This window comes from Sus scrofa, chromosome 7 (assembly GCF_000003025.6).
Source record: "Sus scrofa isolate TJ Tabasco breed Duroc chromosome 7, Sscrofa11.1, whole genome shotgun sequence".
In the NCBI taxonomy this organism is placed as follows: domain Eukaryota; kingdom Metazoa; phylum Chordata; class Mammalia; order Artiodactyla; family Suidae; genus Sus; species Sus scrofa.
The window spans coordinates 38850996-38922101 of record NC_010449.5 but is presented as its reverse complement, the minus strand read 5'-3'; positions in this window follow the sequence as shown (position 1 = coordinate 38922101).

The window sequence follows — 71106 nt, the reverse complement described above, 5'->3', positions numbered from 1 at the left end:
CGTTCCCGTTGTGGCTCAGTGGTAACAAACCTGACTAGGATCCATGAGAACGTGTGTGGGTTCGATCCCTGGCCTCGCTCAGTGGGTTAAGGATCTGGCGTTGCCATGAGCTGTGGTGTAGGTCGTAGACGTGGCTGGGATCTGGTGTCACTGTGGCCATTGCATAGGCCGGCAGCTGCAGCTCGGACTTGATCCCTAGCCTGGGAACTTCCATATGCCACCAGGGTGGCTCTAAAAAGACAACAACAACAACAACAACAAAGAGTTCCCATTAGGCTGTTGCCCTGACTGGTTTTCCAGAGAGCAGAGTTCATTGAACTTCAGGGTAGATCTATATCCTTGTCCTTCCTCTGCAGAGATAATAAAGTTCACAGGATTATTTTCTGTGCGGAAGAACAGGGCTGCTAAGAAAACATTGTGGAGTAAAGGCTGTTTGCAAAGGCCAGACGGAAAGGGCAAATCTTTGCCACCAGGAGGAAGTAAAGGGTGTGTCTCCCAGCCTCTGGGGAACGGTGCCACCAGCACCTGGCTTTGCCCGAGCCTGCCACGTGCCTGTGCTGACTGCCCCCTGCATCCCCGGGCTCCGATTCATGCAGATGGTCAGATTGCAGAGCTGCTGGGCCATCTCCCTGGTCGCCAGGCTCCAGGGTCCCTGGCTAGTTGGTTACCTTTGGGGAAAAGAGCTTCTGGTTGACCCAGAGAAAGTCCAAATCAGGACTTTAAAGAGAGTCTGGGTCACTGCCCTCATTGTAAATGGGGACCCTGAGGTCCCCGCTAACACTGAGCCGGCTTGTTTGGGGTCACACGGCCAGCTCTGGCCAGGGCTGGTAGGGAAACTGAGGCACTCAGATGGGAAATGCCTTGCCCGGGCTCCAGCCTGCTGATGGCAAAGCCTGGGGTTGGATTCAGGTCACCGACCCCGAGGACAGAGCTGGCTCTGTCATCAGAACCAAGGTCTGTCCATGCCTCCCCTCCCCCCACCCCTCTGCAGAGGCACCTCAGCAGATCCCTGAGGTCCATCTCTGTTTGCAGAATCTCAGTCATCCCTGACACTGTCGCCACACCCCTTGGATCTTATCAGCTCAGCCCTGATGAGGGCTCCTCACCTGGACCATCTCCAAACGGCATCCGTGTGCACAGGTGCACCAGGTGGGTGAGGGCTGGGCATTCCAGGCGGAGGGGAGACAATGGCCGGGTTAAGAGGGTCATCTTCTTTTCGCACCTCCTGATTCCTTGAGTTTGTAAATCATTATCCCGGGCCACACAAAGCAGGCATTGAGCAAGCCTCTCACGGTCCCGTGACATGGCAGGCAGAGGCGACGGGAGCCTGCACGTGGCTGGGTGGCAGCTCCCGGCCCCTTCCTGGGCACCAGGATTGAGTTACCCATACAGTCCCTGCGCCTCCATCCACCCTCTTTGTGCCCATTGTCATTTATAAGAGGCATGATGCAACCTGCTAATTACATTGCCGGATTTTGAACTCATCTTGCCTTCTCTGACTCAGGCGGCAGAGGGAGGCGGGAGCAGCCGGCTCTGCTTTGTGGCTTATCAGGACTGGGTTATTCCGATCACACCCGCTCACGCCTCCCCGGCCTTTGTTAACCACAGCTTGCATCACCTCCTGCTTTCCATTTCTCCGGAATTTTTTTAACGGCCCTTTTTTATGAGCCGCTCCATCTTGTTAGCTAATGAATGATTGTGGGGCAGCGATGGGGATCAGTTTGTGTCTCTATTAAATGTTACATGATTGCAATTATGACTTAACAAGGGACAGCTAATAATAATAAATAAAAAAAAAAGATTCCATTTTGCGGCCTGGGGCAGACGCGAGACTCATTGACTGGTTCCCAAGCTGAATAATTTGGAGCCCTGGGGAAGGCAGGCTGGACAAGGCGTCAGGGAGGGGAGGGTGGGCGCTCCCTGGGAGCAGGGGTGTGGCTGGTGGGAGGGCAGCGCTCTAATGCCAAACCTTTTCCGAGACCTCCCTACCCATCTGGAGAGCTTGGGCTCCCAGATGCTGGTGTCTGGACTACGGAAATTCCTTCTTATCAGCTCTTTTAAACACTGTTGCTCTGCAGCCCCTTCTCCACTTCCCCAGCAGGGTGAGTTTCAAAAGACGCCACCGCCCTGCTCAAACTGCCTTTAGTGGCCACCAGGGCCTCCCTTGATCCCTGGGCCCTCATTTCAACGTTGTGCCTTTGGGAAGTTTCTGTTGTGGCTCAGCAGAAACAAACCTGATTAGTGTCCATGAGGACGTGGGTTTGATCCCTGACCCCACTCAGTGGGTCAACGATCTGACATTGCCGTGATCTGTGGTGTAGCTCGCAGATGCCGCTCAGATCCCACGTTGCTGTGGCTCTGGCGTAGGCAGGCAGCTGCAGCTCCCATTTGACTCCTAGCCTGGGAACCTCCATATGTCCTAAAAAAAAAAAAAAAAAATCAACTCTCTGCTTCCAGTAAACCATTCCTGGGGCTTTCATTTCCTTACTAAACCTGTTGGGCATGGTCTGAGTCATTGGTAGACAAGTGACCCTAAGAATTGGGCAGGAGGAGGGTCTGGGAATAGGAAGGGAAACAGGCAGAGGGTCTGCTGCTGGCTATGGCTTATCTGGTGATGTTCAGAACCACGGGGCATGGGAATGGACAGACGCCGGCCTTGTCATCATTGTTTCAAGAAGCCAAAACGCAGGCTTTGGGTTTGGGATTTATGATGAGTGTACAAAAGTGAAGGTCATCTACGTCTCACTCAGAAATATTTGATAAGGGAGTTCCTGTCGTGGCACATTGGTTAACGAATCCAACTAGGAACCATGAGGCTGTGGGTTCGATCCCTGGCCTTGCTCAGTGGGTTAAGGATCCGGTGTTGCCATGAGCTGTGGTGTAGGTCACAGACGCGGCTCGGATCTCACGTTGTTGTGGCTCTGGTGTAGACCGGCAGCTACAGCTCCGTTTCGACCCCTAGCCTGGGAACCTCCATATGCCGTGAGAGTGGCCCTAGAAAACACAAAAAGACAAAAATAAATAAATAAATAAAAAGAAATATTTGATAAGCTTCCCCCACAAGAGGAATTTTACATTGATAACAAGGGTTGGGACCAGAGTTTAAATTGTCCATCTGATCAAAAAGCCAAAGATCTATGCTACCTTCTGCGTTCTACCTGGAGCATTTTTTTCCCAATGAAAAATGAAAGCTACAGAAGGGTTACTCTCTGGACAACTGGCCTTCTGTGTGGTGGATGAGGGATGGATTATTTCATAGATGTTCAATCTTCAGATTCTTTCAACTTAGATGCCTATGCATCTAGGGCTGCTCTGCTGTGCCCCAGCGATGGTCACTGAGCTTTTGCAGGTGCCGGAGGAACACAGGGGGTGCTCAATAAGTACTCAGTGATCTGAAGGGATGGGAAGAGGCATGGGTCATATCCACATTTCTCATCAAAAAGATCCAAACTTGGAGTTCCCTTGTGGCTCAAGGGGCTAAGGATCTGGCATTGTCACTGCTGTGGCTCAGGTCACTGCTGTAGTACAGGTTTGATCCCTGGTCCAGAAATTTCCACATGCCATGGGTAAGGCCAAAAAAAAAAAAGAACCCCCCTCCCAACTCAACTCCACCTCATGCCCTGAAGATGGGAACCTGGAGGGTAACCCATTCACATGGCCACAGCTGCCGAGCCCCAGGCTGGCGTGTCCTACATATAACCAGGGACAGGGTACAGCCTATCAGGGAGGGGTGTCTGGTGGGCAGAGGAACGAGACCTTTGATTTCTAGTGTAGGCAAGTATCTTCCTCTCCCTGGGCCTCCGTCTCCCCACCATGTGAGTTAACACCCCAATATTCAGTCAGTTCTAGTTAAGCTACTTGCCCTTCTGCCTGCAGCCACCCCACCCCACCCCACTGAGCCCGTGAGCTCCCTTGGGGAGATTCCCCCCTTTCATCCTCCAAGGGTGGCACTCAGCAAATGCCAGAGTGACAAGCGGCTGAAACAAAATTCTCTTGAGGCACCCCCTCTGTGCCAGACTCCTACCAGATGGGGCCTGGTATTACCAGGACTGCTCCAACCCCATTTCAGAGCAGAGGCAGCCTCGGTCAAGGGGAGCTTCCAGCCCGGGTCCATCAGGGTGGGGATAGGGCTGAGCGGTCCACAGTGAGCTGTGAACCAGAAGCCGAGGACAGCCTGGGCGCCCCTCTTCTCTGCTTCTCATGGCCTGGGTGGCAGCAATCAGGCCGGCGACCATGGGGCGGGAACCGGAGAGGGCAACCGCAGGCTGGGCGACAGAAGGAGCACAGTCTGAGGACACCGCTGGAGCTCATCTTCAAACACTGCGGCCGCACTGTGGGCTCTGGCAAACCACAGCCGCCCACATCTCAGCGGTGGGGGCCAGCGTGGGGTGGGAGGCTCCACTGGCAGTGGCAGGGCGGCTGGGGGCATGCAGGGGTGGCAGAAAGGCTGGAGGATGAGAGGTGGGGTGGGGGCGGTGGGAGAAAGAAGAGTTACTAACTCATCCACAGAAAGCTTTTGCCAGTGGCAGCCCCGGCTACGTAGTAATTTTCAAGACCCTTGTTCAAAACGACTAAGAATTTCAAGATGGCAGGAGCATAGCCTCAACCAGGCTTGGGCCCTTTGGGTCGCGCATCCAGCCAGTCTTGGCTAGCAGGTTGTTTACTGGCTTCCAGCTCAGGGTTCTTCTCAGCACTGCACTTGGATAACAGATGCCGTGTAAAAGGGCTGGCCCCTCATTGCCGGGGTGGAGCCCTTGTAACCCACAGAGCAGGACGTGGCAGGGCTGGCAGAGGGGCTGGGCATCAGGAAGACTCGTGCCCTGGACCTTTTGGGAGATTGTATAGACAAGACCAAGCCAGCACACTGCCGGGACTGCAGGCAGGCGTTCATGGCGAGGCCTGCCTGGTGACTCATGCAGCCTGGCTGTTCAGAGAGGCTGTGCTGCTGCTTCGACTGTGAGCATGTTGGGGAGAAGGCCCAGGCCCTGCCAAAGGCATCCTGAGTTCCTGGATGGGTCACCTGCAGACCTCAGGCCTGCAGGAAAGCCCTGGGTCCTAGGGGTACCCAGAATGGGGCAGGGAGCTCAGCCTCCAGAGGCACCTACACCATCACCAGAGAGGGGCTTGGAGCCCTCCTTGAGCTCGCATCCCCCAGGGGGGCTCTTGACAACAGGGATGACAATGTCTGATGGCTCGTGGCCCCCTCTCTGCCCTGCATAGGGTGCCCCTGAGAGGCTGTGTCTTCCACCACGATCTCCTGGATAAGGCTCGGCACACAGAGGGGACTCAGGAAATATCGAAAGAACATCCAATTCTGCCTCATTTGTGTTGGCGCTGACGCTTAGGGATGAGGGAAAAGAAGGATGCTCTTGGTAGCAAAGTGCTGGGATGCACCCCATCCACATGTGAGTGTTGTCATGCACATCTGTGTTTATGTGTGTCCATGGGAGACACACCTGTGGGGAAGTACACGAAACGGGCAGACTCATGTATAGCGGGCGAAGCTATAGATATATGTGCATGTTGTCATGGATGTGTGTTTATACAAATATTTAGGATGTGGGAGTTCCCGTCATGGCTCAGTGGTTAACAAACCCGACTAGTATCCATGAGGATGCAGGTTGGATCCCTGGCCTTGCATAGTGATTAAGGATCTGGTGTTGCTGTGAACGTCGGTGTAGCTTCCAGATGTGGCTCTGATCTGGCGTTGCTGTGGCTCTGGTATAGGCCGGCAGCTACAGCTCCTATTCGACCCCTAGCCTGGGAACTTCCATATGCTGTGGGTGCGGCCCTAAAATGATAAAAGACAAAAAAAAAAAATTAGGATGTGACATGTGTAGGTGGGATAGGTGTGTATGTGCATCTTTGTGTGGGAGGCACGCATGGCCCTTGGTGTGCACCTGCCGGCATAGGACACATGCAGGTGGGAGTGTGCACAGGTGCCCAGCCATCCTCTGCTTCCAGGACTCCATCTCCCAGCTGTTCATCCATTCAGGAGCCAGATCCATGCAGGCAGCGCTCACAGCATAAAGGAAATGGAGAAGCGTGGTGGCTGGGAGGGCGGGCTGTCTGCAGAGTCGGCCTCTGCCCCTCACCCACGCACCGGGCATCCTTGGGCAAGTTACATCAACCCTCCCTGCTGTAGTCTTGTTGTCTAGAAAAGGGGCTCATAACAGCATGTTATTCCTAAATGGCAAGGCTCAAAAAATGGTACTCAGGGAGAGCTCCATGAAGGTTGGTTGTCAGCATCTAGGCTTGGGGCTGCTGCTGTGGGTACCAGGGCCGGTACAGAGAACAGGGCTGGCCTGGGTCCATCCATCTCCATGAACATGATGGGCAAGTTGCAAACACTGGCTGCCCTGGCTGGAGAGGCGAGAATAGGGGAGGGTGAGGCTGAGGGCTCAGAGGTCTGAGTGCCGGCAGCTCCCCCAGACTCCTTGGAGGGCCCTGAGGCATCCCCACATCCGGAACACACACGTGGCAGGGCATGGCGAGGTAGGAGCTGCTCTTCCAAAACAGTCCTCCTGGGACAGAAGGGTTGAGCCCCAGAGGCCACCCACCCACCGCAGGGACTGGTGGCCGCGTGGGGCGAGGTAAATCACCCGAGATTGCCCTCTGGAATGCGCTCGCTGTGAACAGCAACACGCAAGTTACTGCTACATAAACACAGTTAAACTATTTACGACGGCCTCCGCCTGGCGGCCCCAGGAAAATCCTGCCGGGTGCAGGGGTAGATGGGGGGGCACCTCAGCTCTGCTGGCCTCCATATTCGGGAGAGGGATTTAGTCTGTCAAGACCCAGATCCCTGGCACTTCCCACTGCCACCCAGCCCCCCAGGACCAACACTGGGCCAGGAGAGGAGTCTTCTCACAGGCCACAAAAAATGTGTTTTGAAATTATGGAAAGTGTGGAGTTCTCTGGGCGGCTCAGTGGGTTAAGAATCCAACTAATATCCATGAGGACACAGATCTGATGTTTCGGCTCGGATCCAGCGTTGCTGTTGCTGTGGTGTAGGCCGGCAGCTGTAGCTCCAATTTGACCCCTAACCTGGGAACTTCCATATGCCAGGGGTGTGGCCCTAAAAAGGAAAAAAAAAAAAAAATTATGGAAGGTAGAAGGAAACAAAATCCCCTCTTTGTTTAATTTTAGCACTTGTCCTTTGACCCAGTTTTGTTTGTTTGTTTTTGTCTTTTTGTCTTTTTAGGGCCGCTCTCCCACCACATGGAGGTTCCAGGCTAGGGGTTCAATTGGAGCTGCAGCTACTGGCCTACGCCACAGCCACAACAACACCAGATCTGAGCCACGTCTGAGACCTACACCACAGCTCACAGCAACACCAGATCCTTAACCCACTGAGTGAGGCCAGGGATTAAACCCGCCACCTCATGGATCCTAGTCAGATTCATTAACTGCTGACCCATGAAGGGCACTCCTTTTTTTTTTTTTTTTTTTTTTTTTTTAAGGTACTGGGGTCACCCAAGAGGTCACTGAGGCTGGTAAATGCAAGAAGGATTTCCTAAGAGGGTATGAAGGCCCTGCCAGCCTTGGGCCTTCTCCCCTGCCCCTCTGGCCTCCCTCTCCTCCCCTGCTCCCAGGCTGCCTCTCCAGCCACTTCCTGTGTTTACTGAGTCTCAATCTCAGGGTGCCCCCATCACCCCTTCTTGCCCATCTCCTCGCTGAGCATCTGGAGGACAGGCCTTCCTGGCAGCTCAGTCAACAAAGGCTTTTCCCTCCTGTTGTCTACACAGCCTGACTCAGGCCATCCAGCTGAAGCTGCTTGTCCTCCAGCTCCTCTGCTAACAGTCACCGTCGTTCATGGAAGGCCTTTGCCGTGGCCGACTGGCCTTATCAGCTTACATACATGCTCTTCTATTTTCCACCCTCCTGAAAGTGGCACTTTTGGGCCCTGTTATGGATGAGGGAACAGACTGAGGGAGGTTGGGTAACCTCCTGGGTCACAGCCGTGAGTGGGACGGGGCTCTGACATCTGTGTTCTGTCCATGGCACCACCTTGCCTGCTCTCCCACACACCCCGGGGAACAAGGAGCAACCTGTCCTTAATCAGGAGGGATCTGAAGGGGTGGGGGAGATTTTTGTTTTAGTAAAAAACACCAGGAGTTCCTTTCGTGGCTCAGTGGTTAATGAACCCGACTAGGATCCACGGAGATGCCAGTTTGATCCCTGGCCTCGCCCAGTAGGTTAAGAATCTGGCCTTGCCATGAGCTGTGGTGTAGGTTGCAGATGTGGCTCAGATCCCGTGTTGCTGTGGCTGTGGTGTAGGCTGGCAGCTGCAGCTCCGATTCCACCCTTAACCTGGGAACCTCCATATGCTATGGGTGAGGCCTTAAAACAAAACAAAACAAACAAACAAAAAGAACAACAACAACAAAAAACAGAACTTAAACATAGTCATGTGGTTATCATTCAAAAAGTTAACTTCAGAAGAAGAATGTTATTCTGATCACGCTGCTTGTTCAGTGCATTTTTGAAAGTTTTACTTTTGTTTTCCATGTTATTTCTTTCTATCAACAGGGGAACAACAAAAAAAAAGTCAAAAAACAAGTCCTGTCATCTCCCGTCCCGTCCATCTCCCGTCCCCATGTCACCAGTCCCTTCCTTCCCATGGCTTCAGCTGCGGTGAAGAAAGCTGTGGCTTTCTGTAGTTTTAGCCACAGTCCTTTTAAAGTCAAACTCATCATATCAGAATCAAACTTTTCTTTTAACCCAATTTAATTCATCACATTATCCTTTACACTTGACTTCAAATAATATTTTAAAAATAAATTCATTATTTTAGGAGTTCCTGTCACAGCTCAGCGGTTAATGAACCCAACTAGTATCCATGAGGACACAGGTTCAATCCCTGGCCTTGCTCAGTGGGTTAAGGATCTGGCATGCTGTGACTGTGGTGTAGGCCGGCGGCTACAGCTCTTATTCGACCCCTAGCCTGGGAACCTCCATATGCCCCCCTGGGGAGGGGGCCAAAAAAGAAAAAGAAAAATTTTTTAAATTCATTATTTTAAAAGAGCTTTTTTGATTTCGAGAAAAATTGCAAAGATAATACAGAGTTCCCATGCATTCTATACCCAGAGTCCTCTATAATAGACATCTCAATGAGTTTTTTGTTTTTGTTTGTTTGTTTTGCTTTTAGGGCTGCACCTGTGGCATATGGAAGTTCCCAGGCTAGAGTCTACACCACAGCGACAGCAACGCCAGATCCGAGCTGCATCTGCGACCTACAGCACAGCTTATGGCATTGCCTGATCTTTAACCCACTGAGTGAGGTCAGGGATCGAACCTGCATCTTCATGGATACTAGATGGGTTTCTTATGGCTAAGCCACAACAGGAACTCCCCAGTATGGTATGTTTGCCATGATGAATGAACATTTTAACCTTGTTATTAACTAAGGTCCATGGTTCCTAATTTCCTAAGGAAATTCAAATTTCCTTTTACTGTTCCAGGACCCCGTGCAGGACACTTCATTACATTTAGTCTTCTAAGAGATGGGAGTCTCTTAGGCTCCTCTTGGCTGTGACAGTTCTCTTATTTCCCCGGGGTTTTGTTTGTTTGTTTGTTTTTCGGTCTTTTGTCTTTTTGGAGGTTCCCAGGCTAGGGGTCCAATTGGAGCTATAGCCACCAACCCATACACCACAGCCCATGGCAACACCAGATCCTTAACCCGCTGAGCAAGGCCGGGGATCGAGCCCACAACCTCATGGTTCCTAGTCGGATTCGCTAACCATTGAGCCATGACGGGAACTCCCTCATTTCCCTGTTTTTAATGAGCTTGACAGCTTGGAGGCATACCAGTCAGGTATTCTGTGGAATATCCATCCTCAATTAGGATTTCTCTAATGTTTTTCTCATGATTAGGAGTTTATGAAGAACCCAGATAAAGTGCCATTTTCGTCACATCATAACCAGGGTGCATACTGTCAACCTGCCTTATTGCTGTTGACATTGACCATGATCACATGGCTGAGGTGGTGTGTGCTGGCTTTTTCCATCATAAAGTTACCCCTTGGCCTCACCCCGCCCTCTCCGAATGTCTGTCTAGGAGGAAGTCACTATGCAGAGCTCAGGTCCGAGGGGGAAGGGAGCTACGTTCACCCTCCTTGAGCGTAAAGCAGCTGCAGCTTTTATTTGGAATTTTTCTGCTCCAGAAACGTTGTCTTTTCTCTCCCAGAAAAGAAATTTTATTTGTCTTTTACTTATTTAATTATTGATTTAATTATTTATTTATACCGAAATGGACTTACAGAAATTTCTTTTTTTCTTTTCTTTTTTTTTGGTCTCTTTGGGGCCGCACCTGCAGCATATGGAGGTTCCCAGGCTAGGGGTCAAATCGGAGCTGTAACTGCCGGCCTACACCACAGCCACAGCAACATGGGATCTGAGCTGTGTCTGTGACCTACACCACAGCTCACAGCAACACTGGATTCTTAACCCACTGAGCGAGGCCAGGGATTGAACCCGCATCTTCATGGATATTAGTGGAGTTCATTGACCACTGGGCCAAGATGGGAATTCCTCATGGCACTTTCTTTTATACTGTGGGTTATAGTCCAAAACTGCTTTATCTCATTTCTTTCTTTCTTTTTTTTTTTTTTTTTTTTTTTTGTCTTTTTGCTATTTCTTGGGCCGCTCCCACGGCATATGGAGGTTCCCAGTCTAGGGGTCGAATCAGAGCTGTAGCTGCCAGCCTACTCCAGAGCCACAGCAACACAGGATCCAAGCTGAGTCTGCAACCTACACCGCAGCTCAAAGCAACACCGTAGTATCCTTAACCCACTGAGCAAGGCCAGGGGTCGAACCCGAAACCCCATGGTTCCTAGTCGGATTTGTTAACCACTGCGCCACGACCGGAGCTCCATACTTTATCTCCTTTCTTAGGCTGTTCCATCCTCGGCCACTGGAGGTCTTTCAGGTGGCTCTTGTGGTGTGTGTTTGTGGTTTGTGCGTGTGTGGGGTGTGTTTATTTATTTATTTTTTAGCACCTCCTTACTTCCCGGCACTGCAAAATACTCTGGGCTCATCCTGTGTATTTCCTGCTCCAAGCCTAGACTCAGCCTTTTCTCCAGGGAGCCCTCGTTTCTTTGAGTGGAGAATGGTATTAGAAACCAAGATCTGAGCACTAGGTGTGCTTGTCACTTGTCACTACAAGGGTGTAGTTGCCTCTAGATACTCCCAGCTGCCAGAGAAAGGAAATATATGTTTACTAACTCCTGTGTATACACATTTCTGTAACCATCTGTATCTATGTCAGTGAGACACAAATTTCCTCTGATGTCCCCAACTCTAATCCATTACCACGTGGATCATTCTAGCTTCCTTCCATTACTGTCAAATTTCACTCCCATGATGAGAAACCTGGCTTCCATCTGGAACCCATCCACTTAAATGTCCAATTCCATAATGTCATATAAGTGAAATCACCTAGTATGAAGCTTCTCCAGACTGCCTTCTTTTACTTAGTAACATGAACTTTGAGATTCATTCATGTTTTTCTGTGGCTTGATAGCTTTTTCTTTTTATCGTAAGTAGTATTAAATCGCATGGATGGAGTTCCTGTCGTGGCCCAGCGGAAGCAAAACTGACTAGTATTCTTGAGGAGGCAGGTTTGATCCCTGGCCTTGCTCAGTGGGTTAAGGATCTGGCGTTGCCGTGAGCTGTACGTTGCAGACATGGCTTGGATCCTGCATTGCTGTGGCTATGGTGTAGGCCAGCAGCTCTGGCTCCATGTGCCATGGGTGCGGCCCTAAAAAGAAAAAAAATTGTCTGGATGTACCAGTTTGTTTATCTACTCACCTATTAAAGGACCTCTTGGTTCGTTGGCAATTATATTTTTGGCAATTCTAAATAAATAAACTGCTTCCATAAATAGTCATGTGCTGGTTTTTGTGTGGACATAAGTTTTTAAATCAGTTGCGTAAATACTTAGGAGTGCAATTGTTGGATCATACGGAAAGACTATATTTAGTTTTATAAGAAACTGCCAAACTCTTTCCCAAAGTGGCTGTACCATTTTGCGTTCCCACCAGTGATGAGTGAGTTCCCGTTGCTCTACATCAGCCACCAGCAACTGATATTGTCAATTTTTAAAAAGTTAGCCATTCTGAAATGTATACAGTGGGAGTTTCCATCGTGGCTCAGCAGTTAACGAACCCGACTAGGATCCATGAGGTTGTGGGTTTAATTCCTGGCCTCGCTCAGTGGATTAAGGATCTGGCGTTGCCGTGAGCTGTGGACACGACTCAGATCCTGCGTTGCTGTGGCTGTGGTGTAGGCCCGTGGCTGTAGCTCTGATTCACCCCTAGCCTGGAAACCTCCATGTGCCACAACTGCAGCCCTAAAAAGCGGAAAAAAAAAAAAAAAGAAAGAAAGAAAGAAAGAAGAAGAAGAAAGAATATAAAATGTATGGGGTTCCCATTGTGGCTCAGTGGTTAACGAATCTGACTAGGAACCATGAGGTTACAGGTTCGATCCCTGGCCTTGCTCAGTGGGTTGAGGATCCTGTGTTGCTGTGAGCTGTGGTGTAGGTCACAGACGTGGCTTGGATCCGGCATTGCTGTGGCTGTGGTGTAGGCCAGAAACTGTAGCTCCAATTCGACCCCTGGCCTGGGAACCTCCAAATGCCGTGGGAGTGGCCATGAAATGGCAAAAAGACAAAAAAAAAAAAAAAAAAAAAAAAAAAAAAAAAAAAAAAAAGAAGAAGAGAAAAGAAAATGTATGTAGTGTTTTCTCACTACTGCTTTAATTTTCATTTCCCTCATAACAAATGACATTGAGCATCTTTTCCTAAGTTTATTTGCTTCCGAGCCGTCTGTTCAGATCTTTCACTCATTTTTAAATTGGATTGTCAAATAAATTTTGCCTCCTTTAAAAAGTCAAGACTACTTCTGAGAGGGGAAGATCAAATGCCACTGAGGACATTCAACTTTTAAATAAAACACCTAGGAATCTGGAATCCCAGCGCTCGAAGGCACCTTAGAATCCTTCCTTCTACAGGTGATGAAAATGGGTTTTGAGAGGAAAAGCGGTAAAGTGGCAGAGAGATTTTTTTCCCCTCCACGTATCCACCTGCTCCTCTACAGTAGGTGGGACCACAATACTAGCTCTGGCCTAGAAGTTGTGAATGGAGATGCTGACTGTTACTTCAGGGGCCAGAGCTTTTGAGAGCCAGTGCAAAGCCCTCCTGCTCTTTTCTGCCCCTGCAGGCACAGCCATGGAAGCCACCTGTTGAAATTTGATGGCTCTGCTATCTAGGGTCCCTAATTGACTCTGCAGAGCAGGGCCTCTGCTAATCTGCCTTGGCCACAGTGTATGAGCAAGAAACAAACCTTCATAGTGTGAATCCATTGAGCTTTCAAGGCTCATTTGTTACTGCAGCACAGCATGGCTTATCCTGACTCACACAGCCAGCCATTTGGTTGGTGCCTTTGGTACCTCATCAGAGTCCCCCAAAACCTGGGGGTATGCTGGCCCAGGCAACACTTGCTTAAGGAGAAAGATCATTTAAACAAAACATCTACTGATACCCACCTGTGTAGGCACAGGGCTTCCATGACCTTGGGGCCTTGTGGACGGGGCAGGGAGGTGGGGCAGGGGCAGTGTCGGTGTCCGGCTCTCTGCTGAACTGTCCGCTCTTGTCACTCACTGGTCCTTATCTTCCCAGGGGACATGTGGAGATTGACATATAACTGAAGCTGACTTTCCCACATTAAAACAATCTTTACGGGATTCTAAGGCAGATCTCCCCGCCCAAATCCAGCCCTCAAAAAGCCCTATAATCCCCACATACCACCCAAAAGTTTTACCTGAGAGGAAGCACATCTCGGAAGCTCTTTTCTAACTTCTTCTGCATCTTTTCTTCAAACTCAAGTCTTGCTTTCTGCTAACTCTGTTCTGTCCAGAGGAGGAAGACACTGGCACCCCCATTGCCTGGAACACAGGCACCTGCCAGGATTTAATAGGCCTTGGCTCCAGCTTGGCCCAGCCTGGCCTCCGACAAGAGGCCACAGGCTCTGGTGAAACATATCCAGTCTCCCAGCCTCTTCACCATGACATCTGGGGGCCTGTTGCAGCCCTCAGGGCAGAGTGTGTGGCTTTTTTTTTTTTTTTTTTCATGAGAAGTGAAGTGATGCTCAAAAGGGCACAAAATCAAGACCTTGACCTCATTAGTGTAATGTTCTGGTCAGCAGGCTTGGGGAACTGTGATGATGTTAATTACGTGCTGATTTAGTTTAATTCCTGTTCTTGTGCAATGCACGTATTTGCCTTTGCCTCCTTTCCCCAGGGGCTGTAGACTCCTCCGGGCTCAGCAGGGGGTGGAGCAGGAGGGGGCAGGACCAGACCAGGGTCACCCAGATCTGGATTCACTTCCTGGCTGCTGTGACCCTGGGTAACCTTCCTGAGTCGGGGATTGAGTAAGGATTATGGGCTTGGCACTGTGCCTAGCACGTAGGAAGCTTGGTAAATTGTAGCTATTATTATCAGACAGTTAATTATTATTTTATGCTATCAACGGAAGGATGATTTTCCATTGTTCCCTCTTGATTCTTGAGAGGCAGTACAGCATAGACCAGGGGTGTTCAATAGAACTTTCTGGGATGATGGAAAGACTCTGGGAGCTACTAGCCATGTGTGACTACTGACCACTTGAAAGGAGGCTGGTGTAATGGAAGAATTGAATTTTTAATTATATTTCTTTTTTTTTTTTTTGGTCTTTTTTTTTGTCTCTTCTGGGGCTGCACCTGTGGCATATGGAGGTTCCCAGGCTAGGGGTCGAATCGGAGCCATAGCCACCAGCCCACACCAGAGCCACAGCAACGCGGGATCCGAGCCACGTCTGTGACCTACACCACAGCTCACAGCAACGCCGGATCCTTAACCCACTGAGCAAGGCCAGGGATCGAACCCACAACCTCATGGTTCCTAGTTGGATTCGTTAACCACTGAGCCAGGACAGGAACTCCACGTTTTTTTTTTTTTTCTTTTTAAGACCGCACCTGCGGCAGATGTAAGTTCCCAGGCTAGGGGTGGAATTGGAACTGCAGCTGTGGGCCTAGGCCACAGCCAGTGCAATGCTGAGCAGTGTCATAGCTCGCGGAAATGCCGGGTCCTTAATCCACATCGGAGGCCAGGGATCACACCCGCATCCTCAGGGACACTATGTCAGGTTCCTAACCCATTGAGCCACAAAGGGAACTCCCGTATTTCATTTTAATTATTTCGAAGTTAAATAATCCCAAGGGTTTAGCAGTTACCTTGTTGGGAAGAGCAGGTGTATAGGGTAAGCATGCAGGCTCTGGTGTAGACCACAGGGTGCCCACCCTGCTTCTTAGCTATAAGCCCCTGGGCCAGTTATGCCACCACTCTGGGCCTCGGCTTCTTTACCTGTAAAATGTATTACGGGACCAACTTCCTAGTGTGGTCGTGAGGATTAGACAGGTCATTCTCCATAAAGGGCCCCGTGGGGCCGTCGTCATTGCCCTGCATAGCACAGGTGTCTGGCCTGTAAGCCATGGGCATCGTGTCTCCCGTCTGGAGGGAACTCCCCACAGCCCCAGCCCAGGGCAGAGCCAACCAGTGTCCACAGACCAGGGAGGAGAGGAGACGCCGAATGCCCCAAGGAGGATAAGGACGAGGGGAAAGGGAGGCCCTGGTTGACAGCCCAGGCTGCCCCTCTTCCCTTGGTAGTGTGGGTCTGTCACCTTCTCCAGAAGGGTTGGGTGACAGGAGGGTGGTCCCAGGGCGTGTGGGGCACGGCAGCCTGAAAGAGGAGGTTTGGGTGGGCTCGGGGTGAGAGAGCTCCTTCGTTCCCATCTCCCGGCCACAGGGAGCCCTAGGAGCCGAAGCGTATCCACTCTTCCCTCTCTCCAAGCGTGGAGCTGCTCTACCTGCCAAACTCAGCCAAGAGGCCAGAGGAAGCCAGAAATCAGGAGGGCTCTCCCGGAAAGCAGTGGACTTCTAAGAAATGGAAGCTCTGGGTCCAACGCCAGGGCCCTTGGAGCCGAGGCCTTGGAATTCCCCCTCCCTACCCGTCCCCCCCACCCCATGAGGAACAGAATTCCTCCCTTTCAGGGAAGGGGTGCGAGCCTGGGCCCTGCCTCTCAGCGCTGTCCTCCTCTGGGGTGTGAGGGACACGTGGGGCTTTCCGGATTTCAGGACTTCTTGGTGCCCCCACTGGCACAGCCTCAAATTCCCCCAAAGAATGAATCAGCATCAGAAGCCAAGCACCCCCCCGCCCCCCGCCGCCCCGCTACAAGGTTCTCACCGGCCCGGCCTGCTGGCCTGGTTCGCTTCTCACCTGTCCTGGACTCAGTCGGCAATGGAAGAGTCCACAGGTAAGGCCCAAGTCCCCTCTGTGAGGAGATGCAAGAGAACACCGCCTTCTCGCAGCCCGAGTCCCCTCCTCCCCCAGTGTCTGGGACTCCTGCTTCTGCAGCCAGGAGCAATCCTCCCTCCCACAGAGGAATGCCCAGTCCCCTGGAACATGTTCTCCAGAGACAGGGCATAGGGCAGGAACCATCTTTGTTCCTCTTTTCCTGATTGCAGGGTAAGTGACAGCAGCAGCCACCAAGGTTAGACTCCAGGAAGGACTTCCTGGTGGTGAGACAAAGGAGACGGTTGTAGGAGCCACTTAGAGTCAATCTTCTGATCAGGCTGATGCAGGAGGGCTCTGATAGAGTGGGATAATGAGACATCTGGGATTTAAAATAGATAGGATATATGACCAGTATGATCTCTCAGCTGGATTTAAAGTCAGACATAGGTTTAAATCCCAGTAGGGCCACTGACTGTTTGGGAGACCTTGGGTGCATTATTTAACGATGCTTCCATTTATTTGGGGTTTTTTTTGTTTGTTTGTTTGTTTGTTTTCTTTCCTTTTCTTTTTAGGGGTGTACCTGCGGCATATGGAAGTTTCCAGGCTAGGAGTTGAATGGGAGCTGCAGCTGACGACCTATGCCACAGCCACAGCAACCCCAGATCCGAGCCACATCTGCAACCTACATGGCAGTTTCCAGCAACACCAGATCCTTAACCCAATGAGCGAGGCCAGGGATGGAACCCACATCCTCCTGATACTAGATGGGTTCTTAACCCACGGAACCACAGCAGGAACTCCTTTGTGCTTTTGTTTTTGTTTTCAAGGATGCTTCTATTTAGTTCCATCAGCTGTAAAATGAAAATGAAGAGATTTACCTCCCCACACACCCCCAGGTTGTACTGAGGAGAGAGACGCCCCGTTCCAGTGCATGGCACATATGGGGGAACAGAGAGGTGGCCAGGTCTGAGCAGGTGGGGGTTTAGGGAGCAGTGGGGGTGGGGGGAGACACATGGGAAGGTGGGCTGGGGCAGAGAGCTCAGTTCCCAGTGGGAAATGCACCTGTCATCACAGCTGGAGGTGGCCTTGGACTTCAGGCCAAGGACTGGGCCCTCACTCCCTGTGTCCAGGCTGAGGGGCTCCTGTTCCCCAGCCCCGCTTCTACACCCCACTTCAGGCCCTGGAGGGGGCACAGCGAGAGAACTGGGACCCCGCTTCCTGGAGCGCTCTGCTCTTCCTACCTGCCCTCACCCCACCTTGATGTGGGGACCCTCTTTCACCAACCCCCAGAAGCCCTTCCCGGGGACTCAGAGAGAGCTGGTCTCCCCCGGACAGTTTTCCTCGTGCCCCTGCAGCCCCTCAGGAGACCCTAAAGCAGGGCCCGGCCTGGGGACCAGCCTGCCCGTCTGCCTCAGACCAGGGCCGGCAAGTGCTAGGGTGGAGGCCGTGGCTGATTTGGGGGGTGGGCAATTTGGCCAGGGGGCCTATCCCTCCAGGCTCAAGTGTAAAGCGAAAGCCCTTCTGGGGCAGTTCCCATCGTGGCTCAGTGGTTAACGAACCTGCCTAGGAACCATGCGGTTGCTGGTTCAATCCCTGGCCTTGCTCAGTGGGCTAAGGATCCGGCTTTCCCCTGAGCTGTGGTAAAGATCACAGACACGGCTCGGATCCCCCATTGTTGTGGCTGTGGTGTAGGCCGGCAGCTGTAGCTCTGATTGGACCCCTAGCCTGGGAACCTCCTTATGCTGTGGGTGCAGGGCTAAAAAAGACAAGAAGACAAAAAAAAAAAAGAAAAAAAAAGGCCCTTCTGGACCCGGCACTGGGGCAGGAGAGAAGCTGGCCTTGCCCAGCTGGCACTGCAGCATCAGAGGGCCCAAGGCTGAGCGGCCTCTGGGGGCCTCCCTATCTCAGGCCTCAGTGGGGTAAGAAGGACTCAGGGGCCCTGGGAATGGAAACAGTCCCGCAGCTGCCTCAGCTGGACCACTGCTGCTGAAGAGAAAAACAGACGGTGTGGGCTCAGGAAGCCCAGAGCTGGGTGACCCAGGGTGAGTCTTGACTTCAGCTTTAGGGTTCTTGGATGCCAGGGTGCCAAGCTCTTGTTCTAAATGAAGACCTGTCCCCCACTCTGTGAGACTAGAGGTTCCCTGGAAGCAGGTCTGTGTCCCCCCTCAGAGTGGCCTGGGAGCTGGGACTGACCAGCCTTGACTTTCTCCCACCATGTGAATGAGGCCCCAGGACCTCAGAAGGGACAGTCTCTCATATGTAGTGTCCAGGTGTCTGAGAGAGATTCATTATCAATGACAGTACTAGGGAGTTCCCATGGTGGCACAACGGAAACCAATCTGACTAGGAACCATGAGGTTGTGGGTTCAATCCCTGGCCTCGCTCAGTGGGTTAAGGATTAGGCGTTGTGAGAGCTGTGGTGTAGGTCGCAGACATGGCTTGGATCTGGCATTGCTGTGGCTGTGGCCGGCAGCAACAGCTCCGATTGGACCCCTAGCCTGGGAACCTCCATATGCTGCGGGTGCAGCCCTAAAAAAAAAGACAATGACAGTAACACCAGGGGGTCCAGGGGGTGCTTTTTAACTTCCCTGAAAAGCTGTGGATTTCCAGAAGGTTCTCTTGGTCTTCCCTCCTGTCTCTTTCTTCCCCATCACGTGTGCCAGTCCTTCCCAGGAGAGGAGAACTAGGGCCTGGGTGGCCCCAGGGCAGGGCCTGGGATGTGGCTGAGGTGTAGTGAGCTGCCTCCGCCTCCCAGGCCCTCCTGCCCTCTCTCTCCCTTGCCTCTCACCCCCAAGCTGGGCCCGCTGGCCTCTCTACAGCCCTGCCTTGCCCAGAGCAACCCCAGCTGGGCACCCCCCTCCCTCCCTCCTGTCCTCCTTTGCCCACAGAGGAGGTCGCCTGGCCACCCACTGCCAGGTACAGAGGATAAAAATAACCAGTGGAAAAACACGTGGCTCCAGGTCAAACATTAACCTGCGGGACCTGGCGTGCTGGCCGCGATGTCCCTTGCCAGGCTACCTGGCCGCTAACATGCAGCTGGGACAGTGTCCTCTCCCCTGACCATCACTGTAATTCTTGGGCATTTATCCGCAGGCTCTGGCAGGAAGCACCCACCTGCCTGAGGGCACCGAGCCCACCCAGACGGGCGACTTGGGGGATGGCCTACCCTCTGCTCAGCCTGAGGGCCTCCCTGAAGCCTCTGGGGCCCAGATCAGCACAGCTCCCCAATGAAAGCAGCACTTCTGAGCCTCTGGGGAGCTGGGGAGCGGGGGGGTCCTCAGGCTTGTCCTTGGTCTGCTGCAAAGCCAAGCTCACTTAGACTCTAGAAGGAAGGGGGTGGGGACAGCAGAGTCCAGACGGCGTTGGCACGCATCCCTCAGCAAGCTCGGAGGCCACCTGGAGGAGGTGTTGGGAGAGGCAGGCAGGTGAGACGCTCTAGCCCTGTCCCAAGGCATCCTGCTTATCCAGCTCTCGTGTTTTCTGGGGCTGGGGTGGCCGGAGGGATGGGGGCTCCCCCCACCCCACCATGGGCCCAGAGGCTCTGCCCACACACCAGGGCCCACCCCAGTCTCCCGCCAGGCAGGTCCTACTCAGCAGCATCCCCAAAGCTGCCTGAGGCTCTGAGGGGGACCACCTGCCCCTGGCCCTTGCTCCTCACACCTCTGGGGTCCGACACTGCCCAGGGGTTCTAGGAAATGCCTGTAGGGTAGGCTTGAGCCTGAGCCAAATGCCCCATTTTCTGTCAAGGAAGCTTAGCTCACGAGGAAAGGAGAGTAAAGTCCATCTGGGCACAGCACGAGTGCCCATCATTCCAGTGCGCGGGAGCCTGAGCAGCCCGCCTTGGAGCCCGAAGGGATTTAGGGGAACCTGGGTCCGGGGAAGTGCTCCCTCCCACTCCCAGCCACTGTGACGTGTACAGCAGCATCACAGCAGCACGGTGGGAAGTGTGTAAATATTAACTATTTTTTTGTCTTTTTTTTTTTTTTTTTTTTTTTAGGACCATACCTGCAGCATATGGAAGTTCCCAGGCTAGGGGTCGAATCAGAGCTGCTGCTGCTGGCCTACGCCACAGCCACAGCAACACAAGATGTGAGCCAGGTCTATGACCTACACCATAGCTCACAGCAATGCTGGATCCTTAACCCACTGATCGAGGCCAGGGATTGAACCAGAGTCCTCCTAGATACTAGTTGGGTTCCTTACGGCTGAGCCACGATGTGAACTCCTAAACATCAATTTTAAGGTTAACTTTCAGGCAGAGGGCTTGAGCTGAGATCAGCCAGGGCCTCGCCCACCTCTCTCAGGGCAGCTGAGAGCTGGTCCTCTGGGGATTGGCTTCTATCGGCCCTGCCACCAGGTCAAGAGTCCACTGCTGAAAAGAGAGTTGAGAGGCCTGGAGTCTGGCCTCTGAGGGACAGGGAGGCTCCCCTGGGCACAGGAATTCCTAATCCAGGACTGTCCCCCCAGGCTCCCGGAAAAGTTTCCTACCAAGGTGGCTGTCCCTGGGCCAGGACAGGGCTCTGGAGACCCGAAGGCCTGGCCCTGCCGCTGACCCCACCAGGCCACACAGGAGGGCCCATGGGCTTTGGGAGCCTTTGTTTTATAGCCAAGTTCTGCACTTACATAGTCATGTGGTCATGTATGAGTTACCAAGCCTCACAGAGTCTTAGTTATCTCATCTATAAAATGGGGACGATTATGTCCAGCTTTCAAGGTTTTCCAAGAATTAAGTTAGCTGATCTCTCTATCGTGTCTGGCACATAGAAATTATACTCTAGGAGTTGCCGTTGTGGCTCAGTGGTAACGAACCTGACTAGTATCCATGAGGACACGGGTTCGATCCTGGGCTTCATTCAGTGGGTTAAGGATCTGGCTCTACTGTGAGCCGAGGTGTAGGAAGCAGATGCAGCTGGGATCCTGTAATGCTGTGGCTGTGGCGTAGGCCAGCAGGTGTAGCTCTGATTCAACCTCTAGACTGGGAACGTCTATGTGCCATGGTGGGGCCCCGAAAAAAAAAAAATTATACTCTAGATGGTTGCTCTGGTGACTTTTTCTCTCCACTCTGGGCCTCAGTTTTCCTCCTCTGTCAATGGGGATAATCAGGCCCAGCTCACAGGACCCAACGAGCTAATCTCTACATTGCAGTTGCGTGGACTTTTGTCCGAAAGGGTCAGCACGATTGCTATCTGTTTCCCTCTCCACATTGCAGTTTCTTCGTCTGGATTTGGTCACCTCTGAAGGCCTCGGCTGGAGGGCCGGGGTGCCCACCACCTGCTCCGTGAACTCAGTCACCGCCCCGCCCCTCCCCCTCCTTGCCAGAGCCAGAGCGGCATCATATCACCTTCATTATCAGGCTGACATTTGCTTTGGCTCACAGAGCAATTACCTGTTGCGTTGCACAAAGGCCCAGGAGAGAGGCAGTTAATCGGAGAGCCAGAAGCCCTGGCTTTGGAGGGAGAAGCAGGCGGTGATGTCGGCCTGACCTCAGGCCTGCGACGTGAAGCTGGGGATGTGGGAAGGTGGGGGGGAGCTGGGGATCAGGATCCATTTCCCCTGGCTGAGGAGGAGCGAGAGCTGGCCAGGGGGGTGGGGGGGGGAGGGATGTTTGCATCTGGATGCCATCTGGATGAGGGCAAACATCGAGGGGCCACTCGAGGAAATGCCTGAGCGGCAAATCAAATCCTGCAAAAAACTGCCTGCTGAGCTCTTGAAATGAATGTCTGAGGGCGAGGCATGCATCTGGGGAGAGTCCGGGGGGTGGGGGTGCACGGAGAACAGGTTGGGGAAGGAGGCCAAAGCAGAGAGGAAGGGGCCAAGCCTGGGAGCCTCTGGGGGGAGGGAGGGGCCTCCCTGGGCTGGTGGCCCCCTACAGACCCTGAGGCTGCACCTCTGGCCTGGAGGTGATGAAGGGAGGGTCCCCAAATGTAAGGAAGGTCCACATTGCCTCAAGATTCTGGGTCTGGCTCCCTGGACCACCCCCCCACCCCAATTGCTTATCAGGCCCCAGACCCTGAAGGCTGCTGTCCCGCAGATCAATGACCTTGTCCACGCTGTATGCATCGATGTAGCACGCACTGTGTGCCTAGCCGTGGGTATGGGCCGCCTGGATGCTCAGAGATGTGGTCAGTGTAGTTCCGGGTTCTGAAGGATTCAGGTTCGAATTCTTAGACAGGCTCACTAAATGTAACCTGCTTGGCCAAGCCTCCGTTTCCTCCTTGACAAAAGGCATAGATCTTGCCGCTTCCCCAGGAGAGCAGCCAGTGCTAATCCTGAGTGGGGCTCCAGAGTGAGGCAGGAGATCTGGGGGACCCTCAGCCCTCCACGGGCTGGGGACTGCATACCCCTTGCCCCCTTCACTGCTGTGACGAGGCAGGTGTCCGGGGAGGTCAGGAAACAGACTTTCCCCCGAACCAGCTGACGGCCTCAGGACCTGGAACCACGGGCCTTTCCCCCGTGCCAGCCTATACCACAGCCTATACCACAGCCACAGCCATCAACCAGGCCACTTGTTGCGTGCACCCAAGTGTGGGTATGTTTGTGCAAGTCTTTGCATCTGTGGATGTGCACCTGTGCGTATGTTTGCACAAATAGGTTCCGTGCATGGCGTTTAATCATATGTGTTTTGTGTGTTGTGTGCAAACATCTGTGTGTTTTAATACATGCAAACTATCTACGTGAGCCTGCATTATGCAAATGTGGGTTATAAGTTTATGTGCATTTTGCATGTGTTAACATCTTTCTATGTTTTTCTCTGTACAATATGTGTATATGCTGTATATATGTGAATGTGGAATCTACATGGGTTGGTGTTTGTAAATAAGGTATGTAATTGTTTCTGTGTTAACACAGGTTTGTGATATAATGCCTCTGTGGATAATTGGCGTGCCTGTGTATCGTGTGCGGGTGTGCGCTTATGTGTGTGAATGTGTACATGAAATGCCATTCTGGGAGTTCCCGTCATGGCGCAGCAGAAACGAATCTGACTAGGAACCATGAGGTTGCAGGTTTGATCTCTGGCCTCGCTCAGTGGGTTAAGGATCCGGCGTCGCCGTGAGCTGTGGTGTAGGTCACAGACACAGCTCGGATCTGGCATGGCTGTGGCTGTGGTATAGGCTGGCAGCTACAGCTCCGATTCAATCCCTCGCCTGGGAACCTCCATATGCTGCAGGTGCAGCTCTAAAAAAGACAAAAGACAATAAATAAATAAATAAATAAATAAATAAAGTTATCAGGATAAAAGAAAAATGTCACTTTAAAAAAAAGAAAGAAATGCAATTCTGTCTGTGTAATAATATGCCCAGGTGGAAATATGCGTGCAGAATTAGCATAAATGAATCAAGGGGTTGCCTGTCTGTGTGGGTATAAAGTGTGGTGTGTATGTGCCTGGGCCTGTAGGAGGCAGCCTCGCATGTTAGGAAGCGCCCTGGACTTGCCGCCAGAGGAGGGAGTTCAGACTCCACTCCCCTGGCGGTGAGGCCTTGACGTATGTACTTGGCCTTTCTGAGCCGCTGCAGGCCCGGCTCTAACCGCACCAGCTGTGCACCCAGCCCTGCCTCTGCCTGAAGGGCCTGAGGAGAAAGAACACGTGGCTGCGTGGGCAGCCCAGAGCAGGACCGTCCTGGCAAACACAGGAAGGTGTGCTGGGCCCAGCCCCACTCCTGGGATGACAGAGGGGTGCGTCCCAGGGCCTGCCCTCACCCGGCTTACAGCCCAGCTGGGGAGAGGCCAGGAGGGGCCTGGAAGAGACTGGCAGGTGTGCTCGGAGATTGGCAGGTGCACTCGCAGGGCCGGGAGGGGCCAGGTGGCTCAGACCTGCGGTGGTAAGAGGCTAGCGGCCAATCCTGGCCGATCGCTGACTTGCTCTAGGATTGGGGGGGAATCACGTCACCCCTCTGTCCCTCTGTCCTCATCTGCAAAATGAGATACGCTAGTCCAGGCCTCAGAGCACTCGTGTAAAGGCTAAATGAGCTACTACATGGAACGTACTTTTTCTTTCTTTTTCTTTGGTCATGTGTATACAAAAGTTCCCTGGCCAGGGATTGAACCCAAGCCGCAGCGGTGACAACGCCAGATCCTTAATCCGCTGAGCCGCCAGCAAACTCCAGAAAGTACTTAGAAGAATGCCTGGCACATAGAAAGCGCTCACAGGGTGTTAATTATTATTGTAGCTACGACGTGGGAAGCCACTGAAATCGTTCTAAGGACAGAGAAAATCAAGCTAACGACAACAAAAAGGACCCTCATCAATTCCAGGAAGAATAAAATGTTGTGCAAAGGGGAAAAAAAAAACAATTATAGTTTACTAAGTGGCTCAACCCTGGATGTCAATGCTTTTACAAGGTCACGTTCCATTCCCATCTAACCAGAATGACACGGGGATTATGGTGGGGGAGGGTGGCAAGGCCACACAGGGTTGTAGCCAGAGGCACCAGATGAATCTGTCCTGCAAGTTAACGTGGATGAGGAACCATGTAACTAACACCTATGTGTACAAACAGCTTTGATGAAGATCTGTAAAAATCCACGTAAATACATCAAGTAGAAACCTGTGCCTGTGGTCAAGAATTGGACGGGTGACATCGGCTATCTGTCTCAGCAGAGGGTGAGGCGACGCCAGTGCAGGGTCTCCAGACACAGGGGTTCCTGGGAGGGGGCCTCTCCCTCCCCACCCCAACCAGGGATGACTTTAAGAAAAACGGGGTGTCCTGGCAGATCATTATTACTTTGACTGCCTGCCGTCCCCTCCCCTCCCTCTGTACTGGCTCTTTAGTCATCCATCTAAATGCATGGGGAGGGAGTTCTTGTTGTGGCTCAGCGGAAACACATCTGACTAACATCCATGAGGACACAGGTTCAATCCCTGGCCTCGCTCAGAGGGTTAAGGATCCAGCCTTGCCATCAGCTGTGATGTAGGTCCCAGATGCAGCTCGGATCTGGCGTTGCTGTGGCTGTGGCCGGCAGCTACACTCTGTTTCGACCCCTCGCCTGGGTACTTCCATATGCCGCGGGTGCAGACCTAAAAAATTAAATAAATAAATGCATGGGTGGGAGTTCCCATTGTGGCTCAGTAGCTTAAGAACCTGACTAGTATCCATGGGGATATAGGTTAGATCCCTGGCTTTGCTCAGTGGGTTAAGGATCTGGTGTTGCGTGAGCTGCTGATGTAGGTCGCAGACATAGCTCATATCCCACATTGCTGTGGCTCTGGTGTAGGCAGGTAGCTGCAGCTCCGATTTGACCCCCTAGCCTGGGAACTTCCATATGCTGCAGGTGTGGCCCTAAAAAGAGGCGGGGGTGAGGGATAAAGGCATGGGTAAGAAGACATATAATAATAGCCACAAAAATTTCTATTTTGTTTGAGAGGTACCACTGGTCTAAGCCTTTTACATGCTTTAACTCCTTTAATCGTCCCACCCATTCTGACAACAATCTCTTTTGATTTCCATTGTGAAAATGAGGAAACGAGGCACAGAGACGTTAAGTCCTACATCCAAGGCCACAGAGCAGAGCCAGGATGGGAACTCAGGCGGTCTGACCCTGGCTTGAAGCTCTTAACCGCTGATTATTCGAGACGTGCCAAAGAAGCAGGGTAGGAAAGAGACAGATACACCTGGCTCATTGCCTTGGGAACGGCCAGCAGCCAGGCCACCGTGGGTGACCTTGATGGACTTGACAGGGAGAGGCTGTGTTCCCACGGAGACTGGGGTGGGGGCAGGGACCATCAGGCGCCGTGTCCCTGCCAGGGCCCCCAACAGGGAGTCCTGTTTGGGCCGCCTGTGTGGGGCCAGGTGGGTGTTAGGGCGAGGAGGAGCCAGAGCCAAGAGGCTTTCGGATGCCAAGCTCTGACTTCAGCTCCAAATCAACCCAGAAATGTAGGCCTGATCCCCCAACCCTCCTGCTATGTGTCTTCCCGTCTGTCTGTGTGCACATCAGTCGCTCAGTCACACAGTGGCCCACCCGGGCCCATCGGGTGGTTGGAAGTGGGTTTAAACTCCAGAAAGGTGGGGCTTGAATCCCCTCGCTTTCTTGTTGTGGGACCTTGGACAAGTCGCTCAATTGCTTTGTGTCTCAGTTGCCCCCCTGGTGACAGAGATGATAACAGCGCTGGTCTGTCCCCCAGGGGTGAGGAGTAAGTGAGTTAATAGCTGTGAAAGGTTCAGCAAGGCGCCCAGCCCACGGCGAATCGTAGGCACTCCATTCATCCAGCCCCTCTGTGTCCCTTGACCTTGGGGAATATGAATAATGACACCTGAGCTTCACCTATTTAATCCCTGGGAACGGTCACACGATGAATAAGACCTTGTCTCTCGTCTCACGGGATTTTCGGCCTGAAGGGAGCTCGGACAGATGAATAACCTCCAATCAAAGACATGAGTGAGTCCATTGTGCCTGCTGGTGGGCGCCTCCCAGGCTCCCATCCCGGAAACTAAGCCCCTGGGTGATGGGCTCAGCGAAGGCCGAAGGGGGCCTTCCTCCCCTGGCTTCAGTCCGATTGCTGTCCCTGAAGAAGGCCCTGGAAGGAGGCAGCCTAGGGCGTGAATGGCAGCACCTCCAAGCCCAGGTGAGCAGCCCTCACTTGGCCCAACCACACGGCTGAGCTTTTGCTTGTCTGCTCTCCCTCAGGCTCAGGCCGGACGCTGTCCAACCCGAAGGCAGTGAGAGTCCTTACACACCACAGGGCCCGGGAGATGGCCTGGCCTTTGAGGCAATTTTTCTCCTGGACAAGAATGATGTGGTTTGTGAGTGTGGTTGGTTTCCGCTGCCAGGAGTGGTGGGCTGGCAGTGTCAATGGAGGCAGGTCTGATTCTCACTGCAATGACTCCCTAGGCAGTCTAAGGTCCTCCTCTGGCTGAGATCAACCTGGGCACTGGGGATGAGGGCCAGGACAGCCAGTGCTCCTGCACCGCCACCCCCAGAGGGGGGCCAACAGAGGTAGTTGGGCATGGCTTTGCCTACCAGGCTTCTTCTTTTTTTTTTTTTTTTTTTTTTTTTTGCTTTTTAGGCCTGTACCTGCGGCATATGGAAGTTCCCAGGCTAGGGGTTGAATAGGAGCTGCAGCTGTCAGCCTACACCACAGCCACAGCAAAGTCACATCTGAAACCTACACCACAGCTCACAGCAACGCCAGACCCTTAACCCATTGAATGAGGCCAGGGATCGAACCCTCATGGATACTAGTCAGATTCATTACCACTGAGCCACAATAGGAACTCCCTTTTTTTTTTTTTTGTCTTTTGTCTTTTGTCTTTTGTTGTTGTTGTTGTTATTGTTGCTATTTCTTGGGCCGCTCCCGCGGCATATGGAGGTTCCCAGGCTAGGGGTTGAATCAGAGCTGTAGCCACCGGCCTATGCCAGAGCCACAGCAATCCCAGATCTGAGCCATGTCTGCAACCTACACCACAGCTCACGGCAACGCCGGATCGTTAACCCACTGAGCAAGGGCAGGGATCGAACCCGCAACCTCATGGTTCCTAGTCGGATTCGTTAACCACTGCGCCACGACGGGAACTCCCCCTCTTTTTTTTTAAATTTCATTTTTTTGAGCCAAACCCACACAGGTGGAAGTTCCCCGTCAGGGCACGGCAGTGACTCGAGCCACAGCAGTGAAAACACTGGATCCTTAACCTGCTGAGCCACCAGGGAACTCCCCACCAGGCTTCCTTCTGCCCCACTTTCATTCCTTTGTCCATCCTGTAAATGTTAGCTGAGCATCTGCTTGGTCCCAGACTCCCTCCTTGACCTTCCAGAGAGGCAGGAGTCAGCCCCCTTTCAAAGGCGAGGAAAAGAAGGCTTTGAAAAAGCTGGGAAGACGCAAAGTGGGGGCTGGATGCTGAGGTCCACAGCCCACACGTCAATGACTAGTCACTAGTCTGAGACTCAGAAGACAGTGAAGAAGCAAAGAACATTTGTTGTGCCCTTCCCATGTGCCAGGCCTGACTCTGAGAGCTCGGCGTGTCTCAACCTCTCCCACCCCCATATCACAGAGGGTAAGAGCTTGCCCCAGGTCATGGAGCTCAGTGCGGAAGCGCTGGCCTTTGAACTAGGATGTCTGGCTCCAGAGCTGCTCATGCTTACAGCCATCCCTGGACAGATGCCAACACCTGGACCCAGGGACATGCAATGGCGCTCTCCATGCACGGCTGGGGAATATAGGGGATCTCCCAGACCCATGACAAAGGGAAAAGCCACGAAGCAGCCCAGTGTGGTCAGGAAGCCACTGTCTATATGTGGAAACACTCATAACAGGCCAGTGGGAGTTTCTGTCTTGGCTCAGCAGTAACGAACCCAACTAGTGTCCATGAGGATGTGGGTTTGACCCCCGGCCTCATTCAGGGAGCTGGGGATCCGGCGTTCCCCTGAGCTGTGGTGTAGTTCGCAGATGCAGCTCGGATCCTGCATTGCTGTGGCTGTGGTGCAGGACAGCAGCTGTAGGTCCGATTTGACCCCTAGCCTGAGAACTTCCTTCTGCCACAGGTGCAGCCGTAAAAAACAAAAACAAAAACAAAAAACAGGCCTGTAGACTCTGCCAGCAGAGGGCTCTGAGGCTTCGGGGTGGCAGGTGTACGAGGTGGGGAGGCCTGAGAACAGGTGTGACCTCTGAACTCTAGCAGGGCCACAGGACACAGGGACTGCAGCCCTGGGTGGTGCTGGTTTATTGGCAGGTCTGGGGTTCATGACATCGGCTAGCAAAGATCCCTGGGGAGACGATGAGGAGAGGACTCCCAGGTACCTAAGGCAGCTTTGAGTCCACATGGCAAGGTCAGGGAAAGAGGGGATATGCCAGGGGAGGCAAGGTCCGGTCAGGCCTCCGGGAGGCTAGGCTCAGAGGGCTACCGCACCCACTGAGGGTGCTTGTTAAACTACAGCCTCTGGAGACCCTGATTTATAGGAAGTCCAGTGATGGGGTCCTGGAATCTATATGGTTTGTTTGTTTGTTTGTTTGTTTTGGCTTTTTAGGGCCACACCTGTGGCATATGGAGGTTCCCAGGCTAGGGATCGAATCAGAGCTGTAGCCGCCGGCCTACGCCACAGCCACAGCAACTTGGGATCCAAGCCGCATTTGCGACCTATACCACAGCTCCTGGCAACACCGGATCCTTAACCCACGGAGCAAGGCCAGGGATCGAACCTACAACCTCATGGTTCCTTGTCAGATTCGCTTCCACTGTGCCATGATGGGAACTCCTATAGTTTTGCTTAATTTTAAAAAGGTATTCATATAATTTTGAAAAGGTGACAAGAACAGGGCGAGGAAGGAAGGACCACCCAGCAGACAGCACAGTAATAAGCAAGTCTCCCCCGATTGTCCTTACTGGGAATCGTCCCCCGGGGCCAGTGGTGACCAGTTATTTGCCTTCTTTCTGGAGATGTTCCAGGCAAGCGCAGCACCCATATCAACACTTAGAGCATGGCTTCATTCTTCTTCACAGCTTTGGAATAAAGAAGGCCCATTTTTCAAAAGCTTCTCAGCAAATTTTGACAAACAGCAGATTTGGGGAAAGACTCGCTTCAAGAACTTCTTTGGAGCCAACAGCTCTGGATTCAAATTTTGCTTCTGACATTGACACGTTTAAGTGACCTTGGGCAGGATACGTGACCTCTTCTAGCAGCAAGGCTTCACTTTCCTGTGCCTAGAAGGGGGTACTCCTGTAGTGTTTTAATGAAGATTGGAAATAATTTATGGCTGGTACCTGCTGCATCCTAGCAGATAACAATAATAAAGTTACACGTATGAGCAGTAACATGAGACCAATCGCGAAGAGGGTTTTGGCAAAGTGTTCAAAAGACGGGCAGCCTGCAGGATGAGTCCTTTCAGCAGCCGGAAAAAGAATCTGGGGACAAACAAGGTGGACAAGGAACTGCATCCTCGCCGTGTGTGAGCAACTCGGGGACAGGCAGGGTGATGCGCCAGATGACTTTTCAGCTCTGGCCCAACAACTCTGAATGCTGAGAGCGAACTTTCTGGAAAGAATGACAAGTCTGGCAGGCACTCCACTTTGAAGGATAATCCACTGTTGGTGTGGACCGCAGATGTCACTACATCAGGGTTGACGGGATCAGTGTTTGCTGGGAACCGCAGCCACGCAGAGGCTGGTCAGCCGTTACAGGACCTTCATTCAGAGCCAGTGTTGACCGTCCATTGGCCTCGTGGCTCTTGAGACTGGGACCTAAACAAATCTTTGTGGGATTACCTATTGGATCCTAAACCTAAGTGGGGGGGGGAAATATATATATATATATATATATATATATATATATATATATATATATATATATATATATAAAATACCATGGAATTCAGAAAAAAAAAGTTAAGGGAAAGATTGAGTCAGGAGTGGGTCCAAGTCACAGCTCTATGATTTCCAAGAGGTGTAAATTCAAGTGCTCGCTTTTTCCCAACCCTGAGTTTCTTTGTTTGTCAAACAGGATTAAGCCATAGAACATCTATAAAGCTACCAGCACAGGGCTTGCTATACAACAATAATCAGAGCCTAAACTTATTATTGTTCTTTTTCAAAATAGCCAGTTGTTGGAATTCAATCTTTGCAAATGAAGTTGACATTCACTCCTGTGGAGTAGTTGTCCCTGAAGTTAGGAAAGCTTTGAGCAGGGAGATTTTTCTATAGGAGGTGGTTTCTGAATTCACGTTGAAAGGTAAAATGGGGAGTTTTTGGCTCAGTGGTTAACAAATCCGACTAGGAACCACGAGTTTGTGGGTTTGATCCCTGGCCTTGCTCAGTGGGTTAAGGATCCGGCATTGCCGTGAGCTGTGGTATATGTCACAGATGCAGCTTGGATCCCGCGTTGCTGTGGCTCTGGTGTAGGCTGGAGACTGTAGCTCCGATTCGACCCCTAGCCTGGGAACCTCCATATGCTGCAGGAGCGGCCCAAGAAATGGCAAAAAAAAAAAAAAAAAAAGAAAGAAGAAAGAAAAAAGAAAAGGAAAATGGACTCCTATTAGTTCAATAATTTTTATTGAGCACCTACCATGTGCCAGGCAAGGTCTCAGGCCCTGGGGACGACACAGCATACAAGGCAGACCCTTGTATACTCCAAACAAATTATAGATTGAATATACTGATGTTTACAGACAAAGAATGTCACCTGCCATTTCAATAAACAAAGGATGTTGTGGGAAAGTCCTTGGCCACTGCAGCACCTTGGTGGCACACCCTGGGGGTAATGTGAGATGGATATAAATGGGATACTGGCTCAATCCCTGCCCTCATCGAGTAGACCTTCTAGTGAATTGTCCTAGAACTAAAGCACCCAGTCTGGGAGGGGGACTTTTCCAGACCAAACAAGCCCCTTTCTCCACTGCGAGGGTCAGGACAGGCTGCTTTCCCACTCAAGAGATAACGGCCTGGCTAGCATCTTAGGGACATTTGACTGACCCTGTAGGTACCCACTCTGGGTTTGACCAGCAAGACTCACCCGGAGTGAGGGGCTGGCACTGCCCAGCAAGAAGTTTTACACAATGGCAGAGCACCCACTGCATTCTGGTTTCTGCCCAGGTCTAGAATGGCTCCATCCAGATGGTTATCCCAGGAGCCCTTGGCCTTTGCCCAACTGTGAGGTGGATGGGGAAGGATGGACCCTGCTCCCCACAGGCCTGGTGTGTGTTCTCTCTGTCTTTTGAGTCTCTCGACTATGTTTCCCCCCTCGAAGAGGGGCTCCCTGAGGGCGAGGCTGTCTCTCCCCCTCAGACTGGGGCTCCCTGAGGGCAGGGCTGTGTCTCCCCTCAGCCTGGGGCTCCCTCAGTGCAGGACTGTGTCTCCCCTCAGACTGGGGACTTTTCCCCTCTCCTCCTTTTCCAGGCCTCAGCCTCTGGGGAGAAAGGATGCCTTTCCTATTTCTGAAGCGATAGCTTGCAAATTAAGGACTGAGCCGACGGGCATCTGCTCTCCTGCTGTCAGGCCAGGGCTCTGGCCCTTACACAGAACTTGCTCAAACTCCCAATTTGCCCTTTATCTTCTAACAAGCTCCAGAGTCCTCTCGGCCCTGTCTGTCTATTCCCAAAGCTGTCAGGAGGCCTGGCTGCCAGGCCAGCTCCCTTCCCATCTCGGGAAAAAGGGCAGTAGTTCTGAGGGCTGGTAGTCTCTATCTCACCCTCCCGGGGAGCTATTAGGCAAGAGAGGCGTTGACTTTTCTGAAGCCCGCACTGTGAGCTACAGGATTAGTTCTAGTCCATTTACTCACCAAGTCCGCTGGCCAAACGCGGTGACCAGAAAAGCACATCTCCCTCACATAATAAATGCTTAATAACGACCGTCGGGATTGACCAGAAAATGCCCCGGCTGGCCGCCGGCCTGAAGTCACGAGCGATCAAAGGTCAGCTCCAGGACTGCCACCTACCTACACCGCCTGCCTCCAGGCTCTGGGAGAACGTCCTACCTGCCTCCCTCTGCCTCCTGCCCACCCTGTGACAGCAGAGCCAGTGGGAGTGGATCCCTCTATAGCCCTACAAGGCCCTCCACTGTTTTTTGTTTTTTTTTTTTTGCTTTTTAGGGCTGCTCCTGTGGCATATGGAGATTCCCAGGCTAGGGGTCTAATCCTACACCCCAGCCCCAGCAACGCCAGATCCGAGCCACCTCTGCAGCCTACACCACAGCTCATGGCAACACGGGATCCTTAACCCACTGATCAGGACCAGGAATCGAACCCGCAACCTCGTGGTTCCTCGTTGGATTCGTTTCCACACGCCATGATGGGAACTCCTCCGCTGGCTTTTAGCATGGCTCCTAAAAGTCCTTCAGCCTGGGGGCTTCCTCGGGTAGGGGCGCCCCCACCCCCACCCCAGACTGGATCTCCCTGAGGCAAGGTTATGTGTCCCCCTCACTCCCAAGCCCATCCGGCCTAGGATCACCTTCCTCACGTTTTCCCACTCAGCCCAGCACAGAGCTGGTTCCCCCACCCCCTCCACCAGGCTGCCCTGTGCCCGGGGCCCCAGGCTCGTTTGCAAAGACAAGACCTGTGTGAATGCCGGCAGATGTTAAAGATAACCCCACTCAGCCCTTTAGGAATTAGTCTAAAATATACGATTGTATTTCAGGAGACTTAAGGGTGTTTCTGAAACCTTGGGGCCCAAGACAGTTATAACATATGTCCTTTTTAGACTTTGGAAAATAGGGCGCTATAATTGGAAAAGTTAAGCGAAGCGCTAAGTACAGGGAGCCGGTCTCTTTACATCTCAAATACCAGGTATTTAGGTGGCTTTCTTGGAACCTGGCATTAAGGACACGTGTGAATGAGCCAGGCTCATTTCTGAGCAGTGAGTGGGAGCAGTCCCTGAGGGTGCTCAGGCAGGGTGGGCAGCACCACCTCTGGACCCCAGTGTTAGTGGCCCTGCTGCCTGGCACAGGGACCCCTGAGGCCCCTCCCTTCTCCTTCCCTTCTGACCTGGGCTTTCCGAGGCCCCCAGGAGCACGTGGTGGACTGGAGCTTGGCAAACGTGCCATAAAGCATGCCAGGTCCTGGTTCTTCTCTCCAAGGGTGGAATACAAGACTCCGGCTTTTTGTCAGAGTGTGGTGGCTATGCCCTTGGGTGCTGGTGCCAGACTGTCTGAGTTCAAATCTTCCCAGGCCCACTCAGGCAAGTTACCTAACCTCTCTGGGCCTCCATTTCCTCATCTATAAAATGGGATGAAAGTTATAGCACTTACCTCTCGGGCTTGCTGAGATAATTAATGCAATAATTTAACATAAAGCATTTTGCACAGTGCCTGGCACACAGTAAGAACTCAATGAGAGCTACTGTAATTATGTTTTGAAAGAGTCAAAAATACTTCCAAAGCCATCTTTCATTACACCTGGGCTCTTTACTGATCCTGCTTTCCCAGGAGCCCCTCTATCACCTTGACCTCCCGCTCTGATCTAATAAGTTACTTTTTGTTCACAATTTGTTCACTTGTTCATTCACGCATTGGCTCCTTCAATGCTCAGGTGGGCACCAGGGGGTTCACTGTGGACACAGGCAGCCCCTTGCCTGACAAATGCTGCCCTCTAACCTTCATCTAAGGGACATGGCGCTTCAGCAGATTTACAAGAAAGCGGGGTTGGGGGGGGGTCTGTGGAACCCATCCTATTCCCGGAGCTTCAAATGCAAGCATGAAGCCAAGCTCTGACCCCCTGGCAGAGTTGAGGGAGGGGCGTGGGGTTCTGGAGGGAAGGGTAGCCCCTCCTACGCATTTCCAGAGACTCAGCAACTTCCCGTGTAGTGTTGTCGTTTCCAGATGTGAGGAAGACAGACCATCTTGAAAGACACTGACCTCTTGGTGTAAAGCACGGTGGATTTCGAGCTTTTCAGACAGTGCAAAGGGCCTGGGGCCATCCACGTGTTTCAGTTACCTAGAGCTGCATAACAAGCTGCCCCAAGAGTTAGAGGATTAGGACAGTGGAGTTATGTGATGTTGAGTCTGCAGGTTGGAGCTGCACGGCTCAGACCGGAGGACCACTTCCAGGATGGATTCACTCAGGCTGAGGATGCGAGGTCAGCTGGGGCTGAGGGCAGGGCCTCGGTCCTCCTCCATGTGGCCTCTCCTTCTGGCCATGTGGGGCTTCTCAAGATGGGCAGCAGGGTTTGGACCGGGAGCATCCCAAGAGCCGGTGTTCCCAGAGGACAAGCCCCATGTTGAAAGTGCTACCCAGGCACTGCTTGCATCGTGCTTGCTGAAGTCCCATTGGCCAAAACAGAGTCACTGTGGGCGGAGAGCACAGCAGTGTGTGAATCTTGGAAGAGATCATCTATAGGGCACTATCAAAGTCATAGGCTACCAAAGGGTGGCATTCCAGCCTCTCCAGTGACCAGATGCATCCATGACCAGAGGTGGCCCTTCCACTGAGAGACAACAGTGAATATATAGGTTCCATTGTTGAGGCAAAGAAACCCCCAAATACAGAGACTTAAGGAGGATCAAATTTGATATCCCTCACACATTTACATCCAAGAATGCAGTCCATGGATGAGGCAGTGGCTTAATGGTGTTAGGTATCCAGCTCTCTTCAGTCATGCTGCTCTGCCTTTTTCAATGTGCCGCTCTCATCATATGGTCCAAAATGACTGCGCCAGCTCCTGCCATCACATCTGCATTCCTGTCAGTGGGAAAGGAAACAATGAAAGAGAGGGCTCCTTCTTTGTCATCCTGTTGGCTAGGACCCAGTCACAAGCCACATCAAATGGCAAGAGAAGAAGGAAAATGTAGGCCTTGGTAGAAAGCTTCATACCCAACTAAAACTTCTATTACCATTGAAGAAGAGACAGATATAAAGGAAATTGATGGTCTTGGTCACAGGGAAAAAAATGACTGGTCCCAGGACATTCTGTCTGCCAATCTTGTGAGTTGAGTTTAGAAGGATGCCCATGGATTACAGGCAGACTGGGCTCTGTACAATCAGGAGCCAGCCAACTTCCTGGGGAGCCAGGAGAGAGGGACACCCTTTCCCACTCGTTCCATCAGGTTCACCACCATGGGCAGCCTCTGAGCATCTCCAAGCCTTGGCAGAGGAGGAGGCACAGAGACTACCCACTGTTCTCCAGAGGAGGCTGTCAACCACCCACCACAGCCCAAAGTGCTGGGCATGTGCTGGGTCCCAGGACCTGCACTAGAGCTCTAGGACTGCAAAGGCCAAGGTCACAGGTGGGTTCTTACAGGTAAACCTTAATCCCTGGTTTCAAAGTGCACCTCTTCTGCCACCACCGCCCCCAAACACGCACCAGCTGCCAGTGAAAGGCTGACATGACGGTCACTCACTCTCCCTGCCCACAAGGGTTTCCCCTGCCTCCACACCAAGGGCACCCTAGACGGGTCTCTTACCCAGCCTGGGTCCCCCAGTCAGTGTCAGCTGCTTCATTTACTCCATAGCATGCCCCCTCCCAGGCCTTACCCACTTTGATGGAAGGTTCTGTGTTTCAGAGCTACGCAGTGGGCAATTTGTCCCCTGCAGGGAATGTGGACAGAGGGCAGCAGAGGACCCTCAGCTTCCTAGAAGTACACCAGCACCTTTCCACAAAGAGGAGTGCAGACCCAGGAACTCTCACCCTGGGGACTTGGGGACAAAAAGTGCACAGGGCCAGCCCAGATTCCAGATGAGATAAGAACCAAGGAAGAGCAAGTGGGCGGGTAGGCAACTTGACCTTGCTGTACACGCAGCAAACTGGAGCCACTGGAAACTCCTCAAAGTCAATTTATTCAGAAGAAAGGGCCAGACAGGGGAGGGCAAACGCAGGGATCCTCCCAGCAAGGCGTCCCTGCTCAAGACTGTCTAGTCCAAGTAACGCGCCAAGTTGGAAGGGGGAAGATAATTTCCTAGAAACACTGATTAAGGAGCCAGGCATACCCGGAGTTCCCGTCGTGGTGCAGTGGAAATGAATCCAACTAGGAACCATGATGTTGCAGGTTCGATCCCTGGCCTCGCTCAGTGGGTTAAGGATCTGGCGTTGCCCCAAGCTGTGGTGTAGGTCGCAGACACAACTTGGATCTGGCGTTGCTGTGGCTGTGGCCTAGGCTGGCAGCTATAGTTCCGATTTGACCCCTAACCTGGGAAGCTCCATAAGCCGCAGGTGCGGCCCTGAAAAGGCAAAAGACAGAAAAAAAAAAAAAAAAAAAAAAGCCAGGCAAACCCACCCAACCACCCTCCCACCCACTAGGCTTCAAGACAAAGGAGAAGCCACTTAGGGAGAAATCTCCTCGCTCCACTCACAACCCCTCTCCTCACTCCGTTGTTCTGTGTGGCATTCGTACCTTTAAGATATAAAGCGCGTCCAGGATGGGCGGCGAGTGTGGATGGCACACACAAAAGGAACACGCAGAAACTGTGTTCAGCATTACAAATAATCAAAGAATGGCAAATGCAAACAAGTTAGCACTTACACCAATGAAACAGCAGACAAGGTACACTGTACATACAGCATGTCGTTGGTGTTTAGTGCAACAGTCTGTAGTGTTCACCCTTGAACATGGGTTTGAAGAGTGCGGGCCCACTTGTTTGTGGACCTTTTTCAATAGAATTCGATAAATGTAAAATTTGATAAAATGTTCAATAAAAAATCCAGTACTATACACTCCATGGGGTGTTGAATCTGCAGATGTGGAGCCATAGATACAGAGGCTGCCTGTAACGTTACAGATGGGTTTTCCACTGCGTGGAGGGTGGGTGTCGCTAACCCTCCTCCTTGTTCAAGGATCAACTGTACTGTTTTTAAATGTTTTCTAGCAAATTTCAATGCCGGGGTATCAGGATGGTCTGTGCCTCTGCCCTCTTGGCCCAGCCTCCTCCTGTCTGACCCCGCCCCCATCACAGGTGATTGGACCTTGACTTAACAAGGTTCCAATCCACTGGCTGACCTGAGCCAATCAGATTCTTCCTCCTCAGAATTTGAACTCAAAGATACAGAAATGATAGGTCATTGGTGGGGGTGTGGGGCCTCTGGGTTCCCAGGGAGACTGGGAGAGCCAGTGGTCCTGTGTATTTTTTTCTAGCCAGGTAGGCCATGAGGTGGGCCCTGGTCCCACCTGTTCCTGACTACGTCTTTGAACAAGTTACTTTGTCTTTCCATGCCTCAATTTCTTGATCTGTAAAATGGGGATAATGATGTTTATTACCCTAGAAGGTGATTGTGAACATTAAAATAATTGTTACAGGCAATTGGTACATGCCCGGGACAAAGTGAGCACTCAGAACATGGAAGCAGTGGAGTTCCCCTTGTGGCTCAGGGAGTTAAGAACCTGCCATAGTGTCCATGAGAATGCAGGTTGGATCCTTGGCCTTGCTCTGACATTGCCACAAGCTCAGATCTGGTGTTGCCGTGGCTGTGGTGTAGGCCAGAAGTTGCAGTTCCTATTTGACCCCTAGCCTAGGAACTTCCATATGCTGTGGATGCAATCCTGAAAGGCAAGGAAAAAAAGAAAAGAAAAGAAAAGAAAAAAGGAACATGTAAGCAGTAAGTTATAAGGTGATATGTGTTCAGAGCTGATAGCTCTGCTGGATCAAAATAAAAAAGCTCAAGAAAGAAAGAAAGATGGAGCCAGGAGGGCAGAGAAGCTGGAACAAGGCAGGCCCCTGGGAGATACAGGCAGCACTTTGAGCTCCTATTGGCTCCCAGCTCTGGTTTCCCTGAAGCCTGACTGTACTTGGCTCCCAGTGTGGGATGTATCCTTACATTAAATGTCCTTCATTTACTTTTGGAAAGCAGTCCAGCAAGCCACATCAAAAGGCACGAAAACAGTCTTGCCCACTGACCTGAGCACTTATCTTACAGAAATAATTAATGAGAAGGAAAAAGCCACATACACAAAGATGTCCAAGTCAGCTTTATTTATAATAATGGAAAACTGGAAGCCATCAAATGCCCAGGGATCAGGGAATAGAAAAGTCCCAGGGATGGAATATTATGCAGCCATTAAGAATGACTATTATGAAGACCACGTGGCAACACAAGATGTTTATGAAAGAATAAGTGAAAAGGAGCGGAGCACAAAATTGTAGGAGACTCATTACACTGGGTTAAAAAAAAAAAGGGAATTGCATATGTGTGTGGATGGGGCTGGCTGGGATTGCCGAAAATGACATAAACACGCTTATTCTTGGCCATCTGAGGGAAAGGCTCTCTGAAGGGAGGGGTCTCCTTCCCAGTCACCCGCAAGGCACCCCAGCCTGGGAAGAAGAAGGATAAATGCCCTTCAAACTCCCGGTCCCCACACCCCACTCCTTGCCAGCCCCCACCCTGCCTCTCTGGGGAAAGGATGCTCAGGGCTCGGGCTGCTGGTATTTTTAGCCAGGCCTCTTGCAGTCCAGTGTTCTGGGGTAAAAATAGCTGGGGTGGAGGGCACAGCACTAACTTCGCTGCTCTCTGCCCCCCTTCCTCTGGACCAGGCGCCTCCTGGTCTTGGAGCCACGGCTTTCCACTGCATCACTCTGGCTACATCCCATCTCTTGAGGCCTCAGTGGCCAGGGAGGAATGTTCTCGTCTGGTAGGCTTGGAGGTCATAGCGGCCGAGCATTCCATTTTATGGATAAGGAAGCTGGGACAAGATAGGAGAAGGGACAGCCAGGAAGCAGTTGGCCAAAATAGTCCCGTCCTCGCCTACATGCATCCTCTTCTGCCCCGTCCCCACTGCTCTCACCTACGGGAGGGAAGAAGATGCTTGTGGTAGCCTTCAGTCAGGGGAAGAGGCCCCTGGACTGTGCATCACGAAATAGGCATTCGACTCCTGGCTCTATTGTTCGTTGCTGTGGGATTGGAGGTAGGTCAGTTTCCACCCCAGACTGCAATTTCTTTGTCTAAAATGAAGGACTTGGACGAGACCCGCTCCAGTGACTTTTGGATGGTGAAGCTGCCTCCTCCATCCCAGGCTGGCAGCCAGACCTGCCAGCCGTTTCCACCTTTGCCAACCATCGACCCAGGAGCTGCCAGGTGCCGTGAACTCCCAGCTATGCAAGTGGATGCCACACCCCAAGAGTACTCTGTGGCTGCCACTGCCCCTCGGGCAAGCCTCCCCCAGCTCCGGGCAGACACTGGACACCCCTGCATCTGTTGGGGTGCCTTCTCAAGGAAGGAACGCTCGATGTAACACCAGCTGAGGCGAAATCTAATTAAGGAGGAAAGTCCTGCAAGAGCAGTTGGAGGCAAAATGCATGAGACTGGAAGACAGTCAGCTACTAGAAGCTTGGAACCCCGCACTGCTCGTTCCTCCAGAGCACAAGGTTTGATCCTGGCAGGAAAGGACCAGAAGGCACCCACTGCAGCAGAGACTACCCAGGTTCCCTGCCGGACCTCGCCCCGCCCATGGCAGGCACCACACCCTGCTTGGACCCGTGATTTCAGCCCACTGGGCTCATCCCTCCACAAGCCTGGGAGTTCTCGCCCATCGCCAGCTCCCAGCTTATAAAGGCTTTAGTGAACAGTCCCACAGTGAGAAACCACAGCACCAGGAGCCAGGAGACAAGCTGAGCCTAACGGGCTGGGTCGGCAAGCCAGTCACGTCATCCCAGACCAAGCCTGCTGCTGCTTCTGGGGTGTGTGTGCTATTGTGTCATTTGTGTATGTGTGTGTGTGTGCCATGGCTCCGTGCATGTCTGGAGCCCATGTGTGCCACAGAAGAGTCCTGTGACTCCTCAAAGTGTCCCCAGCCTGGGGGCCCAAACCCTTAGGAGTCTGTGATGATAGGATGGCCCCTGAGCTCTTTTTTCTTCCATTTTTTTTTAAAGTTTTATCGAAGTGTAGCTGATTTGCAAGGGTGTGGTAATTTCTGCTGTACAGCAAAGTGACTCGGTCATACTTGTACACACATCCGTTCTCATTAGAGTCTTTGCTCACATGGATTATCACAGGAGCTCTTTTCAATGTTTCAAACACTGACCTGGAAATCCTACCTGGTTCCCTTGTATCGTCGCAGCCTCTAACTCAAATGTCAAATCTCTGCCCTTAGCTGGCACTTTATCGGTACAGTGATGCTGGAAATGCTGATTATCTCGGGAACAGGCCTCTCTCATTAATAAAATGGGGAGACGGATCAGTGCCTATTTCATAGACAAAACACAGAGCCCAGGCAGGGACACTAACCCTGAAGTCGTGGGCCTGGGAGGGGAGAAGCCTGCGATCAAAGATTCTGAGTCCGGGGAGTTCCCGTCGTGGTGCAGTGGTTAACGAATCCGACTAGGAACCATGACATTGCGGGTTCGGTCCCTGCCCTTGCTCAGTGGGTTAACGATCCGGCGTTGCCGTGAGCTGTGGTGTAGGTTGCAGACACGGCTCAGATCCCGCATTGCTGTGGCTCTGGCGTAGGCCAGTGGCTACAGCTCCGATTTGACCCCTAGCCTGGGAACCTCCATATGCCGCGGGAGCGGCCCAAAGAAATAGCAAAAAGACAAAAAAAAAAAAAAAAAAAAAAAAGATTCTGAGTCCGCCCTTGGGGGTCTTGAGAGCCAAGGGGACTGGAGGGAGGTCTGCACGTTGCAGTGGGTCCTCAGACCCCATGTGAGACCCTTGTTGTTGTCTGAGAGGAGGGTAGAGACCTAGGTGGCCTGGGAGGAGCTCCTGTGGGACCAGCCTTTCTTGTATCTCACTGTTCTCAGATCCTGGCGGCCGAAGGCAGAGCCATGCACTCAGCCTGCGTGCAAAGGGGGGGCAGAGATGGACAGCGGTTCCTCACCCAGGCTGGCTGTCTGCCTCATGTCACCTGTGGGCAGAACCAGTGGCCTATCCTCTGGGATCCTCATGGCAGTAAGTCACCCAGCAGGGCTCCTGACACAGCCCTGGGACTTCTAAGACTTCTCTGAAGGCTGATTATCCCCAAAATGGGTCTACCATGTGGAGGGCAGGCGGATGGTCCAGCCCTTATGGGTTGGAGGGAAGAGCCTGGAAACTTAGGTTTTCCTCTGGACCCTGTCCCTGTAAAGCTCTGTGTCCATCGTTCTCTGCCTTGGTTTCCCGATCTGTAAAAATGGGTTTTGCGGGCAGGCTCTGGGTTTTCTACTAGTCCCACTCACTAGCTGACCTTGGGCAAATTGCTTGACCTCTTTGAACCTCGGTTTCCTTGCCTGAAAAATGAGGGTGCTAATCCATGCCCTGCCTTCCTCACTGGGCTGGGCGAGGATTAAATGCTACAGCGTCTGCTGAAGTGCTTCGAAAACCAGAGGCTCCTCCGGACCAAGGGAGCCTGGTGTACCCCACCTGGGTCAGGCCCTGGAGCCACAAGGGAAAGTGATGTGGCCCTTAGGCACTCTCTGACTTGTTGGGGAGATGGAAGTGACCAATAGCCATTCAGACATGGAGGAGCAAGGTACCTAAGAGCTAATGGGGTTTGGTGGCTGGGAGGGACCCCCAGGGCACTGGGGCTAATCTAGGAGGCTTCCTGGAGGAGGTGAGTCATCTCAAGGAAATGAAGGCTTTTATTTTATTTTATTTTATTTTATTTTATTTTATTTTATTTTATTTTATTTTATTTTATTTTATTTTTTGGCCTTACCCATGGCATGCAGATGTTCCTGGGCTAGGGATTGAACCCGCATAAAGCAGTAACCAGACCCACAGCAGAGATAACGCTGGATCCTTAACCCACTGAGCCACCTGGGAACTCCATGAAGGCTTTTAAAAAGCCCTGGGAGTCCCTTAGAGGAGAGTGCTCTGCTCCTGGCCCACACCAAAACCCTCAAACCCCCTTTACTAAACTTTTGAGCTACCTCATTTTATTTGAACTTAAAAATAGCCCCATTAGTTATTATCTATGCCTACTGAAAGAGAGACCGCCCCCTCCAGCCAAGAAGGCACAGAGGTGGGCCAAGAGGGGCCCCAGCTTCTGCCGCCCTCCCCCCTAATCCCTAGCCCAGTTCCTCAACCTGCACGAAACGCAAATGCAGATGGCTCCTTTTATCAAAGTTTCTCCCCTTCGTTGGGTGATTTGTCTGTGGAAACAGTGTCCCTGCTGGGCCAGGCACTATCATGTCTCAGAATAATGGGAGAAGGAGAGAGACAGAGAGACCCAGAGTGACAGAGAGACAGATGGATGGAGAAGAGCTCAGAGACAGAAGGGAGGAAGAGAAACAGGTGGACAGAGCAGGACTGGAAGGACAGGCGGCAGAAACCTAACAGACACGCAGAGGGAGAACATACAGAGATGGCCGGGAGGGGAGGGAAGCAGAGAGAGAGGAACAGGCCAAGACGGTGGGTGAAGGGGCTCGTGAGGCACAATAGAGAAGAGATGGAGTTTTGAAAAGACAGAAGGAGGAGTTGCTGTTGTGGCTCAGGGGTAATGAACCTGACTAGTATCCATGAGGATGTAGGTTCAATCCCTGGCCTTGCTCAGTGGGTTAAGGATCCAGCATTGCTGTGGCTGTGGTGTAGGCTGGCAGCGGCTACAGATCTGACTCGACCCCTAGCCTGGGAACTTCCATATGCCGGGGGTGTGTCCCTAAAAAGACAAAAAAAAAAAAAAAAAAAAAAAAAAAAAAGAAGAAGAAGAGGGAAGAGCAAAGAGAAGAAGAAACAACGGTGGTGACGTAGAGCTGGGGCAACAACGAGAGTAGCCCCCAGCTCCCAGCTCGGGGCGGGGCCCTGACCCCTCGACTCCATCACTGACCAGGGTTCATCCCTCACCCCCCACACCATGAGGTTACCTCCTACCCTCTGGGCCCCACAGCTCCTGGCCCAGAGGAAACTCTGCTGCAGCCTCTGGGACCAAGTGGCTGGACAGGGAGGGAGGGAGCCTGAAAGCTGGCGGACTGGGAGTGGGGAAGATGGGGTTCACCTGTGTCAGGAGCCCCCATACCACAGCCCCACTGTGGACTCAAGTCTACCGGCCCCAGCCCAGTGCCCAGAGCCCTGGGCTGGAAACCAGAGGGCAGGGGGGCTGGAAAGCTGGTATCTCCAGGGCAAGGTCCTGCCACCTACCTTCTGACGGGTCTGGACATGGAAGAGCCGATCTCTGTGGCTGTTCCCGACCTACACCTGGCCTGGCCTTTCACTCTCTCTGGAGTGGAAGGATCTAGACCTGCTAAAGCCAGACCTCTGGGTCCTCCATTCCCAGCCTGTCACTGACCTCAAACCTGTCACTTCCTCCCTCCGAGCCTCATTTTCCTTATCTGTGAAATGGGAAGTCATCACGGAGCCCTCCTCGTGGGATGGCTGTGAGGATTAGCTAAGACAAGGGTGACACGCTCAGCACAGCGCCAGGCACGGAGCACTGCGCCATCGAGGGGGTCCCTGTGGTGGCGGTCGCCAGTGGCAAGAGCCATGGCAGTCCTGATGGTGTGGGATAGAAATTCTGGCCCTGCCTGACTGACTCATGGGGACTTCCTGAGGTTTGTGAGAGCTGAGAGAGAGGACAGGTGTCCCCACCAGAGGGGCCAGGTCCCGTGCTAGCCCCTCCGCCCAGGCCCAGTGTATCCAGCAGGCACAACTGGGGCAGGACTAGCCCATCAGATATTTAGGGGCCCATGAAAACGTTTGGTTTTCATAACGGAAAGAATATGAAAAAGAATATATATGTATAACTGAGTCACTTTGCTGTATAGCAGAAATGAACACAACATGGTAAATCACCGGTACTTCAACAAACATTTTAGAAACACGTTTGCTTTCATTTTAAAAATCAGAAGAAAAAAATGGTCTTTTAAGCGACAGAAAAACTTTTCATACATAGTACAAGTAGATTTGTTGTCTTTATTCCAATGAAGTTGTAAACTGTAATTTTTGGTATTTATTTGTGGAGGAAGAGGCCCATGGAGGCAAAGGTGTCTACGGCCCACAAAAAAGTCACAGCATGGTCCTGCCAGCCGGGGAAGGGTAAGACAAGCACACTCTTGGTGGCCCCAGTGGACAGCACCTAACCAGAGGGAGTACAGTGGGTCAAAGCCCGTAAGACTTCTAATCCATGGGGAAAGCGTATCCTCTGCCCTCAGGGAGCCCCAGTCTGAGGGGAGACACAGCCCCGCCTCAGGGAGCCCCAGTCTGAGGGGACTCAGCCTTGCATCAGGGAGCCCACAATCACAGAGAAAAGAGACAAAATACAAAATTTTTAAATAGAATAAGCAACTGGAGGGAGAAAATCTCAAAGGCCATCCATAACTAGCCTTATGGCCATGAGAGAAGACAGGCAAGATCGCCCAGTTGGCTGGAGCAGGGAGGTCATCTCAGCAGAATGGAGACCCTGGCCTAGGGCGGGAAGAGACGCGGAGGACAGGCGGGAGGGCGGGGAGACACGGGCACTGCCGTCAGGAAAAGGGGCTGAGTGAGGAGGCGAGGGCTGAGGGCCTGGGTACAGCGGGGTCTCAAGGTCCAGCCGAGCCCCTCCACACCGTACCCACACCTGGGGCCTCCAGAGACCATGGCTGTCCCTGGGGCATCTGCGTCTGGAGCTGCTCGGGGACACAGGAGTCCCTCCTGGTGCGGTCAGGTAACCGCACGCCCCAGGTGCCCCCCCAGCCAGGCGCCCTATGGAACTAAATTACCATATTGGAAATAGAAAAGTAAACACCAATAGGTAAAGTGCAAATTAAAGCCGTTCCTCCCAGATACCTTATTTATAGACCTGAGCTCAGTGGCCGCGCCCTCCTGGGCAGGAGCCGCAGGAGCAGAGCAGGGCACCTGCCCGGTGCCAGCCTGTTCCCCGGACACTGGGCTTCTCTCTGGCAGAGGCGGGGGCTGGACCTCAGCATCTGGCCTCCCAGCAGAGGTCGTGGGGGGGTGCACCCATGTCCCTGGGTTTCTTGAGGGCCTTGGGGCCAGTTACGGCTTGCTTGGTATGAAGAAGATTCTGGAAGGAAGAGGGGCAGGGAGATGCAGGGCCAGGGTCTGTGGAACTGGTGTTGGCAGTGGAGCTCCTACAAGGACAACAAGAGCCAATACTTAAGAGACAGTTCTAAGTTCTTCCAAGCCTTAGCTCATTGCATCCTCACGAGGGGCCCAAGTTCATCCCCATTTTACAGATGGGGCCACCGAGGCACAGAGTGGTACCCCACAGTCAAGTATGCGCTCTGGGATTGGAACCACAGTCTGTTCCCTTAACCACCACCCCCTTGCTGCCTCCCCAGAGGTCTTTCCCGCCAACATGGGAAAACTACTCAGCAGCCTTGTGCCCGCCCGCCTGGCATTTTCTCAGTCTCCAGTGTTTTCCCACAAACGTACGTGCCAGCCTTCACGGAGGAAAGTGCCCAGCCCCGTAGCTTGCCCAGCAGCAGCAGGTGGACCAGCTCAGCTAGGCCGTCCCAGGAGCCGGGCAGACAGAGACACCACGCTCCGACTGGCCCACAGCTCCCCCCGGGGCCTGCTTCCCTCATCCCAGCTGCACTGGCCAGGGCTGCAAGCTGAGCCTGAGACAGGGCACACTTCCCTTCAATGCCGGCCGGCTGGGGTAGAGCCTGACCTTGGCCTCGCTGGCGTGGTGCTCTAACCCACGGCGTGCGAGGCCACGGCTGGTTAGCCACAGGTTTATTAGTGGAGGGAGGCTGTCGGGTCAGGGCCAGGAAACCACACTTTGCCCAATTTGCTCATCCCACCAGACCTGGGAAGCCTGACACCATCTTGGTGGCGGGGAGCCAGGAACAGAAGCTGTGGGCTTGGCAAGAGGGCGAATGGGAAGGAGAAACGGCCACATTTTGTCAAGGGAAATGGCTCGCCCAAGCCTCGCGCTCAGCCAATGGGCTGCACATCCGAAAGCCAAGGGACACCCAGAGTGACCCTTCGCAAAGATCCCCGCCGCAGGCAAACAGCACCTGCTAAAAATAGCCCCTGTCCCGAGCAGGCTGGCCAGAGGCCCCTCATGAAGGGGGCAGGCAGGCTCAGGGGAGACACACCTGTCAGGGCCCCCACCTTCTCTTGCTGGGATTGGCCAGCAGAGCTCCATGTCTCTTTGGGGAGGAGGAAGGAGAGTGGGGGGAACTCTAGTAGTTAAAGATCAAAAGGCAGCCAGTGGGCTGGGAAGAACCCCAATAAGGCTTGGCCACACCAGCCGTGACCTTGGAGAGGTTGCGTCTCCCATTTAGGGCTCAGTTTCTCCGTTTGCACAGAGGCGACAGCCATCCCACCAGGTCAGAGAACAGTAGCTGTGTGAAGCCAGCCAGGGTTGCAGCCTGCACCCCACCCTGCAGGGCTGATAAGGACCTTGATCGAGAGATTTCTGTGTGCCCAGCTCAGCACTAAGCACTTTATCTGTGTCAATTCCTTTACCCCTTGTGATGACCCTAGGAGGCAGTACTAGAATCAGCCCCATTTTACAGTTGAGAAAAATGGGGCACAAAGGAGTTCAGGCACTAGCCCAAGGTCACAGCTAATGAGGACCCAGAGTGGGGCTCGATCCCAGGCAGTCTGGCTCCAGATCCACGTTTTCACCACGCCAGACACCAAATGAGGTATGTGTCATTGTAGGGGTGGAAGTGGAAAGGGGTGCATGTATCATCCCCATGGCCCCCCCAAAAGCCCCCCTCTCCTCAAAAAAACCTTCTAAAGCTAGAGGCCAGCATGAAGAGGCGGGGGGCCCCTCACCGCCCCCCTCCATCTCTGCTCTGCAGAGGTCCTGGGGGACCAGACAGAGCTGGGAAAGCCACTGCCCAGCCGGCAGGGTAACCAGCGTGTGAAACGTGCCCCGGTCAGAGCGCCCGGGTGGGGTGGGGGAGCGGGCTGCCAGCCCTGTGGTCCCCAGCCCACGCACTGTCTGGCCGCCCGGGGGGTGGGATGGGGGGCCCATAAATAGCAGGCCTCTCACCGGTGTTGGGAATAGAAACCCAATCCAAACAGTGTGGTGAGTCGGGGCTTTCCAGATTGGCCACAACCCCAGGGCCCTGGAGGCAGCTGTGAGCGCCCCCTTCTCCTCTCGTGGCTCCTAAAGGCTCAGGTCATCTTGGGGAGAAGGGCTAGCTGGCTCCCGATCCCAGAATCCTTCACAGCTCAGGAAGGAACCCTAAGAGGTGTCAGGGACACCGCAGGTGGTATGTACTGAGCACCTGCTAGGTGCCTGGCACTGCTCGAAGTGCTTTACCTGCATGAGCCCCGTGAACTTTATCACAGTGCCACAAAATAGGCCGATGATTCTACCCATTCTACAGAAGAGGAAACCCAGGCACAGAGAGGCAGAGTCATGGGACTGAGGTCACACAGTTAGAAAGTGACGGAGGAAAGACTTGAATCCAAGCCACTAGCTGCTGAGTGTGCCTCCTGCTCCTGGGCCTGGAGGCACAGACCATTCATACTGGGTCCTGCCCTTGAAGTCATCTTGGTCCAGTGGCCCCAACATTCAAGGAGATGACAGCAAGGGCTCAAGGTGTGTGCCCCGAAGGCCTCCAGTCAGAGACAGGGACTCCTAAGGTCCTGGGCTGATCTGCCCTGTGGATCCGAACACATACTCCTTGCCTGAGGGGCAAGGGGCGAGGGCGTCCCCAGCAGAGCTGACTGGCTGAGAGCCAGCCCCGTCTCGAAAGTGAGATCCCTGCTTGTTCTCGGGGGCGGGGGCGGGGGGAGTGGAGGAAGTATGTATGGCGGGTCCCCAAAGCCATTGAGAGGGGTACAGGGAATCTCAAGGAGACCCATCCTGAGGGTCCCACCCCATTGCCACCCACCCTTCCAGAGAGGAAGTTCATGGTCAACGGCCGATGCCCTTTTGAGATTTGTTTGTTTATTTATTAGAGTATAATTGATTTACAATGTTGTGTCAATTTCCGCTGCACAGCAAAGTGACTCAGGCATATATATATATATATATTTCTGGACAGAAATCTAACATCTAGGAGGTCTTGGAATGAGGAGATATATATATCTCCATTCCCTTTCTTATATCATCTTCCATCAAGGTCTATCCCAAGAGACTGGATAGAGTCCCCTGTGCTATACAGCAGGACCTCATTGCTTATTCATTTCTAAATGTCATAGTTTGCATCTACTAAGCCCACATGCCCCGTCCATACCCTCTCCCCCTTTGAGATTGATTTGGGAGTTCCCGTCGTGGCTCATCAGTTAACGAATCCGACTAGGAACCATGAGTTTGCGGGTTCGATCCCTGGCCTCGCTCAGTGGGTTAAGGATTTGGCATTGCCGTGAGCTGTTGTGTAGCTCACAGACGTAGCTAGGATCCCTCGTTGCTGTGGCTGTGGTGTAGGCCGGCAGCTACAGCTCTGATTCAACCCTTAGCCTGGGAACCTCCATATGCCTCGGGACTGGCCCTAGAAAAGATTTTTAAAAAGACAAAAAAAAAAGAGTGATCAGACTCAGATACCACATCCTGCCACGCAAACCCCATCAGACTTGGGACTTTGTGTGTGTGTGTTCGCCTGTTCCAGTAGCTGCCCTTCCCCGGGGTCGCTCCTCAGGACATGTATGGCGCTGATTTACTGGCCTGGTGGAGGGAGGCCTTCATTTCTCTTCTTCTTCCAGTATTTGTTGCCAGCAGCCTGTGAAAATGGAGAGAAACCTGGACAGAAATCTAACATCTAGGAGTTCTTGGAATGAGGAAGCCTGTGTCCACGTTGGGCGGGGCGGGTGGCAGCTGATGGCCTGGATTCTGCAGCACAGGTGAAGGCTGCACACCTCTCCCCTGGCAGGGCTCTGGTGGGCTGGGGGGAGCAAGCCCCCTACCAAGGCCCTGGAGCATGCCCAGAGGAGGGGCCCTGGGCGGGCACTAGGTCTTACGGAAGAAGGGGGTCAGCAGCTGGAGATCAGGGAGTGAGTGGGGGAGGGAGAGCTTTTCTCAGAACTGGGTTCCAGGAAGAGGACACAGGCTGGCAGAGGTCCCTCAAACCAGCTGCCTGGCTTGCTCTCCGTCCCTGCAAGGCTGTCTCAGCACCTGCTGCTCCAAGAAATTGCCTCTCTCCCCAGCGGCGTAGGGTGGGGTGGGTACCCCACTTCTGCTCCCACATTCTCTGGGCCCTGTGTCTGCACCCAGCCCTTCCTGCCTCAGTGTGACAGGGCTCATGATGTGCTCCCAGGCCAGCTTAGGCCAGCAGCGGCGCAGAGAGCTGGAAACTGGGTCCCTCCCTCTCCCCCCATGGAAGACGCTCCAGAGGAAACTAGTGTTCAGAGGATCCAGAAGGCCTTTGGGAGGAAATTCTCTGTATGGGATTCAGAGTCTGCTGAGCTTCTCCAGACTTGGACTTGAATCCAAGCGGTCTGAGAAAGGGCAGTGTTCCCCCCAGACCTCAGAGTCAAGAGGAAGGAAGTAGGGCAGAGCGGGTTAAAGACGAGCTCCCCAGGGGAGGAGGCCTTGCAGAGGGAACTGGGCACAAGGCTGGGGGGTGCCTGGAGCCAGACTCTTGGGATCGCTATCCTCTGTTACCTCTGGCTGTGAGAAAAAAGAAGCTGCTCAGAACCCCAGACCCCAGGGCTCGGCAGACCCTGGCAGCCACCCTGCCTCAACCCCAGGGTACCTGAGGTTTAAAGCTTTGGCGTTGGGATAATTCTTCCTGCAATGACAGAGTATGGACTGCACTGATCAAGGACCTGATCCCCGAGGGAACAAAAGGTAAATTACCGCCACTGTGGAATTTACGGCTGAGTAGAGGGAAGCAGGCAATCCACAAGTCAATACAGAAGAGCTGCTGGAAAAAAATAATACTAATACTAATAAAGCAGAGTAAAGGGAATAGAGGATGCTGGGGGTTCAGCAGGTGATACTGGGGCAGAGACCTGAAGCAAGGGAGGGGGAGCTGCTCGGTGGAGGCTGCGGAAGAGCCTGCAGGGCAGAAGGAGGAGCAGTGCAAAGGCCCTGGGGCCAGAGCTCAGGTGGCTGTTCGAAGAGCAGCAGAGGCCGCCTGTGGGGCTGGAGGGGGGCCAAGGAGGGGAGGGTAGTAGGAGGGAAGGTCGGGGGCCCTGGGAAGATGGATCAAGCAAAGGTCTGGAGGCCAATGGGAGGCCCTGGACTTTTACCCTGTGTGTTACGGGGGGAGAGGCAGGGGGAGCCCCTGCAGGGACTGGAGGGAGGACAGCTATGGGCTGACTGTGTCCACCAGACTTGCTCTGCTGCTGGGCTGGGAATAGTCTGAGGGGGTGGGGGAGGAGCAAGGAGATCAGATAAGTCACAGCGGATAGGAATTAGGTGTGACTTTGAGTATGGACCGTCTCTCTGACATGGGAGCAGGGACTTCTCCATGTTTGACGAGGTTTTTTTTTGTTTTTGTTTTTGTTTTAATTTATTTTGCTTTTTATGGCCACACCTGCGGCACGTGGAAGTTCCCAGGCTGGGGTGGAACAGGAGCCGCTGCTGTGACCTGTGCCGCAGCCACAGCAGCACCAGATCCTTAACACACTGAGAGAAGCCAGGGATCAAACCCGCATCCGCACAGAGAAAACATAGGGTCCTTAACCCGTTGAGCCGTACCAGGAACTCCTGCTGAGTTTTAAATAAAAGGATTCCTGTAAACTGTTCCACCTGAAATGTAGTGATGACTCTACACACAGTGGGTGATAAAATGTTGTCCTTGTCCTTAGTGTGGGGGCCCCTGTAGAATCACCATGACAGGCAGCCTTCCTGCCTCTGCTTGAAACCCCCTGGCTCTGGGAGTTTCCCGGGAGGGTCTGGGCTTTTCACAAGAGCAAGGGGTGCAGGGCCTGCCATGTTCTCCAACATTCCTTCTGATCCCTGGGCTGGCAGTCCCCCTGAGGAGCAGTAATTGGCCGTGACTTGGACAACTGCTGCCAGGCCCGTCGGAGGTGACCCGGGCAGTGGGGCTCCAGGCAGGGACAGACGGCAGAGCCCCGCATGGGGTGGGAAAGAGGTGGCAGATGTAGTGTGTCTAGGAGGGATCAGGGTGATGCATGTGGTTGTCACATTGCCATAGCTTCTCCCTCTTTCCTGATACCAGCATCCTGGGGGCAGATCCAGGGCAGCCTGCGCTGGCTGGCAGGGCTCCCTGTCCCCCACTGTGCCCAGGCAGCCAAGCAGAGAAGGCTCTTCTCACTGGTTCCTTGATCATGGGTGGAGTCACTGTCCTATACAAACATATGACACTCTGGACTTGGCCGGGACCTCTCAGACCTCAGGGTAACCCTGGCCTTGGACCAGAAGCAGCCTGTGGCAGGTGAGGCAGAAAGGCTGGGGCTTACCATTGACCAAGATTGTGCTGGGTACAGACCCTGCTCATTTGCTCCTGGCGGTGGCTTTCTCTGGAGGACACTGTTGGTGCCGCCTTCAGCTCCCTCGGGCTCCCCCAGATCCCTTTATCAGGACCAGGCATCTCCCCCACCTGCTGTGGCCTTCCCTTCCGGGCCCCCCTCCCTGCCTGGTGCCCCAGGCTACAAGAGCTGCTTTGCCTGCAGAGCCAGAAGTACCTGGAAGCTTACACCCCCAAAGTGGCCCTCAGCCGATGACTGGGGTGGAGGAGCATGAGAGCCCTGCTCCCCTACCTCCAGTGGGGACAGCCTTGAGGTGCACCTTACACTGCACAGTCCCCCTGTTGGACAGGCTGAAGGCACCCTCTGCGCCGCTGATGGCCTCTCCCATCCAGCTACCCTCACGCTCTGGCCCGTGTCCCCTGGGAGCCCCCCCTCAGGAAATCACTTACCTGCGATCCTCATCTCAGCACCTGCTTCCAGGGAACTCGACGTGAGACCCCTTCTAAGATGAGAGTAGCGGGTGTGGTAGTAACAGCTAACACACACTGAGCACCTACTCTGCACAAAATGCTGTCTTAAGTGTTTTACCACATTAACCTCACAGTAACCCTATGAAGTAGTTATTCCGTATCACTCCCATTCCACAGATGAGGAAACCAAGGTACAGGGAGGTTAAGTCAGTGTCTCTAAAGATGTACTTTTTTTTTTTTTTTAAGTGTCTGAAGTTAGAAAGTTTGGGGTTGATTACTTCTGTGATCCTGAATGGTCAAGTTCATTATTCTGCTAGTTTCCTTTTTTTTCTTCTTTCTCTTCCTTCCTTCCTTCCTTCTTACCATTCTTTCTTTCTTTCTTTCTTTCTTTCTTTCTTTCAACTTCCTTTCTTTCTTTCTCTTTCTCTCTCTCTCTTCTTCCTTCCTTCCGTTGTCTTTCTGTCTTTTGTCTTTTTAGGGCTGCACCTGCAGCATGTGGAGGTTCCCAGGCTAGGGGTCCAATCAGAGCTGTAGCCACCGGCGTACACCACAGTCCCAGCAACATGGGATCCAAGCTGCCTCACATCTGCAATCTACACCGCAGCTCATGGCAACGCCAGATCCTCAATCCACTGAGCAAGGCCAGGGATCGAACCCTCATCCTCATGGATACTAGTCAGGTTTGTTACCCTTGAACCACCATGGGAACTCCTCAAAAGAGACACTTTGATTATTCTCACACAGATAAGGGGCAGCGCCAGGATTCTTACTCAATATGCCTTCTGGTGAGGCAGGAGTACATGCATGGGCACACACAGACACTTGTACGTGCACGCACATGTACAGAGACACACACACACACACACACACGCACGCACATGCATTTTGATGAAGCGGGCTGCAGGGCTCCTGGTCCAAGCTGCGGCAGATGCTGCACCTGGCAGTGAGTTGGCATTTGGAGGATGTCCCCTAACATGGGGTGACTGTAGACCCAGGCAGGCCACCTCATCAAGCCATGATGTGTCCCCGTGGGTTCAACAAGGGCCACCTTGGGGCTATCTCTTGTCCAGTGTCTCTCTCACACTCAAGGGGGCTGAGCATGGGGGGTGGGGAGTTCCATCCATCAAGTGAGGGAAGCTCTTGGGCAGCCAGATGTGTGGCCATTGCTTGCTTCATCCTACACTCATAAAACCCACTGATTAATACACGAGTTACCTCAGGCCTAAAGGTGGGGCCACAAACCAATCCGGCTTCACAGAGCCAACTTTTTGATGGAAAAAAACAAATATGGGCACATACTTATGCAGATTAAATTGAATCAACTGAAAAATACTGTTCCCGATAACTTCTGAACAAACAAAATCCTAATCAAATCCAGAACCCTGTGCTCTAGGGCCCCTACCCTAGGCCATTCGCTTTGCCAGTAAGCCACAGGGTCCCCCAGGCAGGCAGGATGGAGACCCTGACCTCAGAAAAGCACTCTCTGGGCTGGGGCCTGGAGGAGGCCCGGAGAGAATTCTGCCCACAGGGATCCCAGGAGGAGGACGTGTCCAGCCAGGCGGCTCCAGGAGGGAATGTAGCTTCTGGTCTGGATCCCTGTTGCCACCTCCCACTGGTTCCCAAAAGGGGCTTACCCCTGTGCCTGGGGGTGGCCCTCCTTGTCCGGTGGAGGACATCAGTGTATCCTTTGTCATAAGCCCCTTTCAGAAACAAGGCTATTCCAATGGGGCGGCAAACTTTGGGATGATTCATGACCAGGCTGGACAGCCGCCACCCCTCTGTCTCCACCCTTCCCAGGGTGGGGATAGCTCATGGGGACCCAGCCTGGGGGGGAGCCCCCACTCCTCCTCTCAGAGCTTCCTGGGGGATCGGGACTCAAGCAGGGCAAGACCGACAAGGTCTCACTCATGGATTGTGGTGTCTCAGCCACACAGTGTACTCTGAGCAGTGCGCCAGCCATGGTGCCAGGCAGAGAGGCTGGCAAGTCCCTGCTGTCCAGAGAGGGATCCATCTGTTTCCTGAGGTATCTAGACTACTTCGAGGGCCCTACGCCCCATCATTCCCATCCCCCATCCTAGGGCAGCTGGCAGAGAAGAGGGGCCCTGTGCTTAGCACTGTGCCGGGTACACAGCAGGCCACTGACAGAGGCTACTGAATAATGGTACATGGCCTCGTCCCACTTATGACACCAGCCCCTCAGGACAGAGATTCTGGCCAGAGCCTCCAGGATTGGAGAAGCCATTTGGGCTCCTGAGGCCAGCATAAAGCCACTCCTCCTGCCACCCCCTCCCTGAGCCACTTCCCCCCACAGTCCTGGGCTGGTTGCTCTTGCCCCCCCCATCACCACCCCAATTGGCCCTCTTCTCATTGTCCTTCCTCGCTCCCCATTCCTCTGCCTCTTCTCCCTTCTCCCCACTCAGCAGGTGTGGTCTGCACTCACCCGCTGAGCTGGACCCGGAGACCAATAGGCCATGGTCCCTGCCCCAGGCAAGTGAGTGGCAGTGGTCATCACATGCTAAAGACAGAGGGTGTGTGACAGAGTCAGAGAAAGAGGTATGCCAGGGGCTCCAGCATCCCTGTCCTGCCCACAGACAGAGACAGCTTCCCAGATGTTGAGATGGGTCTTGACAATTGTGTGTGTGGAGGGGGGGCTTATGAAATGGAGAAGGTGAGGAGCTCCCAGTATGGCTCAGTGGTAACACACCAGGCTAGTATCCATGAGGACGAGGGTTGGATCCCTGACCTTGCTCGGTGGGTTAAGGGGCCGGCGAGGCCATGAGCTGCGATGTAGTTTGCAGATGCGGCTCAGATCCCGTGTTGCTGTGGCTGTGGTGTAGGCCAGCAGCTGCAGCTCCAATTAGACCCCTAGCCTGGGAATTTCTGTATGTGGCTGGTATGGCAAAATAAGCAAGGAAGAAGAGTTCCTGTCATGGCTCAGTGGTTAGCGAATCAGACTAGGAACCATGAGGTTGCAGGTTCAATCCCTGGCCTCAGTCAGTGGCTTAAGGATCCAGTGTTGCTGTGAGCTGTGGTGTAGGCTGGCGGCTACAGCTCCGATTAGACCCCTGGCCTGGGAACTTCCATATGCCACAGGAGTGGCCCAAGAAAAGGCAAAAAGAAAGAAAGAGAGAGAGAGAAAAAGAAAGAAAAGAAAGAAGGAAGGAAGGAAGGAAAGAAAGAGAGAGAGAGAGAAAGAAAGAAAGAAAGAGAAAAAGAAAGAGAGTTGAGGATGGGGGTGGATATTGCTGCTGGAAGGTACAGCTCTGCAAAGGCTGGAGACAAGAGAGCACGGCAGGTGCGAAGGGGTCCAGTGTGACTGAGGCAGAGTCACCACAGGGTTCTCTTCACCTTCTTCTGTTCAGTCCATGACACACCCCTCTGTCCCTTTGTCCTGACCTGTGGAAGCTCTCCGTCAAGATCAGTAGGCCAGCAAGGGTGGGGGGTGTCGGGAGCAGGTGCCTGGCTCCACCCCCTGTAGGGGGGGCTGTCAATCTCCCGGCCCCGCCCCCGCCCCTCCACCCTTTCTCCAGCAGCATCCAGTAAGAGCAGCACAGCCCCCTGCAGTCCCCCGATCCCACTTGTAGCTCTGGTAGGACAGCCAAGGCTTGTCCCCAGGCTCCCAGCTACAGGGAGGTGGCCAGTCACAGGATCCTACCGCCTTGGCCAGAATGGTGGGTCCCCCTGGGTTGGGCATGTGATCCAAGCCCTCCCGTGGCTTTCACAGGCAGCCACCAGGGCGAAGATGCTCAGAACACCTCAGTAAAGGCTGGAAGCGGGTGGTGATGAAAATGAAGGGAGATACCAGCACCTGTGTTCCAAAGTGTTTCATTCGGTAACTCCCAAAGAGTGCTGGGTGCATGTTATCTTTTGTTCCTTTTTTTTTTTTTTTTTTTTTTTTTTTGTCTTTTGGCCTTTCCTACGGCTGCACTTGCGGCATATGGAGGTTCCCAGGCTAGGGGTCGAATCGGAGCTGTAGCCTCCAGCCTATACCAGAGCCACAGCAACACGGGATCCGAGCCATGTCTGTGACCTACACCACAGCCCACGGCAACACCGGATCCTTAACCCACTGAGTAAGGCCAGGGATCGAACCCACAACCTCATGGTTCCTAGTCTGATGTGTTAACCACTGAGCCACAAGGGGAACTCCTGTTTCTATTTTCTTTGTCCTTCCCAACCACACCCACCAGAGAGCCCCAGCCAGCCCAGACCCCTCTGGGTACACAGGGCCTGGAGAAAGGTGAGCCCTTAAGTCTCTGGATTCTCTGGACAGTTCTCACCCCACTGCCCTGCTTGGGGGTAGCTTTCCCATAGCTACGGGTGTGTGTGACTCTTTCCTGTGCAAACAGCAGCCCCAAAGATCTTGAACCCTCAACAGCCTGGCCCTGTCGTGGCCGAGCAGAGAGGCAGGGATGCCTCAGCCAGCTGTGGGGACAGCGGGGACAGCGGCCGGGAGCGCAGCCCCAGCTCGTCCCACTTCTCAGTCTCCCCCACAAGTCCCCTCCCGCCCCTGCTTGGGTTCCCTGGCTTCTGCGGGCTCCTTCTGCATCCTGGCCCTGCTACAGCCTGGCACACGAGCCACCACGGGCCATGCCAGGCCTCTGGGGTCACTCTGCCCAAACCACCGCATGTTTCAGAGTAACCTCCGCTGTTCCCGTGGGAGTGGGACAACAAGGAAAAGGCCTCGAAAACCAACCTGGAAGGCTTTTCAAACAAATGCGTGTGATTTCCTTTCGGGGGAGGGACCGAAAAGGGAAAAAAAAAAAATACCCCCCACAGTCCTCCTTGGCTCCAAGCGCCAGTCACCGTCTTGGGTGCATTTAGTGGTTTGGCAGCTCTGGGTGTGTTTTAAAATCTGCTGTCCAGGCAGAGACAAAGGAGGCTGGTGTGGGGCCTGGGGAGGCCTCAGAGCACGGGGGTATTCATCTTGTTAAAAATAGCCCATCCTGGTGCTATTTCTATTGAGCTTGGCAAACAAAGCCATATATTTTCCCTTTTTTCGGCCCTGCTTTGCTCGGACCGTCTGATAAAAATAGTAGATAACACGCTCAAAAAAAGCTGGGATATTTTTACGTGTAAGCCCCACTTGGAGTGGGCCTGGAGTAGGGTGGCCGGGGTGGGGGGGTGGATGAGAAGTGGGGGAGATGGACGAGAAGCTGGGTGGTTGGGTGGACCGGGGAGGGCGGAGGGCAGAGCTCAGCCCAGGGAGGACACTCTGGGAAGGGAAGCGGTGCTTTCTCCTGTGTCCACATCTCAGGATCAACACACAGAAGCTGCGCCCTCTGGACACCTCCCCCCCACTTCCGTGGACTTGGCAGTTTCCCAGGCCCTGTTGGCCCCAGCCCCAACCTTCCACACCGTTCCCACCACCCTCCCGAGCGCCAGGAGCCTGGGCTGGCGAGGAAGTCGGCACTGGGCATACTTCTGGGCTGGATTAGAAGCACTGGGCATACTTCTGGGCTGGATTAGAAGCACAGCAGCCTGTGGCAGGGAGAAGGGCCTTCTGGAAGGATACCTGAGGCCCGAGGTGGTGTGAAGACATAGCCAAGTCCACTTCCTCCAGGGCAGGGGGGACTGGCCATGAGCAGGATGGGGTTTGAAGACCCCATGGAGGTCAGTCTCCGTGGCCAGAGGCAGACGCCTCCTACCCTTAAAGCCAGAGATGAGGGCGGGCCCCCAGCTCATGCACCTGCAGGGCCGCCAGGTAAAGCCTTCATAACTAAAGCCCTCGGGTGTATGAGCCTGGGGACTCCCCATTGCCAGGGGTGTGCTTCCTCTGTAAAACGCTCACTTTCCCCAAGCAATGCTCTTTGTGGGAGGAACATACGTTTCTTCTTTTTAGGGCCACACCTGCAGCATTTAGAGGTTCCCAGGCTAGGGGTGGAATCAGAGCTGCACCTGCTGGCCCACACCACAGCCACAGCAACACGGGATCCGAGATGTGTCTGCCACCAACACCGCAGCTGATGGCAACACTGGATCCTTGACCCACTGAACGAGACCAGGGATGGAACCTGCATCCTCATGGATACCAGTCAGATTCTTAACCTGCTGAGCCACAGTGGGAACTCCAGGGGGAACATTTGTAAATCCAGGCCCTGGCATACAGCAGACTTTCAAAGTTTGAATAAACAGGAAGATGAGTCTATGCAAGGGTACAGCAGGGTTAGACCAAGGCTTCGGGCTTCTAGGCTGATGTCCCCAAGGGAAGGCAAAGGTCCCCAGCTGCCCCCAGAATCATTCCTTGTCCAGCATAGTCATCGCCTGTCCCCAGCCAGAAGGGCCAGGCCTGCAGGCACTACTGCCACCACCAGCACCCGCCTGAGTCCTGAGTTTTGTCCCTGGGTTGCTCCCCATTGACTGTCATCCCTGAGGGTCACGTGCTGGCCAGGGAGCACCCAGGGCTGTGGACCCCCCCTTCATTGTCCTGGGCACTGTTGACTTTGCAGGAGCAGCGGGACACCCATGGGTGAGGGGTTGAGCCCATTGACGGGTGGGGCTGGTTTCTCAGCTGAAACATCAATGCAGGTAAAAGGCAAAAATGTAAAGAGGAGGCCAGAGGACACCTCTGTCCAGGGGCACAGGAGCCAAGGCAGACAGTGAGAGGACAGTGCCCAACTGAGCCCAAAGACAGTCACCCCTGGAGCCAACTGGCTGCTTAAATCTCCCCCAGTTTTCTGGGCTCAGTTAATTCTGCCTTGAATATGTGATTCCCAGAGCAAAGATTCCTGGAGGTTGATGATGACTAAGAGTTGGCTTTGAGTGAGCCAAACACATGTGTGCCAGGCACTGTGCTATGTCTCATGCGGGCATCACAAAACTCCACCAGGAAAGTAGCTGAGTGTTGTCAGTCTTATTTTCCAGATTGACGACAACAGCGGCTCAGAGAGGTTAGGCTATGTGCCCAGGGGCACATAGCTAGAAAGTGGCAGAGCAGGGATCACATGGCCACTGCTATACCCACCCTGTCCAAGCCATCATCTCTCCCCTGGTCTGCTTTGGGGCCTCCTTGCTGGCCTCCTCCTTCTGGCCTTACTTGTCCCCTATAGTCAATTCTCTACACATCAGCCAGAGTGAGCCTGCTAAAGTCTGAGTCAGGTCACGTTCTTCCTCTGCTCACCTCACTCATGACTGTACTCTGACCAGTGAGGCCTCATGTGATCCGTTGCCCTGCTGCCTCCCTGACCTAAGTCCCTCCACTTCCTCCCTCCCCTTGCTCCAGCCTCAGCATGGTTCCTTCAACAAAAGCATACACCTGCCTCAGGGCCTTTGCACTTACTGCTCCTCCAGCCGAAAATGCTCTTCCCCAAATATCCGGACAACTCACTCCCTCAGGTCTCTGCTCAGAGTCACCTTTTCGGAGAAAACTTACCTGCCCTTCCTGCATAAATTACCCCCCCCATCTCCTTTCTAATCACCCCTTGCCCTGCTTTCTGTTTAAAAAAATTGGAATAATTATGGCTACTGATATGCACAAGAATGTTTATCTGTTTCTTATTTTTGTTTTTGATTTTCTTTTTTATCTGCCTATACCTCTCAGAATGTGAGCTCCAGGAAGGAGGGGTTTTTAGTTTTGTTCATTGCCGTATCCCCAGAGCCTAAAATGGTGTCTGGCACATAGTAGGTGCTTAATAAATCATTGTGGAACAGATGAATTAAAGAATGAATGATTCAAGAGCTGATGTTCTGTATTCGGCTGTTCCCACCTGCACACTTGTTCTTTTTTTTTTTTTTTTTTTTTTTTTTTGGTCTTTTTGCCATGTCTTGGGCTGCTCCTGTGGCATATGGAGGTTCCCAGGCCAGGGGGTCGAATCGGAGCCATGGCCGCCGGCCTATACCACAGCCACAGCAACACCGGATCCGAGCCATGTCTGCAACCTACACCACAGACCTCACAACAACACCGGATTCTTAACCCACTGAGCAAGGTCAGGGATCGAACCCACAACCTGATGGTTCCTAGTCAGATTCATTAACCACTGCGCCACAATGGGAACTCCGCATGCTTGTTCTCTTTGATTCAGCCTTGTGCACACAGGTAACGGCAGCCCCTCCCTGCAGATAAGGGACCCTCGGCTGAGGACTGACGATGGTTCCTGTTTATTCCACTTGCTACTCTCCTCCGCACCTAGCGCCCCTCCCTTACCAGCACCCCATTGTTGCCCTGAGCACACAGAGGGTGTTCAAGGAAAGTCTGTGGAACCACAGGGCTTTGCATTCCCAGATGTATGTCTCTACTAAGAGCCGGCCAGCGGCTCTGGAGGTGAATTGAATCCATTCTAGACGTTCTGGGTTATTGATTATCCATCAGTGGCCAGCTGGGCCCCAGTCTGGAGGGGGACCCCAGTACACAAGGCTGGGCTGCCTTATCCACATGCATGAAGGTCCACTGACCGAAACTTGACGCTCAGGCAACCAGAGTCATGGCCGATTCTGTACCAGGACAGGCCACCCAGGCACCCCTGTGGGCACCGCCCCATGTCAGCACAGGCCCTTGCTCTTGCCTGCAGTGGCCTAAAGTCGGCCTTCTCCCCAGCTTCTCCTGGGGTGGGGAGTGGGGGCTGGGGACAGACTCGCTCTCGGCTCGGATTTTACCCTGGCCATGCCTGGCAAAGCACTTGGATGCTTGGGACCTTGGCTTCCTGGTCTGATAATCGGGAGCCTAAGGCAAACTTCGGCTTCTCTCTCAGCAAACCTAGATTTTACACAAAGGCTCCCTCAAGGAATTCTCTCTCTACTTGTACAAAGACATTCGCTAGGGATCTCTTTAAAGAGATCTAACTCTTTGTTTAGAATATGCGAGGCAAGTTACAAAATAAAATTCTTTTTTTTTTTTTTTTTTGCTTTTTTAGGGCCACCCTGGGGCATATGGAGGTTCCCAGGCTAATGGTCGAATCGGAGCTGCCGGCCTACACCACAGCCATAGCAACACAGGATCTGAGCCGCATCTGCAGCCTCACCCAGCTCATGGCAATGCTAGATGCCCAACCCCCTGAGCGAGGCCAGGGATTGAACCAGAATTCTCATGGATACTCGTTGGGTTTGCAACACCATGAGCCACAGTGGGAATCCTCACAAAATAAAATTCTGATAGAGGTTGGCTCCCAGTCCTTGGTGCCAGCCTCACCCATCCTGCCCTCCTAGAGGGTCTCTGGGGAACTGTGGGGAGAAGCTCAGTGCATTGATACACTTTGGCAGGTTCTTTTGCTTAAATTAAGATGACCTGGTCCCTCTCAGGCCACCTGTCTGTGTACTGGGCATTGCTAGGTGTCTGAGGGCTTGCGTCGTGGGGGTTGACAGTGCTGGAACAAGGACAGGGTGGCTGGCGGGGGTGGGGGGGTGGCATTTCTCCTGGGCCCTGGAAAAAGGGTGCCTCTGGGAACCCTGGCTGCTCTTCTGGAACCCCCTGGACAGAGACGGATCAGGCCTCCAGACTGATAAAAGGAAGGCCTGACATTTGGGCGGTGCCTCTTGGTTTGCTCATGCAGCAAGCATTTATAGAGCACCACGTGTGCCGGGGATGGTACCGAGAGCTGGTAGAAAAACACAGACCCAGCCCTGCCCTGGAGGGGCTCACTGTCTACAGAGGAAGCAGATGTCAGGCTCTGGAACAGGACTGGCCCCTGGTGAGACCATGGGAGGCACACAGGGCAGTGGCCTCAAAAGGCTTTTACAGACCTTGCTCCAGTGCTGTGACCTTGAAATTGTCATGCCCATATCACAGATGAGGAAATAAAGGCCCAGAGAGGTTTGTTTATAAATGGCAGAAACAAAATCCAAACTAGCTCTCCTGGCTCCCAGCTGATGTTCCTACCACTCCTTAAAGCTGTTCCCCTAGAAACGTCCTTCCCTCTCTCCGGTGCACTTGAACTTGAGCTTGTATTTTTAGGAGAGGCAGTGAATTTTCTCTAGGACTTCCCTTTTCTCTCCTGGATCCTTTCTTCCAACAGAAATGATCCACAAGAAGATGAGTGGGGGTGTTCCCACTGCGGTGCACTGGTTTCATGATCCACCTGGTCTCTGGGGAGTTGCCGGCTTAGTCCTCTGCCCAGCCCAGCCCAGCCCAGCCCATTGGATTAAGGAATCAGTGCCTGTAGAAGCTGCAGATGTGGCTCAGATTCGATCCCTGGCTTAAGAACTTCCTTATTGGAGTTCCCATTGTGGCTCAGTGGAAACGAATCTGACTAGCATCCATGAGGACGCTGGTTCGATCCCTGGCCTCACTCAGAGAGTTAAGGATCGGGCATTGCTGTGAGCTGTGGTGTCGGTGACAGATGCGGTTGGGATCCCATGTTGCTATGGCTGTGGTGTAGGCCAGCAGCTACAGCTCCGATTCGACCCCTAGCCTGGGAAGCACCATAGGCCACAGGTGCGGCCCTAAAAAGACAAAAAAAAAAAAAAAAAAAGAACTTCCTTATGCTGTTGGTGCAGCCCCAAAACAAAACAAACAAAAGGAGTGGGGGTTAGAGGTCCAAACGTTGGAAAGAAAACGAGCCACTCTGGTGAAGCTGTATAGGATAGTGGTTTAGAGCAAGGACTCTGGAGCCAGATCCAATAGGTCTAGAGCCCAGCTCTGCTGCCTCTCAGCTGTGTGACACCACTTTACCTGGGCCTCGGTCTTCTCTTCTGTAAAATGGACTGGTAATAGTACCTGTCTCCTAGAGTTTGAGATAACCCTTGAGTAAATACAAGATGCCTGGAACAATGCACAAAAGAGCACCAGACAAGCATTAGCGCTACTGACAAGCAGGATTTCCAGTATCACGTCTGGCCCCTGATAAGGACCTAGAGCTTTTACATTCAAAGAGAGAAAGAGAGTGGAATTCCCGCTGTGGCACAGTGGATTAAGGATCCAGTGTTGCTATAGCTGTGGCGTAGGTGGCAGCTGTGGCTCGGATTTGATATCTAACCCCAGGAACTTCCATGTGCCACAGGTGCAGCCAAAAAAAGGAAAAAGAGAGAGATTAAAAAATAATAATAAATAAACTTTAAAAATTAAAGATAAAATTAAAAACAAATTTAAATTTTTTTAAATAAAAAAATGAGAGAGATGTTATTTTGAACTCCTGCTCATCCTTCAGAACCCATTCAAACATGACCTTTCCTTCTGACTCCTGCTAGAGTGTTCACTCTCCCTGCTTAGGGCTGTCAAAGAGTTTGCATCCCTCAAGTATGCAAAGTGGGGAAGGGATAGAGAAATTCATATATATGAGCACCTACTACACACAAGCACGGCTAGGCCCTTTGTAGAGTTTCTGTCCTTCATTCCGCACAGTGACACTGGGAGGTGATATAATTATCCTCTTTTTAAAGGTGAAGAAACCAGGGTTCAAAGAGGTAAGAGACTTGCTTAGGAAGCCAGAAAGCAAAACCACTTAGCACTTAGCACTTTGTGTTTACTTTCCAGATTTACGTCTGCTTCCCCCACAAGGCTCATAGAATGTGGAAATTTTTTTTTTTTTTTTTTTTTTTTGTCTTTTTGCCTTTTTCTAGGGCCTCACCTGCGGCATATGGAGGTTCCCAGGCTAGGGGTCGAATCGGAGCTGTAGCTGCCAAGCCTATACCAGAGCCACAGCAACGCAGGATCTGAGCCGCGTCTGCAAACTACACCACAGCTCACGGCAACGCCAGATCCTCAACCCACTGAGCAAGGCCAGGGATTGAACCCACAACCTCATGGTTCCTCGTTGGATTCATTAACCACTGTACCACAACAGGAACTCCAGAACGTGGGAATTTTTAACCCAGGTCGATGACACAGGTGGTTTTCTGGGAGAGGGGACATACTGCTCACTGTTCATCAAGAAGATTTTTGCTCCTCCAGCGGTGAAGAACCCTCGTTCCCCACTTCTTTAGGCCCTCAGAGCCCAGCCAAAGGCCAAGTGCTTGTCAAGTACTCAGATGTGCTTATGGAACGAACGAATAAATGAACAAATGAAAGGAGAAACCAAGGAACCGGGAGAGGGACAAACCAGGCAAATGCCGAGGGAGGGAAGGATTGAATCCATAAGGGATTCTGAAACAGAATCCTTGTCTGGATCTGCTTTATTGCTCTGGAAGGAAACCAACAACCAGGGCCGAGACCCTCCCTGCAGGGGGCCACGGTGGAGGGGGAGAGTTGGTTCTGGTTTTGTTTGCCTTCCACCCCTGGGGAGTGAGCCACATCCATGCTCACCCGCTCTAGAGCCTCCCCAGGGCCCACTCCTCCACTCCTGGCCCCTCTCAGAGGAGGTCCCCTCTGCATCACTGGAGAGGCCAGCACCCCTTTGCCTCGGGCACCTGCTTCAGGCCTGGAGGGTGTGGGAAGGGCTGGGGAGGAGGCCGGAGAGCAGCTGTTGGGACCTTCCGGGATCTTCTCCCCCAGGACCCCTGGGAGCCTGGCACCCAGTAGGTGCTTGGTAAACGGCTGGGAATGGCAGGAGCCCAGCTTTCAGCCCCAGGGGGCCCTGAGAGGAACAAGCAGAGCCTTGGGGGTGCTCCCTCCCTGCCCCACCCCCAGTCTGCTGGCTGTTCTGCGCTGTAGGACCAGGGGCCCCTAGCAGGGCAGGCTTCTCCCAGGCCCTGAGTCCATAAACACCATCCCCTGAGGGTTACTCCCCTCAGCTCTGGCTTTCCCATCAAGGGCCCCAAGGGGAAGATGACCAGTGGGATAGGGGACAGAGACTAGATCCTTGGTCCCTCCGCCCGTGGCTGGAGTCCTGTGGGGTGCCGGCTGGCAGGGGCACCGCCCCCTTCCCCACACAGAGCTGGCAGGACAGTCGGTTCATGTCTTCTTCAGCCACAGCCTGCAGAAATCATGTTCCCCTCAGAGCCACGGGCCACCGGCCAGTCCACTGGGGACATCCCTTAGGGGAGGGAGGGCTGGGAAGGGCAGGGCGGGCACCCAGGCTGGCGCACTGTGGCCAGCCACCCTGCTCCGCGGACTGGCGGTTTTCCCGTCTGGCTCCCTGTGGCCCAGACAGCCCCGATGCGTCACTGCCAGAGGGAGCGGGCTCCTGGCCCAAACTCGAACTCACAGCTCAAACTGCAGGGGGCCCTGAGCCAGGGCCTAAGGCGGAGGGGCAGAACCGAGGCCCCTGGGGCTAGAGTAGGGCGGAGTGGGAGGGGGTCTGAGCCAGAGGCAGGAGAAGCCCGTTCTGCAGGGCTCCTGGAGGAGGTGGGGGGCAGAAATGGGAAGAGAAGCGGGGGCAGGGGTGGGGGGAGAGGGAGGGAAAGACTGCACAGAGAAGAGGATGGATGGCAAGCTGAGTGGCCAACCAGAGCCCTCCTGCCCTCTTCATTTACCTCATGATGCTCTCGAAGCCCATGGCGCATCCCCATGAGACCAGGATGCTCCTACCCCCGGGCCTTTGCACATGCCATTCCCCAACCGGAAATGCCTTCCCAACCCTTCCTCACAACTTAATTCTTCAAGGCCAACTCCCAGCTTGACCCCTCTGGAAAGTCATCCCTGATTCTTCCCAACTGGAAGCGGTGTCTCCTCCTGAACTCTCGGAGCACGTGATTCGTGTAGCCCGTTCTTTCTGTCTGCTTTGCCTTCCACATATTTATTTATTCATGCAGGCAATCAACAAACATGACTCAGCTTCTGTATCAGATGCTAGGGGATGCTGAGCAGTTAGACTGGCATCCTCTCTCAAGGAGATAGTGATCATGGGGAGAGAGTAACATAAGCAAATACCCCTCCTACAGGTGGCACAAGTGCTAGAATTCAGTTCAATAAGCATTTAAATGAGCACCTACCACGAGCTGGGCAGGAAACACCATACTTTTGAAACATTGTCCTGAACCTCCGAATGAGTAAAGAGATCAAGGCAGGAGTTCCCATTGTGGCTCGGTGGATTAAGAACCTAACATGGTGTCTGTGAGGATGAGGGTTCAATTCCTGGCCGCTTTCAGTGGGCTAAGAATCCGGCATTGCCGCAAGCTAAGATCACAGATGTGGCTCGGATCTGGCGTTGCTGAGGCTGTGGTGTAGGCTGGCACCTGCAGCTCAGATTCAACCCCTAGCCTGGGAACCTCCATGTGCCGCAGGTGAAGCCCTAAAAAGAATAAAGAGAGCAAGAGATCAGGCAATGAAGTGGGCTAAGTTCCGGAAGGGGGTGCATCCAGCGGGGGAGGGGGGGAAGGGGGGCACCCACGTGGCCTGGGTCAGAGGTAATACTTAGCTGAGGGTCCAAGGCCTCAGGCAAAACAGGTAGTTGGGAAAGGGCTTTTGAGGTTCAGGGAATAGCATCACCAGGGCTCAGACTTGGCAAGTTGGGACAATGTAGTTTCAGGGGCCCGGTTAATGGGAGCCACAGAGGGCATGAGAGGCATGTTACTGGGGAGATGGGCTGAGGCCCAGGATGGCCAGCTGTTCACCCCAGGCCCCTTCTCCACCCTTCTCTGTTTGGGGAGGCAGGCTCCCGAGGACATCACTCCAGCTCCCCTGCCCTCTGGCTGCTGGTGGAATGGAGCCAATGGGAAGTACCAGAAGGAGATCTGAGGGTGGGAGGGGAGAGGGGACCCGCAGCAGCCTTGCCAGACTACAGTTTGGCAGTGGTCTATCTACGGCCAGGTGACCCCTCTCCTGCAGCAACGGCCACATGGCTGGGTCTTTTCAGGTTGAGGGGTACCTGCACCCCATGCTGGTTCTCTCAGCTCTGTTGACAGCCCCATAAAAAGCCTTGCATCCAGCTCTCTGCAGTTATGCCTTTAGGACAGCCTCAGAGGCCTGCTGGGACTCTGACCCACGGAGCTTGACTCTGGAGACCTGGAAGGAGCAGGACAGAGAAAGAGCCTGAGCAAGTGATGGAAGTTCCACTGAGGCTGCACTTCGTGGGTCGGAGAAGCAGAAAAAGGTCTTCCAGGCAGCAGGGAATGCTTCCACCCCAGCACAGAGTGTGAGGGGCACAGGCCAGGGGACTGAGCTCAGGGTGCACGAACACCGGAGGCAGGAGAGAAGGGCCCTGTTGTGTACCCAGAAGTTTGCTCTTTATCCCGTAGTGGGTGGCAACTTCTTTACTTTCAGAGCTTTTTAAAGCATGACACCGTGTTCATTTTAAGCAACTCACTGGTGACCTGTTGGGGATAGAACCCGCTACAAGCCTGATAGAGAAGGCAGCTGAACGAGGAAAAGTGAGAGCCTGGGGGAGGAAAAGTGAGAGCCTGGGGGGACTCGGCAGGTTTGAAAGGCAGAACGGATGGGCCCTTGCAGATGCTGGCTGTCTGGTGATAGGGCTCTGGGGTCATGGGGGTCTGACTTCACACATGAGCAGGGAAGCCAGCGGAGAAGCAGGTCTGGCTGGGTGGGGGGGGTGAACAAGGGAGAGAGGGAGGGTTCTCGGAAGGAGGTGAGGGCTGGAGACAGGAGCTACAGGTGATGGTGGTGTCAAGAGCCCTCTCTCTCCAGAGCAGGCAGAGGAAAAAGCCAAAGAAATCAGAAAGCACAGGGTATCCTGGGAGCTGAGAGCAGAGCATCCAGCTGGTGTGGAACAGAGTCTGCTCTCTGCAGGACAGATACCCCACGGCCCAAGTACAAACCCCCCACCATGTTCTGAAGCAGCCCAGCCCATTGGGAAAGTCTCCTTTTCTGTGTGCCACAACTTTGAGGCCCTTTTGGGGGAGTGGGACAAACATTTCCTTTCTTTTTTTTTTTTTCAGGCCCACTCCTGTGGCATATGGAGGTCCCCAGGCTAGGGTCCAATTAGAGCTATGGCTGCCAGCCTACACCACAGCCACAGCAACGCCAGATCTAAGCCGCATCTGCAACCTACACCACAGTTCATGGCCACGCTGGCTCCCTATCCCACTGAGCTAGGCCAGGGATGGAACCTGTGTCCTCATGGATACTGGTCAGGTTCTTAACCCACCGAACCACAGTGGGAATTCCAGGACAAACATTTCTTGAATTACTATCTTATTTAACCTCATATCAAGTGCCTCCGAAAGATGAGGTAACTTGCCCACACAGCTGGTAACTGGGGCAGCCAGGACTTGAACCAGGGCTGTCTGGCTGCCTCATGGTGCAGGTTCCGAATGCTGCTTCAGCCGCCCCCTCGGTGTCTCTGAGTCTACTCTAGGACCCGTCGCATGGTCACAGCCACCTCCCATGTCAGGAGCTCACTCCCTTCCCCCTAGGCTCCCCCCTCCCCGTGAGTATTAACCCTGCCGGTGGGGTGACCCCCTCAGAATCCAGCCAGTGCTCCACAGACCAGGGCTCCTGGGTTTGAAGGCTGCTCCTGCAGCGCCCACCTCTCATCCTCATCTCTGAGCTGCAGTGTCAGGGTCCCTCTCCATCCATAAGAGGGAGCCTTGGGGAGTTCCCGTCATGGTGCAACAGAAATGAATCCAGCTGGAAACCATGAGGTTGCAGGTTTGATCCCTGGCCTCACTCAGTGGGTTAAGGATATGGCATTGCCGTGAGCTGTGGTGTAGGTCGCAAACACAGCTCAGATCTAGCATTGCTGTGGCGGTGGTGTAGGCCGGTGGCTACAGCTCCGATTTGACCCCTAGCCTGGGAACCTCCATATGCTGCTGATGCAGCCCTAAAAATAAGACAAAATAAAAAAAGCCTCATGGGCACTTAGAAGCAGGCTCTGCATCAAAAAATTTCAATGTGTGAAAACCAAGACAGTGATCAATGACTGATGACATCTTCCCATCTTCTTCCCAGTGTTGCCTGCTGAAGCCAAGCCCCGGTGGCCTATGGGGCCTGGGGTCCCTCCCAGCCCGGAACTTTTGTGGTGCCGGGAACTCCCCTGCAAAGCCTTTAAGCTCCCCAAGGCCGCAAGGTCCCCCTGTGAGACCGGTGCCAGGCCGTCTTCCTTCCTCGGCCCTCAGACACCACACCCCACCCCCGCCCCTGCACGGAGGCAGCGTGGCCCGCCCTACCAGGTCAGATGCAGCCCCCCCACACCCACACACGAACACCCCCTGTATCTCACAGCTGCAGGCCTAATCCTAGACTTGTTTAAAATTGAATTATGAGCCTGTCCTGCAGTAGCTGAGAAGCTGAGGCGGAAAAGGATTTACTGGCCGCACTAAATCATGTGCTTATTGTTAAGTGAGCTGGCCAAGGAGGTGCCCCGTGTCCCCCTCCTTCTCCCGGTCCCGCCAAAGGGCCCACCCTCTCGCCCATAAGACCATCTCTGGGGCCCCATCAGCTTCTTCCAGAGACACACCCCAGCTCTGGACCCTACACCCCTTGCAGTCCTGGGCAGAGGTTATTTTATCCCCATTGTACAGGTAAAGAGATCTGAGGTCTCGGAGAGGGGAGGCAATTTGCCCCTTGTCAGGCTGAAAAGAGGCAGAAATGGAACAAACAGGCTTGTGAACTTGGTGACCCCGCGCCCCTGATTTTACAAGCACATGTAAGTTCTCAGGGCCCTTTCCTGGGAAGTGGTCCTTAGCCTTAGGAAGAAAGGGTGCAGGGCCCGAAGCAGGCACAGAGCCCAGCTCTCCCCGTAAGATCAAGATCGCGGGCTATTCGGACACTTAAGAGCACGCAGAGGCCAGGCCTGGGGGTCGGGGGAAGAATGCCAGTTCCTGGTGCCCCATTCCAACCCCACCCACTCCTCAGGCTGGTGAATCGCAGCCTGAATTCAGGGGATTGGGGGTGGGGCCGGGATGGGGGTGCAGATTCACAGCCAGGGTGAAATTCTGACCCAGGACCAATCACTCAGCCCGTGCCTCGCCTCCAGTCACGCTCAGTCAGGGCCCCCACCTGCACCCACATTCGCTCCAGCCCGTCCACTGGTCACTCACGCTCCGTTCTCTGGGCTCACATGCCTGGCCGTGAGGCCAGTCCCCTCCCCATCCACTGTCTCCAGGTACCCCCTCCCCACTCACCCCCAGCCCCAGGTGCCCCTGGACAGGCCAAGATCTGAACCTGGGGCACTATGAGATTCCTGCCCCAGGCCACCTTCCCAAAGGAGCAGGCCACTAGGGACCTGCTGAGCCCAGGGGACCTGAGCGGGGTGGCCAGGCAGGCAGCAGGCTCTCTGTGCTGGTGTTGGCGGGACCCACTCCCTCGTGCTGCGCTCCAGGGGCATCTTTGGCTCTGTTTCACTGGCCTTTCTACTGCCTGGGGCTGGAGGAGGGGCAGGGCCAGTGAAGCACAGCCCCTCAGCCTCTGCAGCCCTCCTGCCCACTGAGAATGCGCTGTGGTCTAGCCCCATCCCTACAGCCCCGTCCAAGTCGCTACAAGGGCGCCCTCTTCCACATGAATGGCCCTGCAGACATTTAAGAGGGTTTCTCAGAGTTCCTGCTGTGGCTCAGCGGGTTAAGTAGTGTCCATGAGAACGCGGGTTTGATCTCTGGCTTTGCTCAGTGGGTTAAGGATCCTGCATTGCAGCAAGCTACAGTGTGGGTCTCAGATGCGACTTGGATCTCGTGTTGCTGCGGTTGTGGAGTGGGCCGGCAGCTTTCAGTTCCAATGTGACCACAGGTGAGGCCCTAAAAAGGAAAAAAAAAAACAGTGTTTCTCACTCATAGTCTCATGAGATATTCATAACATACTAACTTGGCGAGGGGTGAGGTGGTTATTCACCCATTTCGAAGGAAAGGATACTGAGGCCCAGAGAGCAGACCCCAGGCTAAGGTGGGAGGTGGTAGTGCAGCAGGCAGTAGGGCACTGGTACCTAGAATTCTTCATCCCCATCTGGGATGCTCTCCCCATCCAGGCTGGACAGAGATGGGGAGACGGCCCAAGTTCTGCAGAGTCCCGGAGGAGAGACCCTGACCTCACCGACCCTCTCAGGAGCCACTTTCTGTTCAGCTAGAAGGATATT